The 72,089-nt window shown below is 42.0% G+C and overlaps 1 long non-coding RNA gene across 1 annotated transcript; it reads left to right on the top strand.

Annotated features, from left to right (window-relative positions):
- The first annotated feature begins 11,934 nt into the window (after positions 1–11,934).
- LOC138774997 (uncharacterized) lies at positions 11,935–47,521 on the top strand. Its single transcript, XR_011360455.1, has 4 exons — positions 11,935–12,049; positions 14,943–15,128; positions 33,669–33,782; positions 47,249–47,521. It is a non-coding gene; the product is annotated as an uncharacterized lncRNA (long non-coding RNA).
- The last annotated feature ends 24,568 nt before the right edge of the window (positions 47,522–72,089 follow it).

Raw genomic sequence — 72,089 nt, 5'->3', positions numbered from 1 at the left:
TGTGCCCCGGGATTTTTTAAGTATAAAAAGTGTGCCGCGGCTCAAAAAAGGTTGAAAATCACTGCAATAGGTAATAGATATAATAAGCTTTGCCTTTGGCTTTGGTCTGCCAACCTGAATTGAATGTTCAAAAGAATCTGCAAAAGGACTGAATACTGACAAATCTTAACATATTTCAATAGCTCTGATTTCAACCTTAGGATCAGTTATTACATCCCTGGAACCTTGTCCATTTCCAATCTGCATTGCATTTAAAAACCTGCATATACAAAGGGAATCATAGCAAAATGTTCTTTCCATAACGGATTTGCTCAGATTAAAGCCTCTCTCTACATGATACGCAGCTGCTGGTTTTATGCAAAAAGTAAAAAAATCAAAGTGTTATTCATAGGAAAATCAGATATATGTTAAACAGAAATGTCTGTGTCCTGAAAACTCATAACATTAGTGCTATTAGCCTGAATGTATTTGTTTTCAGTGTATATAATTACATATTGTAAAAAATACCCTCTTCAGTCCACTGGAAAATTAATGGAGCGAGTGATATGTTCCCTTGAGCTTCTGGGCATTATCATTCTGTGAACATAAATGCCACGAGCATCTGCAATATATTATCCTAATTTCACATTTGACTGTAACTGTGAACCCCTTCTTATGCTCTGTGTGCAAATGACAAGTATCTATGAGACCATCTGCGTAAAATGGTCCAGTTTTGTCCTTGAATAGTGATAATAAAAACATAATATTGTATTGTGTAACGGATAGAAACCATCTTTTAAGGTTGCATGTAAAAATTACAGTTTGCAAGATGGCAGTTGTGGTATAACTGCTGCACAGTTAATTTGTATCACATCAAAAGCACTATAGGAAAACCTATGTAGATGTCACTCTATGTCGTCCAGTGTTATGCGTTGGGCAAAGCTACAAATGTCTTTCCTAATCCACAAATAATAAAATTGAAAAAAAGGTAGGAAAAAAACAATTTAAGTTTCATTTCATCCTTCTTAGGTTTATAGGGGGAACAGGGTCTGGGCTTTCTTGTGCCAAAATGGAGAGATCTAAGGATTATTGTTTTTCCTTGGGGAGACCACCAATGCTACCATTCACCAGGCAGGGCTCCCCGATAATTAGCCAGAAGCATTGCAATATAATCGGCCAATGTAAAAGTGACATTGATCTAATAATTAAATCTGGCTGATCGCATCTTTTAGTCCGACCATTTTGAAAAAAAGGGCAACCGGCAGGGGCAGGGGGGAAATTGATTACAAGTAGGAACTTACCTCTCCCCTTGCCCACGGTGATCGGCAGGATCGGTATTGGAACCCCCACCAGAAGACATTTTCCCCCAAGTTGTAATGACTTGACGACTCACAGGAAAATGCCTGTTTGGGCTGATGGACAGCCCGCTCAGCCAATCAGTGACTGGAGCGGCATCCCAACCCAGTCACTGACTGCCTGAGTGGCCAGTTCATCAAACGGGTTGTGATGCAAAATGATTACTGAAAAGTATAGTAATATTGGCCATATCAGAAACAGAAAAACACAACTGCAACATCAAAGAGAAAACATAAAGACAAACCATCTCAGAAAAAGGAAATTAAATTTGCAGGCAAAACAGGACTAAAGAGGGATTGTCAGTAACAGAGGCCCAGATACACATCCTGGGATGCCAGGACTCACCTATTGTGCATTGATGGCCAAGTAATGCCAGGTTACACCTTGGTTTCAGGTAGCTGGAGCAAACAGAATACAATGTGCTCATATTTCTAGGCTAGTTAAGAATAGAAAGCGGATGTTTGTTTTTATTGACAATATCATTTGTTTCATTCGGAAAGAATTCTTATATGTCCCTCACAGTTGCCATGACTACACAGCCGCATTCTCCAAATAAAGTATGTACATAAAGGCAGCTAGAGCTCCAGCAATGTATTCTTCATGAACTATACAAGTGCATACCCAAGAGGGCATACCCTTCTTATTAATATTACGGTTCATATACAATAGTAGATCCTGCAAATTTAAAGCCATATACTTTTTGATTTCCTTCTACTGGGGGGTTCTAATAAGTCTTCCATATTGTTTATAATTCTGTAATTCCTACATTCACTATTCAGAGGAGCCTGTGGTTTGATAATTTGCAGTGGTCATGAGTCTTAGTTTTGCTATATTTGCTTGGATTATCGAAATATCCTAATTGCTTTCCGAATTTCTAATCAATGTAACAGTTTCTATTTCCAGTGCTATTATTTGCCTCATCCTTTTCAAACATGCAATAAAGATAATATATTCACCTGTGAATAAATTCTTTACTCTTTAAATGGACAGCTGTGATATCAAATGGGATTTTAATAGGAAATTATCTTCTGCAATTCCCAGAAATCTTACTTCTAAATCATAACAAATGGATGCTATGTTGCAGTACATGAAACTGTCCATTTTTCAAAAACATCTATCTATCTATCCATCTATCTATTCATTGAACTATTCATTCATTCATCCCTAGGGTTACATGTGTATATATGGCAGTTGCTTAGGAAGGTATAGACCAGCACAGCTAGCTCTATAGCCTTTAGGAGAGTATTCCCCATGCCTTTTTGGGGATGCTAGGTACAGTAGTGCGGGCAGGTAGTGTCTTCATGGTGGGGTGCTCAGCCCAGAAATATGTAGTGCGCACAATATCTAATAAATAAAAATGAAGCGGCACTCACCACCTTTATCGTGTTGAAAACGGTGCTTGTTAAATTTCTTCATCCGTGTCGACAAAGCATGTTTAGCATATAAGATGCAGACAATGCATCATGGTCTCCTGTCAACTTTGCAGCCGGGTGGCGCGCGCACGGTGTGGGGGGGAGGGTGTTCAGTGCTGTGATTCCAACTAGGGCATGTCCTATTTTTTGTCACGGCACGGATTATGTGAATGGCCACATCCACTTTAATGGTCCCTAAAAAAGTGCTTGTGGATGCGCGACCTCGGACAATTTTACAGGACGTGTGAATGCAGCCTTAGGTGTCAGTTTCTGTCTATTCCTACGGGTCCTTAGAAATAGTTTTCTCTGGTACTACCGTACTAGATGTTTTGGTTGCCTAATTTTTGGTATTGTTGTTGTTGTTATTATTATTATTATTATTATTATTGTTATTATTGTTTTGTTGTTATATTGTTTTAGAGAAACTATCTTTCTTCCTGAGATTATATTTTGATCTTGGCTCAATTTGTTTGCAAATTTTGGAGGTCTTTTTTTGTCAGTGTCTAGAAGTCTTCCTTGCTTTTTCTTTTGAATGTCATTCTAAGACAAATGATCACACTGAATTGCTAATACCAGTCTTTAAAAGAATGACTGCAATTTTGTTTCCAGGACAACTATGCATTGGACAGATTCTGTTCATAGCAATCATTTTATCATATGATATGTGGTCAGTTATAACAACCCTGTCAGTGCTGTCTTTGTCACTTTGCTACCCCCTACTTATGAATGTCTTTCAATGTCTCTCCTTAGAAACCAAGAAATACATTCAATCTCTTATCCCAACGAGGAGTGATCTGTAATGCTGAATTTAAGGTAAGGCAAATGCTGGATTTCAAAATTTCTTGGACCTCAAAATGGACCTCAAAAGAGAAAGAAAGTTCATGTTCACAAAATGAAATACCCCATAAGGTTTCTGGAAATTCTTTACCAGCCACACACCTCTACTGTTACCATTCTTCAATCTATCAGTGTTTGCAATAACTGCCTGACAGGTGCCATATCCTTTCCAGATACACCAATTTTTTTGGAAGCTATTAAAAACTACCTAACATATTAAATGGGGTGTGAGTCTTTTCAAAAGTTTTTTTTTGTGGCACAAATTGGACAAACCATGTATTTGAAAAACTGTTTATTGTGGATTTTAATTTCCCTGTTGAAGTCAGTGTGAAAAAGCCAAACAAATCTGCAGCAAAGGGCACCATTGAAAGAGAAGCAGGAACACTAGTAGTAGCTGCTCTACTTTCTAATCAGTAAACCAGGAATAAGTAAAAAAAAATACTGGTCACTGTAGTTATTGCTGGCTACATCTGTATGATGAAATGGGACTGTTTCTCAAAGTTTGAGCTAGGCCCTTTTATTTCCAGTAAAGGGAAAGGTTAAAGGGTACTCTGGCCATGTAAAACTTTATATACTGCTGCCCTTCTATAGGACAGAATCAAGCTGCTCTTCTTATCTCAACACGCCCCCCTGGTGCACTCCCGTGGTTTCTTTGAGTCTGCCATTTCTAAGAAAGACTTGTCTCAGCAGTGACATCCCGCTCAACCAATTAGTGCCTGTGGCACTGCCCCATCTCAGTGATTGGCTGAGCAGGCTGTCACTGACAAGATGAGACCATCTCGGAAAAAGTGGCGGGAGCATTCAATAGGTGATCCAAAGACACTGCAGGGGTACACCAGGGAAGTGTGGTGAGGTAAGAAGCTTTAAAGGACAACTCCGGTCAAAAGTATTTTTTAATGTTATTACTTATGGAAAGTTAGACAAATTCCTAATGTACTTTAATTATGGAAATGCACATATAGTTCTATTTCCCTTAATTTAGTAGATCAGGAGGCTTCAAATTCTCTCAAAAACCGTGATGTCAAGAATCAGGTGTAATTCCTATGGAGTGTCTAGCGGGGGGCACAGTATATGTAAAAGTCTATGGACTGTATTGAAGTATATAGAAGAGTATGTAATGTAATGTAAAAAAAACACACACTTTATTAATTATTTTTTTATATGGAATAATTTGGGGAGCAAGTACACTGGCTCCCCAAATGGAGGGCACAGAGCAGGGAGGGAGAGAGGTGCCTGTGCATCTAACTACCTCCTCCCTCCCTGCTTGGTGCAGTGGGACAGATAGACACTACTACTCCTCCCATCATCTGCTCATAGTATGAGCAGATAATGGGAGGTGTAGTACCAAGGAGATCCCCAGCACCAACCCCCCCCCAGACACAGTCGCCGCAGGAACCTCCCATATCTGGTCCCCCATCACCAACCCCCCCCCAGCCTCCCCCACCTCCGCACGTCCACTCACTTCCCTGCTGTCCCGGACTGCCGCCCCCGGTTCCTGCCGACTCGGCCCCGGATGTCACCCCCAGCAGCTCTCATCATCCGGGACCGAGTCGGCAGGATGCGGGGGCGGCAGTGATCTAGCAGTCCGGGTCGGCAGGGAAGTGAATGGATGTGCGGTGGTGGGAAAGGCTTGGTGATGGGAACCAAATCTGGGAGGTTACCAGCGGCAAGTGTGGGGTGGGTGGGGGTTATGTAGGCTGAGGGGGGCTTCGTGCTTGGGATCTCCCTGGTACTACTCCTCCCATCATCTGCTCATACTATGAGCAGATGATGGAAGGAGTAGTAGTGTCTATCTGTCCCACTGCACCAAGCAGGAAGGAGGTAGTTAGTTGCATCAGCACCTCTCTTCCTCCCTGTTCGGTGCCCTCCACTTGGGGAACAAGTGTCCTTGCTCCCCAAATTATTCCATATACATAGTCCATTAAGTGTAGTTTTTACATTACATTACATACTCTTCTATATACTTCAATACAGTCAATAGACTTCTACATATACTGCGCCCCTGCTGGACATTCCATAGGAATTACACCTGATTTGTGACGTCACAGTTTTTGAGAGAATTTGAACACTCCATGATCTACTAAATTAAGGGAAATAGCCCTATATGTGCATTTCCCATAATTAATTTACATTAGGAATTTGCCTAACTTTCCATAAGTAATAACGTATTAAAAAATACTTTTGGCCGAACTTCTCCTTTAAGCTATGTTGCCACTACGGGAACGGGCGGCATCTATTGGGAAAAAGCTGCCATCTATGATCATTATTAGTGACTGTCATTATCAATAGACTGCCCGTTTTCCCAATAATTGCCAGCCCGTTCCTGTAGTGGGAACATAGCCTTATTATGTTCTACAAAAAAGCAGCAACATACAAAAGATTCAAACTCCTCACCCTCACCCATAAAGCTCTCCACAACTCTGCCCCTCTATACATCTCCTCCCTCATCTCCACCTACCATCCTACCTGTGCTCTGTGTTCTGCTAATGATCTTACACTAACATCTTCTATAATCAGAACCTCACACTCCTGCCTCCAAGACTTCTCTCATGCTGCACCAATTCTCTGGAACAAAGACCTCAGACATATTTCCAACACTCCCAGTTTCAAGCGTGCCCTGAAGACTCATCTCTTCAGGTGCGCTTAAAGCATTCCCTTATCTTGTCTTCCTCTCTGTTATCCCTTCTCCATCCACTCTATATCCTCCTTGGTGCCATGTACTTTCTACCTGAAACAAGCAAAGGCATTTGACTGGCTTGCCCAGTCACCTATAGGTACTTTGCGACTATGTACAATGACCGGATCATTGGCAAAAATAAAGAATTTACTGCCTCTTGTGTCACCTCCAGTCCTCCTAGTCTGTAAGCTCTCATAAGCAGGTCCCTAACTGTTTGTATCATATTCTATTTTATTTTACTTATTTATTGTATAATATAATATTAATATTACCTGTTCTGTACTTATATATTTAAAAAAGTGCTGCGGAATCTGTTGGCGCTATACAACTAAATATTATTATTATTATTATTATGACTATATATGCTGTAGGTTATGAATAAAATAAAGTACATATAGGTTGTGTCACAAAATAAAATGAAGTGTTCTATGTGTGTTTGGCCCATTAGAATATTATGTACTGCTTTTATATTATTAAATCTTAAGTAAAGGAGGATGAATTGCTTCACACAATCCTTCAGCTAAAAAGGTCTCTCATACAGTACAATGGGCTAGAGATGATGGCATCAAAATAGATGTAACTCAAATTGTTACAGTCCGTTGGGGAGGGATAGTTGGACCTGGGGAACTCTCTAGTAGCTTCTAGCAAAAGCTGGTTTAGGGAAAATCATGTGACCAAAATCTTACAGATCCATCAGTAGTAAAAGTTTAGAGACTGATTAGTGCTTCATATACAGACAGAATATACAAGCTTAAATCACAATACATAGACACACATTTAGTTATTTGGAGAGACTCTACAGCTGCATGACAACCTTAGACTACAACAGCTGGGACACTGCAATTTCGCAATTATGTGAATAGGTATGGGTGCAGAAAAGACTACTCAGTGCCCTTCCTGCTTTTGCATTTCATCATCTCAAGTGTTACCCTATATATCACACCATGCTGAAGAAGTTCTGAGAGTGGGCGACTCACATTCCTTTGTTTTTGACCTGGTGAAAGTCAAGAATTCATGAATTACAAAGTGACTAGTAAATATTTTAAAATGTGAATTGTTTAGGAAAGAAAAAGCCATAGAGGCACATCAATTATACATATCTTTGAAAGGTTTACATAAACAGATTCAGTCTGAAAAGTTATGTCTAGCCAGAAGCCTTGTGTTATCAGCATTCACAAATACAGACTTATGGTTACAGATAAGAGACTGAAATGCAATGTAACTTATCTTGAATTTTTGCAGCATTTGAAAAGTTAGCAAATCACGAGAAATTTCAGTTTACGTAAAATGAATATTGTTTATATCAGAATCATCACCGGTGTATTACTTGCCATATAATTTCCTTACTTAAACAAACAATACAGCCAAAAATTATTGCAGAAATGTAAGAACATATTAAAATACAGCCAACCACTCATCTGTACCACTAATCCTACTTTAGGCTCCTCTTTTACTGCTGATGTTTGCCAAAATTATTTCATTTATACATTTCTGATTAAAGTTTCTGTGCCTTGGAACTGAGGGACCAACTATTTGAGATGAAAAGTCAAATAAAGACCAATATACAGTATATTGTATATAGTCAAGAAGAACATGCCATCCAGGAAGTGAGAAAGCGTGTTGACATTGTGTTTGTGGAATCCTGGACCTCCTGTAGCCTTAATCCCTTCCTTTCCAAATAGAAATAGAGCCGGCTTCAGGCTTATGTGGGCCCTAGGATGAGAAAACCTTACTGTAGGTAATATCCCCTATGTAGATATCCCCGCCATAGCTAGTCCCCCCCCCCATAGGTAGTATCTCCTATGCAGCTATCCCCTTCTGTAGCTAGTGCCCCTAGTAGGCAGTTTAACCCATGTTCCCTATCGGAGGCATTCCCCTATATGTGGCCTCTCAGGCAGCACCCTCAGTAAATAGTATCCCTGATGTTGGTAATTTCCTTGTAGGTTATCCCCCTGGCAGTTAGCACTGCCCACTAATAGCTAATCCACCTCGCAGCTAATTCCTCCTGTAGTTGGTCCCTGGTAAATACAATTCCCATTTACAGAAAAGGGGTCCAGTCAATGTCTCTTTACTACGGAGGGCGAGACGACGCTCCACATAAAATGTTTTTTGTAATTTTGCTTCTACTTGGGCTATAGAGGGTGGAGTGGGTCGTATCCATTCATTCAATTATAATACACATCTTGGCTATGGCCAGGATGGAGTGGGCAAAAGAAGGGTGGTAACTATAAGAGTTCTCTGAGCGTTGATGATATGTTTCTATAAGACTTCTAGACCGTTCCAAATATGTGTGGCTAAGCTGGGTATAGTCAATGCCTTTTCCCAATATTTTCCCATTGGGTAACCCAGGGTAGATGGGGTAACACTTTACTGTACAAAAGATGGCGGCATCTTGTGGCTACAAGACTAATGCTGCCTATGGCTACAAGAGCAAGAAGCCAATAAGAAGTTACAGAAAAGGACTAGGATGATGGTGACCCTGATTATACACTGGGGGGCTGGGTTCACACTATGTATATTTCAGGCAGTATTTGGTCCTCATGTCAGGTCCTCATAGCAACCAAAACCAGGAGTGGATTGAAAACACAGAAAGGATCTGTTCACACAATGTTGAAATTGAGTGGATGGCCGCCATATAACAGTAAATAACGGCCATTATTTCAATACCACAGCCGTTGTTTTAAAATAACAGCAAATATTTGCCATTAAATGATGGCCATCCACTCAATTACAACATTATGTGAACAGAGCCTTTCTGTGTTTTCAATCCACTCCTGGTTTTGGTTGCTATACAGCCTCACAAATACAGCCTCAAATATACATAGTGTGAACCCAGCCTCAACATGTACACTGTTCCCTCTCACATGTCACATGAGATCTTAAGTTATGACTGTCCACGCTGGGTAAAGTCTTCTGACCTTTCCCAAGCAATTGCATCACATCTGGATAATATTTATTATGCTGTTAAAGCTCTCTTCGTAGTTAAGCTCCACGGTATTTACTACCATGCAACTACAAAGACTAACCACTCTCTTTAAACAATAAGGCAGTAAATGTAAAGAGTAAATATAATAAAAGGTGTAAATAAGACAGTACCTGCAGCCAGCAAATATAATAACTGCAGTGAGCAAATATAATAAAAATGAACCCTGGAATTACCTCTTATAAGCCAGAGGAGAACCTATAGCATTCAAGTAGTAAGCCAAGGTCAGTAGTCAGAGCTTGGTACATAGGTATCAACAATAGTGGTATAGCCAAGTGTGGTGAGAAATCAGCCAGAGGTCAGTAAACAGGTAATCGCAACAATATTGATAGGGAGTAAGACAGAAGCATAGTCAATGCTTAGCCAGGCTTTAGTACACAGGTAACTAGCGGATGACAGCAAGTCAAAGGGCTGAGCCAGTCAGGGAAATAAGGCCTAAAACGTCAAGGTTACAAGCAGCATATTCAGTAAGAAATCTGTCCAGAAATTAAGAAGCTTAGTAAGAAGATCATTGTCATGGGGGAAGGGGAGTCCTCTCTTCTAAGATGGTCTCTACACAAGCTAGAATTTTTTTTTTTGTGCCTAAGAGCACAAAAAAGCATTCCCTTCCATTGATCCAACTATTGCAATATGAACAAATATGCCAACATGCAGTGTAAAACCAAACCAAACCAAACAGGAGTGTGACACAATGGAGGTCCAGCTCTGTTGTAAATCCGGGAGGTACATTCTCACACCAGTAATGATGGGAGCTGTAGTGTATGTCATACAAAGCTTTATTCGGATGATGCGCTTCACGTTTCTACCTCTACATCAGAAGTGTGGGTAATTACAGAATTAAATAATTAAAATAAATCAAAGTACAAAATGAGTGAGGAACCTGCTTGCAAGAGGTTACAAACTCGGAGGACTGAGGGGGACATAGGAGGCAGTAAGTGCTTTATTTGTAGGTGGTCCAGCCATTGTACATAGAATCAGAATGTGCCTATAAGTGTTTGGTGAGCCAGTCACTTGCCAATCCTTGAGTACAGGTACAAAGTGAATGGAACCGTTAGAAAAAAAAGGAAAGGGGATAGCAGAAGGGGAGACAAATTTAGGGAATGTTATAAGCGCGCCTGCAGAGTTGAGTCTTCAGGGCACGCTTGAATCTGTGAGTGATGGGAATTAGTCAAATGTCTTTGCGTAGAGCATTCCAGAGAACTGGTGCAGCACGAGAGAAGTCTTAGAGGCGGGAGTGAGAGGTTCTGATTATAGATGTTAGTGTAAGATCATTAGTAGAACACAGAGCACAGGTAGGATGGAAGGTGGAAATTAGGAAGGAGATTTATGGAGGGGAAGAATTGTGGGGAGCTTTATGGGTGATGGTGAGGAGTTTGAACTGAATTCTGGATTTAATGGGCAACCAGTGCAGTGACTGGTACAGGGGGGAGACGTCAGTGTAATGGCTGGACAGGAAGATGAGCCTGGCTGCTACATTCAGGATAGACTGGAGAGGGGAGAGTTTAGAGAAAGGAAAGGACTAGATTAGTAGGAAGTTACAGTAGTCAAGACGGGAAGGGATCAGGGGAACAGTAAAGGCCCTATTACACCAAAAGATGTCTGACAGATTATTTTACAGTTTTTCGCAGCCAAAGCCAGGAATGGATTTGTAAAGAGGAGGAATCTCAGTCTTTCCTTTATAACCTGTTCTGTTTATAGTCTGTTCCTGACTTTGGCTGAAAAAATCTGTCAGATAATTTGTGAGACATCTCTTGGTGTAATAGGGCCCTAAGAGTCTGAGTTGTATGAATAGTAAGAAATGGGAAGATTTTGAAGATATTTAGTATAAGAGCTTGAATATAAGGGATAAGGGGATAAAAGAGAGATTAAGAGAGTCCAGCATAACCCCCAGACATCAAGCTTGATGGAAAGGAGTTATGCTAGTACCGCAGACTGAGAGTGAGATGCTGGGTTTAGGTTGATTAGAGAGAGGGAATACAAAAAATTCAGTTTCAGGGTGCCTTCACACCTACCGGATACACAGCGGATCTCACTTCTGCGGATTCGAAGCGAGAACTGATGCGGATCTGGTATCAATTCACCCCTATGATCTGAGCGGGACCAGAGCCGGCAGCCTCACTGCAGCCGTGCCGCCGAGCAGGTACTGTATGCTCTCGGATGCGGGCGACGGCTGGCTAGGGGTTGGCTGATGGGGGAATGTGGCCGGGATGGGGGGATGCGGGCACCAGGGAGTCAAAGCACATATTCACAGCGGGATGTCAATCCCGCTGCGAATATGTGCTATCATAGGGGTGAATTGATACCGGATCCGCAGCGTTTCTCGATTCGAATCCGCAGAAGTGAGATCCACTGTGGATCCGGTAGGTGTGAAGGCACCCTTAGAAAGATTGAGTTTGAGAAATAGAAAGGTCATAATATTAGAGAGAGTGGATAGACAGCCACTGGTGGTTTGTAAGAATGCAGGGGTGATGTTACAGCAAGAGGTATAGCTGGGTGTCAGAAGGTTGAAACATTTGGTAGTGAAGAGATCTTGGGGGAGATTTATCAAACATGGTGTAAAGTGAAACCGGCTCAGTTGTCCCTAGCAACCAATCAGATTCCATCTTTCATTTTCCAAAGAGTCTGTGAGGAATGAAAGGTGGAATCTGATTGGTTGCTATCGGAAACTGAGCCAGTTTCACTTTACACCATGTTTGATAAATCTCCCTCCTTGAATCTCAATGAGTTTGTTATACTCTGAGCGAGAGTTCAGGATAGCTCAGGTGGAGGATACTAGAGAGATAGAAGGAACAGACTCTCAATAAGGTAAAAATAATTCTTATTAGAAGGAAATAGAAAGGAAAAATTAGCAATAGTGGAAAGTGGACCTGGAGAGATATCACTAGCAGTGGAAGGCAGAAGAATAGAGAGAAACAGCAGATGGTTAAAAGACTTGTAAGGATCAGCAACCATGGACAATGTGAAAAATGTGGACCGTGGCACAGATCCCCCCTACCTCCCCATGCCACTTGGCAGCAGAGATGACAGGAGCGCATAATGTGCACTCCTGTCATCGCATCTGACAACTCACCTACTCCCCATGCTGGCCGGCTTACTTGTTCACCAGAAGTCGCCTGGACTACGCTGCCTTCTTCTCCCAGCAGCGTAGGCCTCTTCCTGTGAACGTGTGTAAACCGGCCGGCACCGGCAATGACAGGAGCGCACATTATGCACTCCTTTCATCTCTGGGGGGAAATCCGTGCCGGGCAGCAGGGGGGCTGCACTGCTAGGGGATCCGTTCCGTGATCCTCCTCTGGTTGCAGCCTAAGAGTGACTTCTGAGCTGTGCTGTGGAAGGAGTTGTTATAAGGCGGTGAGCAAAATTGAAAAAGGCATGGGAACAATACATAGGGGAGGAAAGGAGAGAGGGACTTATGTGGATATTATCTACAGGGTGGATGGATGATGGGCAGGATAGAAAGAAAACACAGCAGTTTGCATGTTGACAAAGTGTTGCATTTTAATAAACAGAAGGTGTTACTTAAAAAAGTATTTTTGGGGGCAGTTCCTTTCTGTTCATTTTGGCCTTATTCTGAATACAGCACTTAAAAATGAATATAAGAATTGCAATATGTTTTTAAAAATTCTAGAGTTTGGAATTTTGTCTACAATAAATTCTTCTTCAACTTAAATATTTGAAGGGAATCTGTCACCCGGGAAGTTGGCACAGAGCCCACCCAACCCCTGGTGCAGCCCCTGGATACTTACCCTTTTTGGTGAGTCCCGCTCCTGGAGTCAGTCCAGGGACGAAGATATCAGCACCCGAAGCCGTGTGCGCACTGTATGCAAATTAGGAGCCGTCATTGTCTGTGGGCATCGGACTCATCTCTGCAGCGCGCGCACGGCTTCGGGCGCTGATGACTTCGTCCCGTGACCGACTCCAGAAAGAGGGCAAGGGTAAGTATCTGGGGCCTGCACCAGGGGGTCGGGCGGGCTCTGTGCCCGTGTCCATGGTGACAGGTTCCCTTTAAAAGTGGAAAAAGTGACCGATTTCTTTCTGGAAAAGGATTTCCTTTTAAGGAGAAGTCCTGTAACATTAAAAAAAAGACAGGGTTGTACAGGAACATATTAACAAAGTATATTTACCTACTGTATGCTCGCGCACTGAAGTGCCACACCCAGGTCCGGCTGAGAGCCGCAAGCCTCCTGCAGCTCTTTCAGCTGCAGCATCACATACCCGCCTGAGCAATTGACCGCTCAGCCAGTCAATGACTGGGGCTGTGTCCCACCCCAATCACTGACTGCCTCTCTCTCCAGGCAGTGTTGTTGCAGCTGGAAGAGCTGAGTACGTGACCTGGATTCCAGCTGAAAGTGACAGTCGGTGGCCATCAGCGAGATCCAGAAGCAACATTATGGATAAGTTCTGGTAAGTATACATTGTTAATTAAAGTGTCACTGTTGTGAAATTTTTTTTTGCAGAAATCAATATTCCAGGTGATTTTAAGAAACTTTGTCATTGGGTTTATTAGCTGAAAAATGTATTTTTATCATGAAAAAGCAATTTGAAGCTCTCCCCCCTGTCTTTATTGTTCTCCTATGGAGAGAGCTAAATAAAAGACCAAAACAGGACAACAAAGAGTTAATCTACAAGTACCTCACCCTTTATCTCCTCCGACAGTCACCACTGACCTCTATGACCTCTGATTACAGCTGTCACCCACCTCCCTGTTCTGTAATCCTCTGTTATCAGCTTTCTCCTGTCAGCTAACTCCATCCTCCCCCCTCCCCCCTCCCCTCTCCCTAGAACAGACAGGGTTGTGTCTGATGCAACAAGTCACAATTTCCAGATTTTTTGCAGTGAATGGAAAAGATGAGGGAGGGGGGGACCTGGGAAAAGGCTAATAAACCCAATTACAAAGTTTCTTAAAATCGCCTGGATTATTGATTTCTGCAAAAGAAAAAAAAAATATGACAGTGACTCTTTAAGTACCTGCACCTCCCCGCCAGTCTTGCATTTTTTATGGGACTTCCCATTTAAATGGTTCAAACAATGAGACATAAAACAGATGTTGAATTTTCTTTTTTTTGTTGGCAGTTAAGGAATACCAGTTTCTCCCCCAAAGGATCTTTAGAACATCAATTGGTTTGTTAGATTAACCATTCAGACTGCTGTTATTTAGCCCTAAGAGTCCCCTGCATAGTGTACAGCTTCTTCTTATTCTCTCAATTTCAGGGGACAGGACAAGAGCTAGGCTGTTTGCCAGTGGTATACACACAAGACTGCCTTTTCCTTACATCTCTCACCAATCACAGCACATACTCCTTTTGGGCTGTTAATTTATATAGTGCACTCTTATAGATATTATGTGGGCAGAGAAGGGTTTACTAATGCAATTGGTTTGTGGATCATCTTCAGCAGACAAGCTCAGTTTGCAGGTACACAGCCCAGACATAGCACATGTGAAGCTCCACCCCCCCCCCCCCCCCCCAATTCCCATGTTTTGACCCAATCTAGCTGAGTTCATGCTCCATACCTTAAGGAGAAATAATATATCCATCACCAGTAGCAGAATTTTTTTCTAGCAAATGGGCACTGTGTACAATTTTGAAATAAGTAATTGGATTGGAAAACTGCATTTTGTAAGTAGTTTGATAGCTTAGCTTTATTATGTTACACTTGGCATTCTGCTCTTATTAATGGAATGTTTTCTTTCCTCTAGGGATCATATTTAATACTAAGCAATTCAATATGACCTGTAGTAAGCAGAGGACAATGCAAAAATATGGACCTGTGCAGATTAAGAAACATTTAACATTTTTCAAATATGTATTATTACATTCTACCTTTTATGGTTCTTTCCAGTGACAGTGAATTTTCTGCAAGAACTCTATGCCCTAGAAGAATGGTCAGTTTTACATAATTTTCCTTCTCTAACAAGTTTTTCAAGGCCAACCTTATGATGAATTATAAAATTACCTGAACAGCTATAAGGAAACTAATAGGTCCATTTAATCCCCATGCCTATGCATTCAGTTGTGAATATTTATGTATCACTCCTGTTATTCACTTAGTACTTGTCCTTGCCGTTTAATGATATACATAAGCTGAATAAAATAATTACTTGGCAAATCAGAAAAGGTCAAAAGCTGAAAAATAAGGGGTATATAATAAGCCTTTGTGTGATATATAATTAACATTGTGAGTGCTATTCTTATACACATATGCTGTAATATAAAAAGATGAAGTAAAGTAACGTTTTGGTATCTGAATGTAAAATATGCATGTAGTTGCTAACACAGTGGTTATAATATTTAATATTTTTCCATATATTCGGAACATTAATGTATTGTGTATATGTATACACATTGAAGAAAACCATTATGTCATTTTCCTTCTTTCAAATGGCTCGATCCAGAGACTTCTTTTTGTAAAGTATATAGGATTATGCAATATTCAAAGAGAACCTGTCATTTGCACAATGCTAGCAGCATCTCTCCTTTAATGTCCCTTGCAAGTCTCCTCTTCACTTATGCTTTGGTCTGGTGATGCAGGACAGTTTAGATCGGCATCCAGATGATTAGGCATGCATGTTTGTCCAATGCATGGAGTTTTCAAAGGAACTCCCACTGAAAAGTTTATTTAGAGTAGTGGTCAGATAGGTCTAATTACAGGAGCAGCATTCATACACTGTGCTTGGAGAAACAAAATGCACCACAGAGTGGACTAGATGGAGGACTGGTCTTGTTGGGAGGTTTTACCATATAGAACTAAAAATGGCATTTTACATACATTGCCTCTGGATTGTTCTTTAAAGAACATCAGGTTTTAGGGTTACCATCAAGGTACTTGTCATGGTGCCCAGGAGTGGTGTGCCCACCCCCAGATACACTGACACTGGACTTTGTAAAGGTAGAATAGGTGTAGGTGCAGAGCTGAGTTACCACAGAGTCCAAGTTCTTAAGCAAGTTAAAGGCTAAATTCCCATGGACGGATCCTCAGCGGATTTCTCACTGCGAATTCGCAGAGAGATCTGCTAAGGATCCCTGCCCTGTAAAGTCTACGGGCGGACATCCCGCTGCGAGTATGGCTGGCCGGAGCTCATACATTACCTACTCTGCGAGCCAGCTTGCTTTCGGGGTTCCCAGGTGCACGTCCCGCTCAGCCAATCAGTGTGCTGCATGTGTCCATCAATCACATGACTGCCTTTTCTCTGCGAGCGCTCAGATGGCCTCGGATACACAGGACTTCCTGTTTTTTGACTGCTTCCTGTTCTTTGAGAAAAAAAAAGAGTCAGAAAACAGGAAGTGCCATGTTTTCCATGATAACTAAAAAATAAATAATGAATGTAAATTGTAAATTTGCTTTATATCATCTACTGTTGATTTAAATTTTGAGAGTTATAACAACAGTGACACTTTAAGGCTCGGTTCACATGTTGTAAGAGTGCGGCTGTATTTGCGGCTGTAATTGTGCGGCGGTATTTTTGGTGGTTCGTGTGTATGCTTGGAAGTATAGGATATGTGGCTGCACAGTGCACACTATCTCTGAATCTACGGCCCTATCGTAAACGGACCCGTAAAAAATGAACAAGACCATTGTTTGCGGCTGAACATGCAGCCGAGGATTGACAGGCGGTCCGTACGGAGTACTTCAAAAATAGCCGGCAATGATGCCGAATGCCGATGCCTCTAATAGTTAATATATTAAATTAATCAAACACATTTTCTTTGTAATCAAGACACTTTCGTTGATCAATAATTTATTTCTAACGAATCCATCATTTTGCAATTAAATATACTGTTAAAAAAAATAGATATATAAATAAATGTATATTAATCTATATATTTATTTTTTGACAGTATATTGAATTGCACAATGATGGATTCGTTAGAATTAAATTATTGACCAACGAAACTGAATTTATTTAAACGAAAATGTGTTTTCTTAATTAAATATTAATTAGTACAGGAAGCTCTATAAGCCGTTAATTCATATTCCCGGCAATAGAGCATTCTGTACTAATCATCACTTTACTTTAATGAAAACATCAAATGTTTCTTCTAATTATGTTATGACAATAGCATTATTAGAAGAAACATTTAGAATTATATGTGTGCTCAGCTGATTGGCTGTTCGGCTCAGCGCACATATAATGAGTACAGTGACTTCATTGTGCTGCGGACCAGCGAAGAGGACACATCGGGGTGAGTATAGAGCTCTCCCCACCCCCTCCCCAGCACTGCACCCCTCCCAGCAAGGAAGGGGGGTCACTTAACCCCTTCCTTGCTGGGATGGGTGCAGTCTGACATCAGTCTGGCCCCCAAGGGGTTAAGGGGGATGCAATACATCCTCCCTTAACCCCTTGGGGGCCAGACTGTAAGCAGCGATCTGTAAAGATGCTGCATACTGTAAGGAGCACAACACCGCTCACAATGATGGGTGTTGTGCTCCTGTTTGTGTTGTTTTTGTGTGTTTCTCCCTTTTTGTTTTTCAGATATCGGTATCCTGGGGATTACGTCGGATTCCATGGACTACGTCGATGACCAGAGGTTGTTCTTTGAATTTTTTTTAATAAAATGGTCAATGAGGGGTGTGGGGGTGTTTTTATTTGAATAAAAAAATTTGTAAACTTGTGTCTTGTCTTTATTTCTTTACTTTATAGACTTAGTAGTGGAAGCCGTCTAATAGACGGAATCCATTACTAAGTTGGGGCCTAGTGTTAGCCGGTATAAAATGGCTAACACTAACCCCCTATTATTACCCCAGTACCCAATGCCACCAGGGGTACTGGGAAGAGCCGGGTGCCAGTGGTCCCGGAGCGTCAATATTGGCGCTCCTGGACCAGGCGGCAGCAGGCTGGTAAGATTTAGGCTGGGGAGGGCCTAAACCAATGGCTCTTCCCACCCTGGTGTTACCAGGCTGCTGTCGTTTGGTTTTTAACCCGGCTGGTTATAAAAATAGGGGGGACCCTATGCATTTTTTTTTTATTATTTATTTATTTTTAAAAAAAAAACGCATAGGGTCCCCCCTATTTTTATAACCAGCTGGTCCGCAGCACAATGAAGTCACTGTACTGCGGACCGGCTCATTATATGTGCGCTCAGCCGAACAGCCAATCAGCTGAGCGCACATATAATTCTAAATGTTTCTTCTAATAATGCTATTGTCATAACATAATTAGAAGAAACATTTGATGTTTTAATTAAAGTTAAGTGATGATTAGTACAGAATGGTCTATTGCCGGCATATGAATTAACGGCTTATAGAGCTTCCTGTACTAATTAATATTTAATTAAGAAAACACATTTTCGTTTAAATAAATACAGTTTCTTTGTTCAATAATTTAATTCTAACGAATCCATCATTGTGCAATTAAATATACTGTCAAAAAATAAATATATATATAAATATACATTTATTTATATATATATTTATTTTAACAGTATATTTAATTGCAAAATGATGGAATCGTTTACATTTAATTATTGAACAATAAAAGGGACTTTATTACAAAGAAAATGTGTTTTATTAATTCAATATATTAACCATGAGAGACATCGGCTATAGTGCAGAGGATCGCAAACCCCGGTAATAGCGATTCATGTAAACTGTGTTCCCTGCTTTCCCAGATGCATCCAGAGGTGTTTGCATCACTTTCTTAACATTTTATTTGTTATTTTTAGTTGAACCAGATTTCCAAGTAAATGACCGTATGTTTTGAGCCGCATGTCTATTTTTTCCCACGGCAGTAGTTTCACCCGCACATTTACAGCCGCATAAAAAATACAGCCGCACAGTTACAGCGTGTGAACCCAGCCTAAAGGTTAATTCAGACCTAACAGGCTGATTGCCGACTGATCGTGTTATTTTGAACCATCATTTGTTGGCCACACATCTCCCCATGTACAGTATTTGGCTAATTGCAGGAATGGGCCACATAAATGATTTACCTATTGTCTGTGAAACTCTCCCAGATTGAAGTTTAAGCTGTGTAATAGGCTTTGTAATCAAGCCCCAACCTATGAAACTGGCACTACTTTACATTGGGCCACGTAATATGGCCCTGATGATGACATTGAAGATTAAGGTCCTGGCTGGGCAATACCTAGATATTTCCCGTTATAAAAAAATTACAAACCAGTACTTATATTCTGAAAAAGGCCCTAAAATGACAGACTTGGTACAGGATTCTTTCTAACCATATTTAACACTTTTTTTGATACTGATCATCTAATCACTGAAAATTCTGTTCTTTAAAACAGTAAATGAACCAAGGCTTGAAAATACAAATATTACATATAACAGATAAAATAAATGTAGAACTGTGGTACATTCAGACATGTTAAGGATTTTTTTTTTAAACATCTTGGATGAAAAAAAAACCTATGCGATATAGGAGTGAGTACTACAATTTTTTGCCCAAAAACTGAAGAATCACACATGATACATATCACTAATAGGAAACTAATATAAAAAATTAAAAAAAGGTGCAGCCAGCATAAACTGCTCAAAAGTAGTGCAAATGCCTTTAAAATCTAAATCTTGCTCAAATTTGTACGTCATGTGCAAAAACTCAGTATTAGCAAAAATAATAATGGAAACTGTATCTTACTATCTTACTATAATAGTCATCTCTGCGCTGCCCTGGTGTCCTTCAAAGTTTTTGGTGGAATTTAAAAGCAGGGTAAATTTATTTCCAAGTAAATTCTGGTAAATCTGTCTTGGGATATCAGCTCTTCCTCAGGATCAGTAAGCCCTCCGAATAGTATATGCTGTACGAGTTTCTGCCATTTGTTTTGTTTTTTTTTGCTGTGTTTTTCTAAAGTATAGTTAAGTATAGGTTTGCTGATGACAGTGTCATTATATTCTAAAGACTTTTTCCTGTAGTAAGACGTGCAGACACAACATGCAATTACACAGAATTGTCACACCAACTTCTTGACTGGCTGGAAAGCTGTAAATTAACAAAAATGTACAGCGCTCATCGAGTGACCAACCACGAGGTCAACGGTAACCTTAGCCTGTGCAAGTCTGCAAATTCACACCCTACAGCTGTTCTGTACCTGACACATTGATCTGTGATGTGCAGCAGGTGTCCCCACCAGGGCCTTTTGTTGGCTTCATGTTTACTGCCTGGATAATCTGAAAAGCGTTATATTCTCACAGCTGTGTGCAATATATCAGCAGAGATGAAATCCTAATCATTACCAAGCCAGTTGGGGGGCCAAGCATCTTTGACAAATGTCTGCTCCTTTCTCATTTGCTGTACTTTCCTTCATACTGCAAATGATAATAAGTCACTTCACATTGACTCTGCTTGCAGGAATGGAAAAACAATACATAAAAAAAGCCTAATATTCAATTATACAGCTTTGTATAGCATTGCTTATGGAAATTGCAGAAGTTAAAATGCAAAATGTGGAAAACTAGGAAAATTAGGCATAACAATGTCAGTGAAACAAAAAAAAATGGTGTGAGTCAGAAATAGCAAATATTTATAGCTGTATTATGCAAATGTAAAAAAACATCACATATATATGTAGTAGTAGTTAGTGATGGTAGGTAACACCCGGGTAGCCAGTTGCCAGATGTTAGGTCACAGTTATGGCATGAGGGGAGCTGACTAACCCACGGGAGCCTGACCATGCGGGGCCCCAATGATTCTTCGTTGCCCTTAGTCAAGGCACCAATAACTTGACCAATGCCAGGGTTCAGAAACAATGGTGGTTGTGCGTTTATTAACACGGTGATTGTCAATAACAACAGTTTCTCTGGATGCAACCAGGAATAGGCAAACTTGACTATAACTAAGCAGATGGGTGATGCTGCAATAGGCCGTGGTGTGACAGAGTTACTTGGAGTGAGAGGAATCTTAATGGAGAATGAGGGTAGTAGTTCCCTGAGAATGAGACTGAATAGAATACTTGCTGTTGGTGATGATGAGAGAAGTAGTGACTGAAGAACGACACCCAGATCTTGAATAAACTGCAGAATCTTGAAGTTGAGACTGGTCAGGAGTGGACCGGAATCTCCCTGGGTTGGACCAGAATCACCCTGGGTTGCAGCCTTGCTTGGAAGCAGCAGAGCACGTTCTCCCTCCTGAAGGTGGAGGAGAGAACAACACCACCTTCTTTCTTGAGGGTAGAGAGAAGACTACTCGACCTTCTCCCTTGAGGGTAGAGAGAAGACTACTGAGGTAAAAGGGAAGTGACTAACTGACTCCAGACAAAAGCTCGACGGCTATTGGGGTTACTATGGCAGCTGGGGAAGTCACATGACACTGGCCAGTTGCATCATCACACCATTAGAATACAGGCAAATGAATATACACAGGAAAGCATGAGAAATACCAGACTTGAACACAGGGGGCGACATAACACAACCAGTTTGCAGTGGCCATTAACCCTTTCCAGTACAGGGACAAGTGAAATACTAATAAACACAGAGATACACAGTGATGTGAAGAAACATAAAGAGAAATCTTCTGTACTGGGACACTGCACACACACATATATATATATATATATATATATATATATATATATATATATATATATATATAGTTTACATTGATTGGATATCTTGTTTTACCCCTTTCCTGTTTATACAGTTCAGCTACCTTTTCCCGTAGATCTGTTGACAATTCTTTTGCTTTCCCCATGACTCACAATCCAGAAACTTCAGTGGCTGCATGAAAGATGTAGGAGTCTGTCTGGATCCCAGAAACTCATTAAAGCGACTCTGTACCCACAATCTGCCCTCCCCCCCAGTATCTGTCCTGGGGTCCGTTCAGCAGGTCATGCAGTTGTTGTCCTAAAAAACAACTTTTAAACTGCTGTGGCCTAGAGTATCTGTGCCCTAACCTTGCACCAACCCTCCATCCCACCCTCCTCATCATAAGCAATGCCACTGGCCAGATTTTTCCTATTGCTCTGCAGTGAACACTGCACAGGTTCCTTAACTATCCAGCCCATGTGCCGTGTTCTCACAGCTGATGAATAGTAAAATACCTGCCTGGAGCATTCTTAAAGATGAAGAGGGCGGGGAGGAGGGACAGAGAGATTGTGCCAGCCTAATGCATAGTCACTCAAGGCCATGCGAGTTTGACACAGGGTTTCAAGTTTAAAAGTTGTTTTTTTAGGACAATAACTGCATCACCTGCCAAACGGACCCCAGGACAGATCTTGGAATAAAAGCAGTTATCTGAAGGTACAAGCGGTTTGGGGGGTCAGATTGTGGGCACAGAGTCGTTTTAGGCTTTTATGCAAACACACAGTAGCCATTCAAACTAATTTGTGTCAACTTCTGTGCATGTTATCAGTGCTACTGAATCGAGTAGGTATTTGATCGAGTAGTACACTATTTGAAATACTCGAGAATTCGATCAAAACTCCGGTATAATTTGAATCCCCTCCCACCTTCCCTGCCGATTTTTTAAATCAATAACAATGCAGGCAGGCAAAATAGAGAAGCAGGGCTGCTGTCATAGGTCTGTGTGGTTACATGACAGCAATGGGGAAGGGGTGTGTGTTCAGCATGGACCAATCAGGAAGTGAGAATCACAGAGCTGTGCAGGAGGACAGTGACATTTTATATACAGCAGTGTGAATGGCTGAGTGTAAGTGCAGGCACATTATAGCAGCAGTGTGTATAGCTGAGTGTGAGAGTAGGCACATTATAGTAGGAATTGAGAGCATGGGAAACACAAGGGCTGACAGATATGTCATGATTTGGAAGGTGAGGGAGACTTCATGGGTCAGAGTACAGTGCTGTAGACCACCCTGTGCAGGCCATGCCCCTCCCCCACTCCCGTTATCATCCAGTACAGGGAGATTTTAAACCAAAGCAATGCTCTTAAACCAAGTTACAATTTTGAAAAACTGTGAACTCTTCTTGCAAAATGCTCTTAATCCAAGTTACTCTTAAACCAAGGTATTACTGTATTATACTCCCCTGTGGTTGATTTCTTGTTATTTTAAAGCTTGTTTTCTAAACTTTATTTTTTAAAATTTGTTTTACATGGTCTTGAACAAATTTGTTAGAAAAATTACTTTTTATGTAAGCAAATAACAAATCTTGTTTGCAATCAATGAGCCAAATTTTTGGAGTATTATGTGTGGTATCCTATTGAAAATGTTGATTCGGAGAGGAAACAAAAGGTTATCTGAAAAATTTGTTGCGTTGTTGTCATTTATAATAAGCACTTTGAGGGACTTCATCGAGGCTAAGCGCCCTCATGCCCCATGATGGATTTACTGAGAGGTGTACATCCTACCCACCCTTTAGACTGCTGTGTCTGTAAACGAGTGCCATTGTAACAGATTGGTGCTTATTTAAGGACAGACTGGGGTGCATAAACAATTCTTGGATCATTCATGTGCCAATTTTTTTTGTTTTATCATTTTCTCCCGCACATCTCCCATTTACACAAGATGATGTGTGGCTGACAAACAAGTTTTTTTTGCAGACGCATTAATGATCCAGTCAACAAAAGGGTATTTTCTCATTTGCCAGCTGATCAGTGGCAATTTTAGCCAAGACAGTTATCTAGAATTAACATTTCTATGAACTTTTATTTGGGTGATAAAGGTAAAATCTCCAAGACATAATCAAATAGACCAGATATCCACAGTAAATATAGCCCAAAGTCTGAAAACTTTAGGTGCTTATTAGGTAACCTTCTTTTATAAAAAGATTTCCATTGAAGTTCCATCCAAGAGTTAGTAGTGAAATGCATGTTTATTATTAAGGACACATAGTACTATATTCTGGAAATCCTATTGTTTAGGCCATATGCCTTGATAGCTTGTAGTTATCACAAAATGCTAGTGTGAATGAGCCCTAAACTTACATTTTACTACATACAAATTATGTCTGTCTTGATGAGTATTTCTGAGTTCTTTCTAAGTGCTTCTATAATTTCCTCTGTTACAGCCTGGGAAGTTTAGTATGCATGCTTCCCCATGCATAAATTATGCTGGCCTTTAGTTATGCTCTAAGCTAATGTGGGATCATGGTAAAATATAGAGCAGACATGCAAAAATAATTTATAAGAGCACACCTAGATGAAAAGTGCATTTGGGTGCATTCACATGTAATGAGTTCACAGCGTATTTCACACAGCAAATCCACTGCGATATTCGGTATCATTACAGTCTAAGGTCCTGCATTCTTGTAGCGGATTTCAATTTGTATGCAGTTATATCATGCCATAGACTTGTAAGAATTAACTACTTATCTTCCGACACCAAGCTTACCTGTACGTGCTCCCCCACGCTCCCACATGCTTCTCTGGGTCCCTGCTCAGCCAATCACTGGCTGCGGCAGGACAGCGCAGTGATTAGCTGAGTAGACTGTCAGTGTTCAGGGACCCAGAGAAGCAGGTGGGAGCATGGGGGAACACGTACAGGTAAGCTTGGTGTCAGGAGTAAATTTTTACAAGTCTATGGCATGATATTCTTGCAGCGGAATTAAAATACAATACGGGAATGGAGTGCCATAGACTTAAATTGAAATCAGTATGGCAGCATGTTTCACTGTGAAGAACCTGCTACGAACGTGGTACGTGTAAACGCACCCTTATGACAGATTACTTTAGATACATAATTTAGCTATATTCACACTACGTAAAACTATGGCCGTAGTTCTCGCCGCAGAACTACGGCCGTAGTTTTGCAGTGTGTAACGTAGCCTTATTTTCAATGGCATCCCAGCCGGAGTGTACACGTATCGTATACGCTCCGGCCGGGATCCCATGCGGCGCCGGAAAAAACTGACATATCAGTTTTCTGCGTCCGGAATTTAGTGAATTCCGGCCGCAGAAGGTCCTGTCAGTTCAAACAGTGAATCAAATCAGAGCTCCGTGGCCGGAAAGATCACCCGGGATGATCCGGGCTAAGACCGGCCGTTCTGTGACCCGGCCAGGGTCACGGAACGGCCGGGTGTTCACGTAATGTGAACATAGCCTTCACCTGTAACACTAAAAACCATCTGGTGTCACTTCAACTGTTCTATCCAAACAGCCTCTGACTCATCAGGACATACACTCAACAAGATCTCTGAAACAGTCCTATAGTATCCAAATCAAGATGGTAAACAGCAGTCGTATGCCATGTTTTTATAGCGGGACCAGAATCTGTCAGCATGAAGGGCCCGCTCCCACTATAACTACCAGTTATGGAGAAACCTCTGTTCCTGGTATATTAACCCTGTACATGCAGCTACAGGTACCTTACAGCAGGTTCATATGTACCCTTGAGGGCATGCTCATATCTGAAACATACAGGCATAGGGGTGCTGCCAATATTTGCTTTTATTCTGCTATATGTGTGTGTGTGTGTGTGTGGGGGGGGTAGTAGGCTACCTCCTATGCTATAAGAAGAGATTATTTGGATGCTATCTGCCCAGTTTTGGGCTTGTTCAGCCCAGGAGAGGCCATTGTTAGTGTGAGAATGCTAGAGTAGGGACCATGTCTCTGAGGACACCTTAACGTGGTGACATGGTACATTCTGTTTGAATAAATAGTTTACATAGATCCTAATTTTTTATCATCTATAGAGCAGATTTTTATTGTGTATACACTGGGGGGAGTATATACGGTAAGCACTTGCACCTGTAGGTTGTTGTTGCACTTTCTGTTTTTTTTTTGTTTGTACTTAAGCCACATGCAACATGCAACCTACAGTGTGAACAGCGGAATAGGGGTGCGGTCAATTTTTGCTTTTTTTCTGTTATATGTGGGGGATGTGGCTGCCTCCTTTTGGCTTGAACTCCACCCATGTCTCGTGGGTAGTATAATTAGAGATTCTGCTCCTATCTGCCCATTGTAGCCTTATTGTTAGCCCAGGAGAGGCCATTACTAGTGTCAGTAGGACCATGTCTCTGAGGACACCTTAATATGGTGACATGATACTTTCTGTTTGATCAAATAGTTTGCTAAGATCCTAATTTTTTTATTTTTTTGTGTGTGTACGCTGAGGGGAGTATATACGGTAAGCACTTGCAACTGTGGGTTGCCGTTGCACCTTCGTTTTTTTGTTTGTACTTAAGCCACATGCAGGGTACAAACTACAGTGTGAACAGAGGCATAGGGGTGCTGCGAATTTCTGCTTTTTTTCATACCTGAAAGATGTTATTATTATTATTATTATTTATTTATAAAGCGCTCTTAATTCCAGAGCGCTATGCAATAGATAGGGGTAACAAACAGAAACAATACAAAATCAAAACAGGTTACATGAAGGCAAATGGCAGACTGGTACATGGGGGAAGAGGACCCTGCCCGCGAGGGCTTACAATCTATAAATGATAGACGTTTAGGAATTTCTGGTAGAGGGTTACCATGGTTGTATTCACTGTGGATTTGCCAATAGAGAGCTCAAGCTTCATCTTTGTGCTGGCTCAAGTTTTTTTTTGTTTTGGAATTGTGACTAGTGGTGTGTGAGGACCCAGGCAGTTGCTATTCTTTTGCAGTTGTAGGAGTTACTATTCTAATTTTTGATCCATGCTTTGCATGCATTTCTTGCATGTAAATCATGGATGAAGACATTTATGACTGTTTGCTTGTCATGTAAATTCTGGGGTATATAAGTATTGGGAGCCACAGTTAGGACCCAGGAAAGGCAAATGCTATATGTGAAGTCCAGTTCTGTCATCTAGTGACCACACCTGGATAGCATCTAGCATAAGTGAAGCTAGAAAATACATGAATAATGTGGATTAATGCACAAAGCAATAATTCGCCCAATTGATCGTTTAACGATTTTGAAGCAACCATTTGGTTTTTATAACGATCAGCGTTTAAACATATAAATCGTTAGAAAAATCGTTAGAAAATTCGTAAGAAAAATCGTTATTGCGATCGCTTTTAAGATAGCTTAAGCCCATCTTTCACATAGGGTGGTATTACATGGGCCAATGGGGGCCGATAATACCTGTAAACGAGCGCCGATCTGCTAGATCGGCGCTTTTTTACTGGGTCTATTACACGGCCCGATAATCATTTAACAAGGGCTGCAGGGACATCGTTACCGATGTCCTTGCAGCCATTGTTTAGGCTATGTTCACACTACGTAAAACTATGGCCGTAGTTCTCGCCGCAGAACTACGCCCATAGTTGAACATAGCTTTATTTGCAGTGGGATCCCGGCCAGAGCGTACACACACCGTATGCGCTCCGGCCAGGATCCCATGCGGCGCCGGAAAAAACTGACATGTCAGTTTTCTGCGGCCGGAATTCAGTGAATTCTGGCCGCAGAAAGACCTGTCAGTTCACACAGTGAAGCAAGCCGCTCCGGCCGCTTGCTTCACTGTGGGCTATGGGAAGCTCTGATGCGGGCACGCGCTGATGCGCCCGCATCAGAGCTCCGCGGTCGGATAGTGATCTATCCGGCCGGTATCCGGGCACATGATCCCGGCGATGATCCGGGCACAGACCCGCCGTTCCGTGACCCGGCCGGGGTCACGGAACGGCCAGTCTGTTACGTAGTGTGAACATAGCCTTAAACTGTATACATTACCTGTTCACACTGCAGGGCTCCTCTTTCTCTGTGCTTCTCCCTGGGTCCCGTACTCCAGCTTCAGAGTGGCCTGTTTCAGCTGACAGGCTGCTCAGCAAATCACTGGCCGCAGTGGTTCTGGCCTTGGATTGGCTGAGCGGCCTGTCTGCTAAGACAGGCCGCTCTGAAGCTGCAGCGCGCGGGACCCGGGGAGAAGCACAGAGGAAGAGGAGCCCTGCAACCTGGATAGATATGTATTACTCTTTGCATATCATCAGCGTCGGCCGTGCACCGCTATTACACGTAGAGTGCGCGGTCGGCGCCCGACGATTATAGGTCAGAACTTATATCAATGATCAGCCGATGACAACGATCATCGCCTGATTGTTGTCTTTATTACACGGAATGATAATCGGCCGGATAGGGGCATTTCGACCGATTATCGTTCCGTGTAATAGTACCCATAGGGTGAATCTTTGAAAGACTGTTTACACAAAGCGATCTGCGAATTTTTAGAGAACGACAAACGATTTGAGAACATGTTGAAAGATCAAAATGAACAATTTTTTGCTCATCGCTTGATCGTTTGCTGTTTACACAGAACAATTATCGCTCAAATGCGATCGTTATTGTGAATTATAATCGGTCCGTGTAAATGCAGCATTAGGGTGGGTTAACACTACATATATTTCAGTCAGTATTGTGGTCCTCACAGAAAGGCTCTGTTCATACAATGGTGAAATTGAGTGGATGGCCGCCATATAACAGTAAATAACGGCCATTATTTCAATATAACAGCCGTTGTTCTAAAATAACAGCAAATATTTGCAATTAAATGGCTGCCATCCACTCAATTTCAACATTGTGTGAACAGATCCTTTCTGTGTTTTTAATCCACTCCTTTTGGTTGCAATATGAGGACCACAATACTGACTGAAATATACGTAGTGTGAACCCAGCCTTAAAGTTATCAAGGGCAATGACACCAGGAAGACAATGCAAACATGTACTGTGTGGCTAGTACAATCACCTGTGAATCAGCATTAGGAATCTGCAATTTTACATGACCCTACAAAACCTCTTTATGGTAGTAGTATTCATATGTATAGAACTAACAATTGTCTACTATAGTTGTATTGATTTAACAGAATTGTGTTGTAAAACACAGTAAATAAGCAAAAGATAAAAGCTGCCTTTCTATTGACTTATCTAAAGCTGGTTCTTCACATTTTACCATTTAGCATTTTACAATGTCAAAAAGTCAGAACTGAGTATAATTACTAGGTAGAAAAGAAAAACAGCAAATAATAAGAAACCATCAGAAATTGTATATTGTAACCCAGTCATTATGTGAAGTCATAGAGCTTATGCATAAGGGGAATCCCACAGTAATAAAACCATCACAAGCTTAAAATAAACACTTATGGGAACAATTGGGCTGGAACATAAGCCTTTAAAGAAAACCATTCTTTTCAGAATCACAATGCATAATAAACTAATTGTCATGGACCACCAACATTTTCAGTTAGCTCTCCTTTCTTCTTACGGATTATGGAGAATGATGGGGAGGGCATCACCACACTGAAATGCCACCACACTGAAATGTCACCTCTAAGTTCAGCTGTTTTGGTGTGTAAGCAGAAAAAGTCAGCAACCAGCTGTTTCACTTGCCCACATCAGGGTTTGACATTAGTCACATCCTGTTTTGACAGTCAGTTCATAGGTGTCTCTAACTGCTTCTATAACCACACATACAAATAAATCTATGGTGAATCTTACACAGTGTTGTCATGCTGAAGCATATGGCAGGCAGCACAAGCTGCAACTTACAGAATTATTTCTGTATTCAGTCATTGTTGGATTTCACTGACATTACTCATTACACCAAATATACACAAACCATAGCAACTTTAACAATAGCTATATAGCTAGCAAAGAAGACCTACAAGAATTAAAAGGTGCCGCTTTTTGCTTTAAACAAAAAAAAAACAAAACGATGATTTCAATTGACTTCAATGAATTGCACTAAAGTCTATAGAATAACAGATAAAACACAGTGGGAACATAGCCCTACAACTACTTTACCAAAAGCAATATAAAACAATACAATCAAGCAGAAAAAAACATTTTATTAAATTTTATAAAATATATTGCATATACACTTCTCTCTATGCTCTTCTATGTGACCATACTAATAATATATTGCATATACACTTCTCTCTATGCTCTTCTATGTGACCATACTAATAATATATTGCATATACACTTCTCTCTATGCTCTTCTATGTGACCATACTAATATGCGCCTTCATGTTTGAACATCTTAAAGAGGATGTACCACCCGGTACATCCTCTTTAACCTGAACCCACGGATTGATCGGCGCCGGCACGGGGAAGCCGGTGCCGCGGTCTGTTTTTCGATCCAGCGCCGTTCGATCCAGCGGTACCAGCCGGTGCTGAAGCACTGGAGGTCGGCCGGGCCGCCCCCAGTGGGAAGGAATTCCCTCCCCTCTATGACGCGGCTCCATTCATTCTAAGCGAGCCGCGTCATACAGGGGAGGAAACTCCCTCCCACTGGGGGCGGCCCGGCCGACCTCCAGTGCTTCAGCACACCGTGCACGGCGCCGATCGATCCGTGGGTTCAGGTTAAAGAGGATGTACCGGATGGTACATCCTCTTTAAGGACGGCATCAGTGTTCAGCATACTAGCACACATAGCTGCTTCCCGTCGCAGTTTTTGTTTTTTGTCCACCTCCCAAGATTTTTTTTTTTTTTTTAAATACACTTTTTAATGGTAAAAAGGGATTGAGCACCCCCCATCACCGCCACCACCTATGGGATAACATGGAAAAAAGAAACAATTGCTCCATTATTTTTAGAGTTTCATTTTTGTGAAGTTCACTGTGCTACATAATAAATGTTCTAGATATAAAATGTTATAAATGTTGACAAGTTAATTTACAACATCTTGGGGGGTTATCTTCTGCAATTAAAGATATCACAGATCCTGCCCACTGACAGCAAGCACTGACATACTTGTGTGTGAGATGTTGCAAGGGGTTTAATATTACGGGTAGTGTCTAATTCTGACGGGTAATTTTGTCTTTCATTTTGCAATCTCATAAGTTGCACATAATTATTCACTGTGCTGTGATTCCTAATAAAACCCCATCACTGTGTCTGGGTGTCAGTCTGCCAATGCGATACAGCAGGGCATAGCAAAATACTTTTTTTTGGAATTATGTGCACAGTCAAATACATAAAAGGCAGACTAACAATAGCTCTTCAATCCTATCATTATAATTCATGCTGCGGTCAGACTGTAAAACGCAAAACAAATATGGCTGAATATGACTATGTTCACACAACGTCAAAAAAAGAGTAAAGAATTTTCTATTTCAAAAGATGTCCATTATTGCCACAATGCAGTGGCGTAGCTACCATAGAGGCAGGGTAGGCGGTTGCTATGGGGCCCGTGGAGGGAGGGGGCCCAGGGAAGATAAGAGCCTCCTGTGTCCTTTTGCTTAACCCCTTATGTACTAAAGTGTTTAAATGACCCAGTGTTCTCTTACATGCTGCAACACAAAAAAGGGTTAATAATTAGCTCTCTGCCTCACTACTCTTATAACCTCTGATCTCTGTTCTCAGAGGTCAGGGGTTATCAATGAAGGAGAGAGCTAATTGTCTTCTGTATTAACCCTTTGTGTTGCAGCATGTAGGAGAACACTGGGTCACTTACACACTGCAGTAAATAAAGGGTTAAGCAAAAGGTAGTCTGCTCCTGCACCTATGTATATAACCATGAGGCTTCTAATATGTTGTTATAGGTAAATACAGTGAATGGACAGAACAAGCAGACATTGGCTTTCTCCTCTGCCAGTCACTGTTGTGGCTGCACGCAGGATTCTGCCTCTGGCCACAAGAGAATTTTTTTGCCACATCACCGAATATATATATATATATATATATATATATATATATATATATACATATACACAGTATATATATATATATATATATATATATATACACATTATAGTGTGTAGGGGGCCCCATACAGCTTTTTGCTATGGGGCCCCATGGATCCTAGCTACGCCCCTGCCGCAATGTAATTGGCCTTAATGCAAAGCATTGAAGTCTGTGGAATGACGGACGCCCAATGCACACAGTGTATAAAATAACGGACATTGTCTGCGCAGACATCAAACTAATGATCATGACAATGTGAGAATGGCCAGTTGGTTTTAAAAATCATACATTTAGCCAAATGTAGCACATGTATGCACTTAAAGTATTTTAAGTAATGGTACCATATAAAATGAAAATGTAAGAACAGCTCACCACTTCTCACCTTTGCTCGAGTTGAGACAGCTACTGAAACAAAATAGTCTAATGCCCAGCATCACAGGCTTTCTTTATGTAGCATTGCAAAAACTGATACATCTAGAAACATTAACAAACCAGCACGTTTCAGACATCAACAACACTTAGTCATGCCATAAATAATGGTGGCTAATTCCCAAACACATTGGTTTGCAGATGTTTTTTGTACCATGTTCAGATGCATCAATCATAAAGTTGTGTGCCCATGAATACAAGGTGTTCCCTATTCTCAAGAATCCCTCTAAACCCCAGAATGGGGAAAAAAAGTCTCCCCTTAAGATGTGGAAGCAAGTCTCCTCCTCAGGGTGCCTTCACACAGGACATATCGCATCAGAAATCTCACAGCGAGTTTTGCAGCAAGATCCACTACGATGTAAGGTCCTGGCAGGTCCCTGTGACTACATACTAGCAGTGGTCTGAAAGACCACTGCGAGTATGTAAATAGCCCCTCCCCTTAACCCCTTCATCGGCTCCCGATGTATACAATACATTACCTGTCTTTAATCCTTGCTGCACGGGGTTCCGGCTTCCTGCTCTCCTGCCCAGCCTATCAGTGGCTGAGGCTGGGCAACATACTGATTGGCTGGGTGGGAGAGCAGGAAGCCAGGACCCCGTGCAGCAAGGAGACAGGTAATGTATATACAGACAGCGCGGGAGCCGAATAAAGGGTTAAGGGATGGGTGATTTACATACTCTCAGCGGTCTTTCAGACATCCCACTGCGAGTATGTTAATGCTGCCCGTTAAATCCCGGCTGGCCAGAGCATGCTGTACCTGCTCCATGCTTCAGTTTGCTTCAGGGGCTCCCGGTGTCTGGACGTTCTGCTTAGCCAATCAGTCCGCTGCGGATCCGTTGTGTATGAAGCTACACTCACAGGAGGAATTTCAAGCAGAAATTAAGAGCGGATTCCTCTTCAATTACTCATTTTTTCCTCAGTGTTCAAGAGCCTTGAACATAGAATCCAAAATGTCAGACAATCCCATCAAGTCATGACATCAATAATGCTATGTCTGGCATAAATGAAGTACACATAATTCATGTAATGGCAGCATATCATGAGCTGACTTAGCTGGAAAGCTTTCTAAAGTAAAAGGTATAACAGATGCAAAAAATAAAAATAAACAAAATTCAATGGGTAAACCTGCTGCACTCTGCAAGAGAACTAGGATTTGGGAAAATATGTATTTTGGCCCTAAAACATGAAGCCAAAGTTACTCAGGAATGGCCTAAAACAATAGTGTTCATTTCCTAAAAATGTCAGAATATCAGGGGTGGTCATTCCAAAGAACAGTTTATGTTATATTTGGCATTATGTATAGCTTGTGGTACGCATGCTACCATTACCCTCGGATTTAATTAGGTTTCCTCAAATAATGAATATACTTGAACATGCTTATAGAAGGCAAATCTGAGAAGCAGATCATTGTATGCAGGTTATGTAAGGTTTTAGCCATAATACTTTGAGAAGAAATCTGGACCGCCACTAGAAGCCATTAATAGTTGAAAAAGGATATTATATCCCAGAAAAAGGCTTTGTGTACTTGTAATGTGGTTCTTTATTTCAGCTCTTTCCAGCATGCCGAATCGCTCGGTGAATAGAAAGGATTGTTTCTTTGCTTCTGGTACTTTCTAAAACGTTCTCAAGTATAAGAGCCATTTTCGTCTAACAAAGAGAAAAGGTAATTTCCCATTTCTATAAGCATGAAAATGAAATGTCTAAAGAGACTTCATCTTAAATAGATAAATGAGAATAGATGAAATGTACTTATTTTGGGAGATGAAGTCATTATTTTTGAAGTTCAGAATTACTAACTAGACTCTTAGGATTTTAAGTTACTTTGTTTCCTTGGCCTTTAGCTAAATGCATGTCTTTTGTAATGGGTTCATTTGATGTGCTGTATACTCCATAGTGAAGATGAACAAAATAAATGGCAAAATTAGACTTCTGCTTGATAGTACTGTAAAGATGAATTGTTTCTTCATCTCTTCAGAGCGTTTTATATTCTATTCCTCTTCTGTTCTATTACTAATAGGTATTGCCCTAGTTTCTTTATGTTGTTTTAAAAACCATTTTCTTTTCAAGATGTTTCTGATGTAATTATACATGGTAACATTAATATGGCGAGAAGTACCCCTGAGGGAAAGGGAAGGCTTTGGTGCAGGGCCATCACCTCAATCCATAGCTCATCTGACTGGAGAAAGGTGCTAATTGAATTTTTAGAATGTGACTATGCTGGTGACAGTTTTCCATTTAACAGAATAATAAATAGTTTTCTCATTTTGTTTTCTCATTTTGCACAATACAGGTTTAGTATTCCATTAATTATAATGTGTTTTACCTTATCTTTATTCTGTCTATATTTGCTTTTTGCCACAAAGACAAGTTTGGCATTGACTCACTGTGTTTAGCCATGAACATCTTTCTGGCTGGCTTTAATGCCTTTTCAGGTAACTTTACCAATTTTGTCCTTGTTGGAAAACAGCAATTTTGCCTGTTTTTTGTAAGTTATATTTACTCCACACAAAGTGCAGTATAAATGGTATGTTATCTTATTCTATAGACTGATAAGATCACAGCTCAACCAAACATAGTTTTAGGCTAAGTTCACACAACATATGTTTTCATTTGTAATACCGGCCTTTATTAAATGAAAAAATACATTGCATTGATTGTAATGGGTGTATACACTCTGTATAGACTCCGGACGGGATTCCTTGCAGCCGCACAAAAACTGACATGTCAGTTTTGTGCGGCCACTATTCATGAACATGAACTTCACTGACAGAGGCCGTTCTGTGACACGGCCGTGTCACAGAATGGCCGGTATCATACTGTGTGTAAACCCGGCCTTATAGTATTGTATTCTTTTAAAATGTTTTATTACTCTAGCGCATACTTTTTTTTTTTTTTCTGTGTGAGAGGCGTGTTACATTTGTAGGTCAGTTTAGTTACATAGGATTAGAGATGATTGAACCTCGGGATTTTGCAGGTTCGATCGAACTCGGTAATATGTTGAATTCCAGATTTCCAGGCGGTACCCGGGCTGTCTCCTCTTTCCCTACGGACCGGGAAGGCATCAGGAATCAAATGCTGCAGGTTCGAGAACGTTCGAGTTCGATTGAACCTGCAAAATCCCGAGGTTCGATCATCTCTACATAGGAGTAGAAAGCTCATGGAAAATGCACAACAGAGGGCTGGGGCGTGTGGGCCACCAGTTGTGTTGCCCCCCCCCCCCCCCCCCCCCCCAATTTACCAAAGAGCATGAATGCTATGTGGTTTCTGGCTCCAAGTTAATATTTAAAAAATCTAAAAACCTCATTATTTTATGTACTTTTTTTTCCATTTAACATTTTTTTCTATGATGTGAGAGAATGAAATACTTCTTTATTATGGTATATTATGCTGGTCGGTGAGGATATGTTTAGAGTTCAGCAAACTTCATGCACATTTGTGTTTGTCCAAACCCAAGCACACAGCATCTAAATAGCGGTGGCTGCTGAAGTTGGATACAGCACTAGGGAGTTCTAGAAACAATGTTGTCCAGACAGCCTTAGGGCTGCATCCAACTTCAGCAGCCACCGCTAAGCAAATGCTGCACACTCAGGTTTGTGCTTGAAGTTCCCTCAACTAGATATGTTCAGTATTGATGTGTTCACACAATAAGTAAAAAGCACCTGTATAAACCACCTGGAAAAACAGCCACTAAAACAGCTTGCAAATCAGAGTAGTTTTTACACATGGAGGGGAGATTTATCAAACTGGTGTAAAGTAGAAATGGCTCAGTTGCCCCTAGCAACCAATCAGATTCCACCTTTCATTCTTCACAGACTCTTTGAAGAATGAAAAGTAAAATCTGATTGGTTGCTAGGGGCAACTAAGCCAATTCTACTTTACACCAGTTTGATAAATCTCCCCCATGGTTTTTAAAGTACAGGCATTTTTTTGAGCTTTGTATTCGCTTATAAGGCCTTTTGCAGGGCCTAATAGAAGAATGAAGATGTCAGACCTGAGGAACTATATTAGTCTCCCAGCTGTCATGGAAACCCATCTGTACCATGTGCTCTAATCATGATAAACAACTTTAAAAATGTTAGAAATTTATGTCTTCTTACAAGCAAAAAATGTTGATAAAGTGTGTTGGTTAGGGAGACCTTATAGTATTGTATTATATTATATTATATTGTAATATAGTATTCCCTGCCCTCTGGATGATTCTAAATGGTCCATTGCCTCCTTTCTAGAACAAGGACAATGAATACTAACAAAAGACAAACTGCTATCATTTTCTTAGGCTGTGTCTTCACATTTGCATTTGGATTACATTCTGAGCACGGCTGAAAGCATGCCGCCAAATAGGTGGTGGTGGTGGTGGTGCTGGAGGAGGGGGAGATGTTGGCCATATTCGGCACGCTTTCCAAAAGCAAATGTGGAAACACAGCCTAAGTGAAGTGTTGTTGTTGTTTTTTTTTTTAATTAGTAACTTGTGGATGCTTTAAAAAGTTGGATTATAGATACAGTACGTAGAAAGACAATGATCTACTACATGACTAATAAACCAAGGCAGGCCCTGGTTTGTAAGAAAGTCCCAGGCCTAGGGCATTTCCTCTAATTGGCTTTCCTCTATGCTTGGCTGCATTTACAGTATATTCCTTTTTCTTCTTCTTGTCACACAACAATTATTTTTGACACAAATCTATGATGAATATAACCTTTGCAGTGCCTCACTTTTCAATATGAAATTAAAGGAGTTGTCTCCATTACATCATGTTATTCTTAGTGTTGCTTTCCATTCAATAAATTTGAGATGTGTCCTGACAGATATTGGTGACAAATTGCTAAGTCCATTAATATGCAACCAGTGTTGGTCAAACCAATGTGACTTCATTAGTCAGGAAAGGCAGAACTGAACAAACAGAAGACAAAGCTCATGTAATGTTGGTATAATAGAGTAGTGCGGCCCCAGTCTGTACCCAACTCACTGTTCCTATCTACTTGGACGATCAGCCCTGATTGGCAGGGCTAAAGGGGCGATTGAGAGGAGCAAACAAGCGTGAGCAATACGGACTAACTGCAGCATATAGTTGCTATCTAGGTAATTTGTCTTTCAACATGTTGAAAGACAACGACAGACACGATCGGCTGTAATGACCAATATCGGACGAATTAGGCTGATCATTGTTACGTGTAATAGAGCCTTTACACTATACAAGGAAGTCAAGAGTCAGAGACAGACAGGTTACATTAGGTAAGTCCAGTTGTGTGCCTTTTTTTTCTTGTGCTGCTGCCAGTCCATGGCAACACTGCATTAAAATCTGCCCATAAGACGTGCAGGTTCTGCAGTGGTTTTGTCTGCTATAAAAATTCTACATTAGGACCGAAGACCCTTAATTTACCTTACTAAATCTTCTTTCCCACTACTCCATTCTCTATTGTTTTGTAAGGACAGCATGGAAAGCTGATCACACAGTGAGCTGCTAGTCCATTATAGTAAAAACAAGATAGAAAAAAGAGGTTTTTCAAAGTGAACAAACATTTAGGACTAAGAGAGGAACAGGAAAGGAGCCTGTGTCAGGACTAGTGGACTGGTAGACATGAGACAGGTGATGCCCTAGCACTTACACCTGCCCCACTGTCCTTGCCTGATTATCTAAACTGCCCTAAACGTTAGCGGATAACTGGTCGTAAGTCCCTAGTACATGAATCGATAATCTCGCAAATCAGGCTGATTTAGGCAGATATTGCCTCATATAATAAAGACAAAGATCAGACAAAGAAACGATCATCAGCTGATCATTGCCTTTTAACAACTAAACTATTGGCCGCCATCCATGCATTACTTTGCATAATGGCTAAGAAATGTGTAAAGTAATTTATTAATAACTTAATATTACCTATAAACAGCAGTTGATGAAGTCTGTGCAGCCCTTGCTTCACGATCATTGAGCCATCAAGCCATCTAATAGGCTTGGTAAGCGAGCACCGATCTAGTAGATTGGCTGTCAGGAATGTGCCTTGATGCTCCTCGGTCCGGGTTGTGCGGCCGAGAAGGCGCTGAGTTTTATGTTTCTGTGCAGTTTCCTAAACCCTGTCTGAACACAGGTGTATATTAGGTTTGTTCATCCCCAACCATCTTGCTTGTTATGCCTTGGCAGCTTAAGGGTTAACCTGCTACTGTGCAGGTGAGCTGTGTTGAGAATCAGAGGCCGGTCCAATCAGCTGCTGGACTGAGTCCCTGACCCTCCATAAATAGTAATGAGTTCCAGCAATCCTTGCTGGTTATTGTAGTTCAATACTCCTGTTCAGTTTAGTATTGATTCTGGTTCTGTGGTTGACCCTCGGCTTTCTTTACTTTGACTATCCTTGGTTGCTACCTCGTGCCTGTATCTGGACCTTTCTCTTGCCTGTCGTTTTGTACTTTGTTGCCCGCTGTTGTCGACCCGAACTGTAGACTTTGATAGTATTGTGTTTGTCTGTCTTGTTACATGTTATCCACCTATTTCTGTGCAGGGACTGGCAACGTGGTTGCCCACATTTACCTAGGGCTGGCTTGTGGCAAGTAGGTAGGGACAGTGGGCGGGTTCAGCTTAGGGCTTACTTTTCTTGTCTTGTCTGCCTATCTTGCCAGTGTCCCAGTGCTAACATCGGCACTCGCTTACATCTAAAATGGGCCCTTACTTGATGAATTTGTCTCTATTATCTGAAAGCTTTTCAATTTTCTAATAAGCCAATGAAGTTATCACTGCTGAAGTACTTTTTCCTTGTGTGACACAAATGCATTTACCATCACATAATGTCCTTACTGCAGATTCTCTGCTAAATATCCTATTTATTCACTGTGTATACTGGCTATAGTACATTATGGCATGACTTCCCTTAAAAATAATGCTTCTACATGAGTACTGCATAATCCTGAAGATTTAATTCCAACTCTATAGACTCTACTCAGGGGTAAGCTCTGTTTCTGGAAGACATCCAGTTTAATTTGAGCTTATGTGGCACATCTGTTGTATTTGTAGAGCTGATGTTATATTTGTACTAAACAAATTTTACTGTGTTATCGGATCCAGTGTCTGGACGCAATTAACCACCTGCAATTAAATATCAGCAAAGCCCATGCTGCTGACTCTGGAGAGGCCTGACCACAGGTACTGAAGGGCAGCAATAGTGTAGCAGCTACAGTCATAGTAGAGAACACATGATTATGATCTGGTTTCAAATGACCGCAGTTTATTATTCTAGCTAGGACCAACTATAACGTGAAATTACTAGAATAACACAAGAAACCAAAAAGGCTAATAGCAATAAATCAAAAGAGTTGGAACAGCTTCTCTGTCATTTGATGGTGCAAGTCTTTAAACAAGCCACTATTTCTAATCGCCATCATTGAATGGCAAAGTTCCTAAAACCGATACAGCTTTTCCTTAGGGCTTTCAGCTTGTGTAATCCTTTATTCCACATTTCCCTCTTATAGTGCTAGCTCGAAAAGGGCTCCATGAAATTGCACTCTTTTAGAAATCAATAGTACTTGAACTTTTAACAGTGAATAATAAAATTTCAATCTCTACACAAAAGAAGAGACATCCTTTCTGCTCTTGTATTGAGGGAAGAATAGCAACTGCCCAGTATATGAACAATACAATCACTTCCCGACTCCACTTGATTGGCTGCCACTGAAAACCAATGCTTCAATCTAATCCCTGGACATCCCCTGGGTGACATTTCTCATTTCTTATCATTTTTACAGCACACAACCCAAGCTTGATAAGACGGCTAGAGGGTTCAGAATGACTGTTATTAAAGCAGCTTTTACTGCTACTGGAAAGGGACTTAACATTTACAATAACGTGAGATTTGTATTCTATGAGATCTGTATTTACTGTAGCTTAAAAATCAAACTGGAAAGTAAAGGCTGTAATTGCTAACTAGACATTAATAGAATAAGTTACATAACTGTAAATCAGTGCTGAATTTGAAGGCGAATGTGAAAATCCTTTCATGTTATACATTTTATTACATTTCGTTTTTGCTTCTTGCAAGACCCTGTATATGTAAAAGCATTCATTTTCTGCCAGAGAAAGATAAAGATACTGGCATATCAATGATTTATATCCTCTGAATTTCTATACAAATGGGTACTAAAGAAAGCAGATTTCAGATAAAGACATCAACTCACCATAACCTCTTTCAGTGCTTCTCAAACTGTGCGGTGCCCACTAGTTGTTGGGTGATTTGCAGTTGGAGAGGAAGGGCCCTATTACACCAAGAGATTATCTGACATATTTGTTTGAGCCAAAGCCAGGAACTGACTATAAACAGAGAACAGGTAACAAAAGAAAGACAGAGATTTCTCCTCTTTTCAAATCCATTCCTGGCTTTGTCCAAAAAAAATCCGTCTGATAATCTGGTGGTGTAATAGGGCCCGAAGATTTGACAGATGTTATCACTTGCCGCTCATTTCTTTCTCTGGCAAAGGGTCCTTGTTCACAGCCCAATATGGGTACGTGCAAGGAAGCAAGAGAGCACAGATTAGTGAGATTGGCGCTCATTTGCAGCGCCTTCAAAAGGAACCATTAATCACGTGGTCGGGCTGCATGAACGATCACTGAATCGTTCATGCATTCGGCCATTCAAATATATTGCTATTGGCAACATGTTTACACAGGGATATGTGTGGCCAATAGCAATACATTTTGAAGCCGCACAAAAGATGCATTCAGTTTTCCTGCTCCACGGCTGATTGCTGACACTTTTACATGGAACGATTATCGGCTAAGGGAGCATTTCTTATACCCTCTGATTGAAGGCTCTATTACATGGGCCAACTATCAGCTGGATGAGCATTCCTATGAGAAAGAGTCAGCGATCAGCATATGACTAAGGGTACTATTACATGGTCCAATGGGGTCCCGATTATAACTGTACACTGGGCCTATTACACAACCCAATAATCATTTAACAAGGGCTGCATGGACATTGTTACCAATGTCCTTACAGCCCTTGCTTAAACTGTATCCATTACCCATCAATGCTCCAGGAGGAGTCCTAGAGCATGAGTGGGTAATGTATACTGTTTGCAAATCATCAGCCACTAGCTGCGCATCGCTATTACATGTAGCGATGCACGGTCAGCGCCTGACGATTTTAGGTCCAAACCTTAATCAACAATCAGCTGATGATCATTGTCACCGGCTGATCGTTTTCTCTATTACATGGAGTGATCGGCCGATTCAGCGGAATATCTTTCCATGTATTAGGATTCTAAGATTAACTGGATCTATTGTACAGTAAATAAAACCATTGTTATAACCCACACATCGGGCTGTGTAAACAGGGCATGTAACATCAACAATCATGAAATTTAGGAACTGCAGATACAACGGTAGCTCCGGATAGAGAAAATTATTTTCTATAAAAAAATACATTGAAAATTATATAGATTTGGGGCATAGGGGTGGGGCAGGACATGGACAGGAGGGGGTTATAGGGGTGGGAGAAACAGGATATTCATTCTGAGTGTACACCTCAAAGACTGCTGGGAAAGAGGAACAGCAAAAGATATGGAGTGGGCAGAAACCTGCATTAGAGGAGTGGGACAACTGTGAAACCACATGAAGAGTGTCAGGGGGGAACATAGGTAAAAACCCTGAATTGTTTGGAATTTTTTTTTAAACAGGTTGCCCAGAGTTCCCCTTTAACATTTCAACAGGATATAAAAGGTCAGTAAAATATTGCAAGCTCATTTTCTGATCTGTTTATTAACAGAATATGGATCATCTTTTTACAATAGATGTTAATGACAACAGGATGCAAAATGATGGGTGCATTGTATTTTAAAAATACCTAATCTTGAAAAAGAAATTGTAGTTTGTGATGTGGCTGAGCTACATGAACAATTGCTAAAATGTTATTGCGGCTATTTTTTGGCTGCACATCCCCTGTTTTGATGATCAACATTTATATAGCCGCACAAAAGATTCAATCGGCCAGTGAACAGGCTAATACCTAGGCTGATTGCTGACCCTTTTACATTAGACAATTATCGGGTAGATGAGTGTTCCTAGGGACACTCATTATTGGCCCATGTAAAAAAAAACTGTAAGTATGTGTTTTATGTTTCTCCCCAGGGTCATCACAGTAAATCAAAAAAATCAAGCCAGAATGCCCCTTGTGATTAGAGCTCCCCCAGGTCCTACTCACAAATATTACATGATGATATCATTTTATGTCATCACAGCACCTGCTATTGTCACATATTGCATACAGTTTATAAATAGGGAGGGCTCAGGACCAACTGGGTCGGCAGTGTGGGAATGGTACATATTCAATGGTTCTCTGGAGATTCCCAATAAGAATTTGAAAAATGTAGTAAATTGCTTTTATTGATCCTAGTTACATACTGTATGAAAGAAAAGTAGGAGCTGATGCAGATACCCTTATAACAGACTATACACCAATGCACCTGTTTCCTTTTTACGCAGCATTTGAAAAGTACCTTAGATTTACTACTCTATCTGTAACATCTGTCATCTTGATTTCTGTCAGCAACTAAAAGAAATTTACCCGGTTACACCTCTCCTTTATCTGAGGTGTAAAAACATTTTTTCTCTATAGCAATGTGGTAGACATAGCTGCAAATAGGCTTTAGGCTATGTTCACACTATGTATATGTCCGTAGTTCGTACGCGACCGGACATGTGCGGCTGAAACTACGGCCGTGGGAAAAATAGACATGCGGCCGGATTGCGAACATGAGGGCGAACCATGAACATACGCCCGTAGTACAGTTATGCTTCCCTAGCTTGTTTCGAAGCGATCTGAAGCAGATCATTTACTTGGAAATCTTCGCCAAGCCCAATAAAACACACAGAACCTTTTGGATCTAAAAATCACGTTCAATTTGGCTGAAATAAGTACTCCGTACGGGACCGCATGGAAATCCACGGCCGTGAGTTGGAACATTTCCGTCCTCAAACAATGGTCTTGTTCATTTTTCACGGCGCTGTATACGATCCGGCCGTAGGCTCATACGTAATGTGCATTGTGTGGGCGTATATCGTATACTTTCAAGCGTACACAACAACCACAAAACTACGGGCGTATATTTGCAGTTCGCACTACGGCCAGAAATATACGTAGTGTGAACAAAGCCCAAGGATGTATGCACACAGCACTGTATGGGTGTATAAGGTTATAAGCTGAGAGTGATGTGTGTAAAGTCAAACTCTGTAAAGCACTATTTAATATGTGAGAGCTACAAAAGGAAAAAAAATTTCAATGAGAAGTCTAGCCAGACCCTTTTTTTTTTTTTAGCAAGTGCCGTCATGACCCAGGTCCCCGGCCGCTTCCAGGTCTGAACGGGGACCTGGGTCATGAGGTGTGAGGTCCAATCAGCTAGTCAGCGGCCATAGTGGGGTCCCGCCTTGGCCGCTGATTAGCTTAGTGGACCTTACACGTCACAACCCGGGTCCCCAGCCGCTGCCTGGTCTGAGCAGGGACCTGGGTCGTGACGTGTGAGGTCCGCTCAGCCAGTCAGAGGACTTGAGCAGCGGTATGCGGGTACCAGCACTGCAGTGGGGGAGGTAAGAGCATGTTATTTCTTTTATCCTGCCCCTCCACAGCACTTGCAAAAGCACTGGTTGGACTTCTCCTTTAAGTTTTACACAGTTTTACAGTAGTTTCAGCTTACCAAAGAATTTAAGCTTTTGCAAGGGGGATTGGTTTGTAGACATGTATCTATGTACTCCTACAAACTGATGATGGTGGTAGCTTATTGCTATATTTATGTAACTTCAGAATTAATTGAACAAACAAACAAACAAACAAACGTAAGAACAGTATACAAACAGAACAAGCAAAACAAAACTATCATCCACTTATTCTAAATGTGATTCACTGAATAGGTTTTATTGTACAAATGATTCTGTTTTCAGAACTAATTATCCTTGCTTACCAAACTGCTAGGATACAGGTCAGCGTCTCTATGAATCATTGGATGTGATTGGTATCATTTGGAAGAACGGTTGAGAGCTGCTATTATTTCTAATTAGTCATGGCTTCCATTAAAGAACTTGAGAAGACATATTAGTTTCTGCCAGGTCTGTGGGCAGAGGGGTAACTTGCAGTTCCTGGGACCCATTGCAAAAGCTGTAGCAGAGCCCTTATCTATCATGCATCATTATTAGTTCTGGTTTTACAATAGAGAGGGGCATGTTTTGTCATCCTTAAAGGGATTTAAAATAACACACACTTTGTTGCAAAAACAGCACCAGTCCTTTTCCCAGGTTATGTGTAGTATTACAGTTCAACTCTATTCACTTCAATGGAGCTGAGCTGCAAAACCCACACCTAAACTGAGGACAGGAGTGTTGCTGTTTCTTGGCTATGTTTCTCTGAACATGGATAACCCCTTTAAACTCCAGTTACACAATTGTCTACCGTATACTACCATAAGAGGTAGTTAAGGGGTTCTTCAGCATTCTGTAAAAAATGTTTATTGAAACCATTTACAGGGAATGCAGGGACTTTCAAAGACTAATCTTCCATATCTTTGATTTCCATAGCTTTGGTTGTGCTGCTGTATAACATGGCAAAACAATTGATGCAGTATTTTAGAGGTTGCATGAGTCACTCCGATGCCCCAATAGGTCATGATAGGCAATTTGCAAAATGGTCTGTACAGCAGCACATGGAGTCCCTATAGCTCTGTGCTAGGGTGCTGTAGGAACTCTACCTTTTTATGGTGCCTCCTTAAAATATATACTTTACAAACAACACTACTAGTGGACAATGCACCTGTAATATGTCATCTTGCTATCTTGTCATCATATGTTATCTTACAGATTTATACAGAATACAACATCTTGTATTGTATGAAATTGGAAGCATATTGTGCATAGGTACACTACACCTTAATGGACATCTGAGTGGGTTGTAATACATGTCCTGTATTACATGCTTTTCCAGAGCCATGACACACCTGTGTGAATGAGCCTATATGCTGATAGCAATAGGTCTTAAAGGAATTGAGGGGCAACTCAAAAGGCAATTCTTGTTTTTGTGTCACTGTTGCTGTCCCAGAAAATCAGCCCATAGACCATGTGAATCAGAGCTGGGAGAGAACACGCTACAGCGCATTTTCTTCTGGCTCCAACTCCTGATCGGTACAGGTCTGAACACTCAGGCCCGGGTCGATTGAAACTTTTGACATGTCTCTATGACATGTCAAAAGTTTTCTGAAGTGACATTAAGACTTTAAGAACTTGAGGGCACCAGCAAGCTACAAGGTAAATGAGGCATATCTACTATATATACCTATATTATTGAAGGTATTTAATTGTATCCCAAGGGTATTAGCCGAGCACCTAAAGGATTGGATCTTTTGAAGGATCTCTTTATTTTGATTTGTTGTAAAATGGAAAAAAGGATGGGAACCATTACTAAAGGCCCTTCTTGTATTTTAATATTATCTGGTCTGAATTACTGTATTTGCAAGGTTTATTGATTTTCTATATACATGGTAATACATAAAATGGATGTGGCATCGCCAAAAGAACTATTATTTAAATTAAGTTTTAATGTTAAACATAAGTTTTAGAAATTTTCGCCTTTTGATACATGTCCCCCTATGTGTGTACACTCCAGCCGGGATTCCTTAGAAGGCAGCAATACGTAAGTTGCGTAGTAATTATTACGAAACTTAAGTAGTGTGAACATAGCCTAAAATAGTAAGGCCATGTTCACATCTTGTAAGACCAAGAAGAGACAATCATCTTTAGCGCCGCTGAATTCTGATTCTATTCACTGAATAGCGGTTGCACAAAACTGACATGTCAGTTTCTCACGTCGCCGCTAGGGATCCCGGTTGGAGTGTATACCCGGTGTATAAACTCCGGCCAGAATTCCATCGAAGGCAGCAAGCTATGTAGTAATCATGGCCGTTGTTGCAAATCCTGAGCATAGCCTAACCGTGTATTTAGGTTAAGAAGAATTCTGATTTCTTAATTAATAAGGGATATCAATCCAAAAAAATATATCACAGAAAGAACTCACACTAATCAATAACAAATAATACAAATAGTGGAGTGTAATTAATTAAATCTAAAAAGTAGCTTTTATTAATTTAAAGTTAAAATTTTAGTTACCAAAAAATGACCAGACAATTATATAAGGAAAGTATCCTAGGTAATAAATATATCTTACCACTCAACGGTGACTGCTGAGTAGATGGTATCGGAGCGAAAGTGGACCATACGGGATGCGTAATCGTCCTGAACCCCAATGGATTCCACAATGAGCGGCTGAGATCCTCTGGTATAAAAGAATGGAGGACAAAATAGGGTGCACACTGTGTAGGAGATAGGACAGCCGGTCCCTGACACTGTCCTATTGCACCCTGGAAATACTGTCCCTCCAGACAGAGCTCTCGCCCTAATAAGGGCGACTCCGCCACACTCGCTCCTAGGGTCCCTAGTTAAACCCTAATGCTCACTAGTGGCTGTGTCCCAATGCATTTCATCTCCCGTTAGGGGAATCATCAGGGGATCTAACAAAAAAAGGTGCCACGTACAAAACAACAAAGAAGGGTAGGAGCTGCACGTATGGTGCCAGCTGCGCGTATGGCGTTCCCCTATTGATACACAAAACATGCTGGTTTATATATACATAACTCCGCCCAGAAAAGGTTGCGGCTACACACCTGATGCAAATCCGTCTCCACCTGGACATCCTATTAAAAATCAGTTTCTCACGTCGCCGCTAGGGATCCCGGTTGGAGTGTATACCCGGTGTATAAACTCCGGCCAGAATTCCATCGAAGGCAGCAAGCTATGTAGTAATCATGGCCGTTGTTGCAAATCCTGAGCATAGCCTAACCGTGTATTTAGGTTAAGAAGAATTCTGATTTCTTAATTAATAAGGGGAATATTCATGCCAGGAAATTGTACAACATTCTTTGTATAGCAAGCTTAGCAACTTCAATGTACATATATCAGAAACTGAGCAAAAAACAATAATACAATGGAAAGGATGAGGAATTGTATAGACAATGGCACAGTATGGGTAAATACACTGAATGCTGAATTGCTAGAGCATGTGAAATTGCATTTTAGGAACATCTATAATTAATAAAACAATTATGCTTTGCAGGTTCAAAGGATCCCTTTCCTCCACATCACGTTCTGTGGTGCTTGAGGCAATAGAAGATAGACATTCGCCCAAACTCATAAGGGGAGAAGAAGCCACACTGAGATTCTAGCTGGGTACATCTGCTTCAAAGGCTGCAAATCTGAGTGATGAATGACATGAGTGACTAATGCATCACTTTTCTCAATACAAGAAACCTACCATACAACAATCATAAATTGTATGATAAAGCAAAACTTGCCATAAATTTGGATATACTGAGAGAGATTTATCAAACTGGTGTAAAGTAGAATTGGCTCATTTGCCCCTAGCAACCAATCAGATTCCACCTTTCATTTTCCAAAGAACATGTGAGGAATGAAAAGTGGAATCTGATTGGTTGCTAGGGGCAACTGAGCCAGTTCTATTTTACACCAGTTTGATAAATCTCCCCCATTGTATACAATGTGTGCATTAACAGCTGCTTTTTTATAGACTTTAATACACATTATTAAACAAATAAAACTAAATCAAAACACCTTTTATATCTATTTTACAGCCATATAACCTATATATACAGAATAAGGGCAATGTGCTACGGAATGGATTCCCAGCACTATCATTCATTATGATGCGGTGACCTCTGAAACTGTTTAAATCTTTCCGCTACTGTACTGACATACTGACATGTCAGTACAGTAAAATAAAGACTTTCACGTTTTCGGAGCTCACACTATTAGGCTATGTTCACACAGCATAAAAGTTTGGCCATTGTTGCCATCAGCAACAACGGCCGTACTTTGTACGGAGTGGAACACTGCCTATTCTTCTATGGGATCCTGGCTGGAGTGTATACACTTAGTATACGCTCCGGCCGGGATCCCATGCGGCGCTGCAAACAACTGGCACGTCAGTTATCTGTGGCCGCAATTCAGTTCACACAATGAAGCGAGCGGCACGGTCACGGAACGGCCAGTCTCATACGCCGTGTGAACATAGCCTTATAATGAATGATGATTCAGTAAGTTCCAAAGTCCGTTCCATAGCACATCATTCTTATATATGGACCGTAAATATGGAACTTGTGAGTGGTCCACAAGGGCAGACATGAAGAAGTCATGTTGCTTGGCACATGCTCCTTCACTCCTTATTAGAGATGAGCGAACCTCGCACATGCTCGAGTCCACCCGAACCCGATCGTTTTCAGCAGCCACTGATTAGCAGTGGCTGCTGAAAATGGTTAAAGCTCAAAGGCTATGTGGAAAACATGGATATAGTCAATGGCTGTATCCATGTTTTCCAGACAACCTTAGAGCTTAATCCAGTTCAGGGAAGAAACAGAGTGCTGCACCTCACACCTATGGCTGATACTAGTGCCCCTAGGCTAAATAAAAAACACATCAGAATTTTGTGTATGAATTGATCAAGCCATACTGCCCCATGTACCATTGTGCAGGTATCTGATACACATGGGTCCCTACACTAAGTCCACACCGTGCCAGTCAGTGGCCACCAACCCCGCAGGCGCGCACAGCCAGGGAACGGGGGCCATGGGACGGCCCTGCGACCCCCATGCCACAGGACCAGACCCAAAAACACCACACCAGAACCCGGCCAGCACCGCCGGCGGAGAAGGTCGCCCCCAAACAGCACAAGTCTGGATGAGGTATTGCGCTCACCATAGCTGCAGCAGACAGAATGGGAAAAAACAGGAGGGATTAAAATCATGTGCACTCAGGTGTCTCCTGCTAATTGCGGTCATGTGGGTCTCACCAGGAGGAGTGCAAAACACGGAGAAAAGAGAGAAACAAAATGCGGTTCAGGGAAGAAACAGAGTGCTGCACCTCACACCTATGGCTGATACTAGTGCCCCTAGGCTAAATAAAAAACACATCAGAATTTTGTGTATGAATTGATCAAGCCATACTGCCCCATGTACCTTGTGCCGGTATCTGATACACATGGGTCCCTACACTAAGTCCACACCGTGCCAGTCAGTGGCCACCAACCCCGCAGGCGCGCACAGCCAGGGAACGGGGGCCATAGGACGGCCCTGTGACCCCCATGCCACAGGACCAGACCCAAAAACACCACACCAGAACCCGGCCAGCACCGCCGGCGGAGAAGGTCGCCCCCAAACAGCACAAGTCTGGATGAGGTATTGCGCTCACCATAGCTGCAGCAGACAGAATGGGAAAAAACAGGAGGGATTAAAACCATGTGCACTCAGGTGTCTCCTGCTAATTGCGGTCATGTGGGTCTCACCAGGAGGAGTGCAAAACACGGAGAAAAGAGAGAAACAAAATGCGGTTCAGGGAAGAAACCAAGTGCTGCACCTCACACCTATGGCTGATACTAGTGCCCCTAGGCTAAATAAAAAACACATCAGAATTTTGTGTATGAATTGATCAAGCCATACTGCCCCATGTACCATTGTGCAGGTATCTGATACACATGGGTCCCTACACTAAGTCCACACCGTGCCAGTCAGTGGCCACCAACCCCGCAGGCGCGCACAGCCAGGGAACGGGGGCCATGGGACGGCCCTGCGACCCCCATGCCACAGGACCAGACCCAAAAACACCACACCAGAACCCGGCCAGCACCGCCGGCGGAGAAGGTCGCCCCCAAACAGCACAAGTTTGGATGAGGTATTGCGCTCACCATAGCTGCAGCAGACAGAATGGGAAAAAACAGGAGGGATTAAAACCATGTGCACTCAGGTGTCTCCTGCTAATTTTATTTAGCCTAGCGGCACTAGTATCAGCCATAGGTGTGAGGTGCAGCACTCTGTTTCTTCCCTGAACCGCATTAGAGCTTTATCCAACTTCAGCAGCCACCGCTATTCAAATGCCAAACGATCAGGTCAGGTTCGGGTGAACTCGAGCATGCTCGAGGTTCGCTCATCTCTACTCCTTATCTTTTGTCATCATATAATGCCCTGTACCCCCTCTAATCAACTCGTATCCTGGATAGAGGATATCTTCTTGAGATAGGAATAATCCTTTAAAAAATTAAATTGGCCACTAAGCTCTGATCTGTTCATATTTTGAATATTGTCCACCTTGGCGACCAAAGATAATAGTTCCAGTAAGCAAGGTTAGTGCAGAGGAAAGAAATTCTTCACATTCAATGCTTTACTGAGCAGATTATTGTCAGCTTTTCTTTGGCTTTTATTATACATTCTTTTGTTTCCGCCCTCTGTTGTTATAAAGCAACAAACTTATAATATGAGACAGAACAGACAAGTATTTCTTTTTATTGCTGCTAGACATTACAGACCATTTTGAGCACATACATGAATTTAAAACTATAATATAAAGTAAAAAGTGTGTCATGCCAGTAAAGGCACCTATAAACTTTAAACTAAAGTCGGCCAAAGCTCTTGCTGGCAGTGGGTTCAGCCATCACTATGATTTGCATAACGGCCACCTGAGTCTCCACTGGCAGATGATACTGGTGGAGATAGCAGTAAAGCATAATAGATTTTTACCACCTGACCCCTTTGTTGTTGGAGAGATAGGCCAGCAACAGGGTAGTCTGGTAGAGACAAAAAAATTAAACAGTGCTGGATATATAACTGTGAGAGATAACTGTTGGCCAAACAATCACTCGGTTAACAATTATTAAAGGTGTATAGGCACCTTAATGGGGAGTTATTAGCAGGTTAGACAAATCTAACCTGCTGATAGCCCCCTAGAGCGCCCGGGAGGCTGAAGAGGAAGGTATGTGTTTTATCTTCCTCCTCATTGCCGGTCCCACACTCTTAGTCAGGGTAAACTTTGCTCTGGAGCACAGTAAGGAACACTGACGCATCATTCAGTCCCCTCCATTAATTATGATTAGAAGGGACGGGCCAGTTGAAGCAGCAGTGCTCCTTATGGTGCTCCAGAGCAGAGTTTACCCTGACTAAGGGTACGTTCACACTGAGGAAAGCAGGCGGAAATTCCGAGCGGAACCCCCACTGCAGACTCTGCTCAGAATCTCGCCTGCCTCAGTGTCTCAATGAAATCTGTTGCACGCCTCCGCTCTCCGCTCAAAGAATTGACAAGTCAATTCTTTTAGTGGAGAGTGGCAGAGAGTGGAGGTACGCAACAGATTTCATTGAGATACTGAGGCAGGCGAGATTTCTGCCTGTTTTTTGCAGTGTGAACGTATCCAAACAGTGCAGGACTGGCGTAGAGAAGGTAAGACACATACCCTTCCTCTCAGAGTCTCTGGCACTATAGGAAGCTAACAGCAGGTTAGATTGTTGATAGTTCCCCTTTAATATGTCCTTGTTTACAGATTTTTCTGATGAAGTCTCATCTCATCTCACAAGAATGTCTGTTAACATTAGTGTGTTTATATAACAAAGTACATGTTACATGCAGCTTAGTGATCTTTTATATACATAACACACATAAAAAGTATGTAACATGCAGAAATCCATAAACTTGTTTTCAAAACAATCCTAATCACCTGTATAGAACTTAATTTCAGTTGCATAAATCTCCATAACAAATCTATCCTTATAGTGGACACAGCCATATAAAAGCCATAATGTTTTATCAATTTTCGTAAAATGTTAAAACTTCTAAAAATTTTCTGTATTCATTTCTAATATTCCTCAGAATAGATTGGTCCCCATAAACAATCCAGTTACCATCTTGATAGTTCCATGAACCATGAATGTCACATTGTAATAGATACTGTAATGGCTCTCTTTGTTATGGAAAGCAGCAGGGAGATGGAGAAGAATTTACATGGCAGATCAGAGATTGGAGTAAGATTAAGTATTACTCCTTTTACAATCTGGGATCTTCAGCCATTTGCAGCCGTAAACGAGCACTGACCAGCGAGGCACAATAAATAGTGCAAGTGGGCCACATAAATGCAGGGAGATGTGCGGCCAATAGACACAAATTTTAGCGCTGCCCAAAAAATGGAATCAGTCGATGAGCCAGTGTTTGTCTGCACATTGGGTGGTTGCTGGCCCTTTTACACAGGTCAATTATTGGCTCAATGAGCATTTCTAGGAACACTCATTGCTGATAATCAGCCTATGTAAAAGGGCCCTTAGCGAGTGGTGGAGCAGAGGTTGTACTGTACCACAAAATATATATGGCAAGGAAGGGAGGGGGGCATGACATAGGAGAGATTGAATCACACAGGTTGTGTATTTGTGTAAAGAAGAAGAAGAGTTCCCATTGCAGATTCTGAGGGGGGAGGTACAGTGAATGAAATGTGAGAATGAAGCTCTGCTGATACATGACACCTGTTGAAAGCAGCAGTGTTCTAGAATCACTAAACTCACATCCATACAGTCTGAAAATAAAGGTAGGCTCAAAAATTGCAGCCTATAACCTTTTGTATCCTAAAGGAGAAGTCAGGCAGGGGGGAACATAATAAACAATCTCTACTTACCTCTTTCCAGGCCTTTGCAGTGTTGTCTCACCGCATTGGGACTCCCACCATGCTCCGGGAACTCCTTCGGCTGCAGGGTCACAACATGATTGATGGACTGCCTGCTCAGCCAGTCATTTACTGGGGCGGGACACTGATGTTAAAGAGGTTCATCCAATTGAAGTTGACTTTTACAAGAGGGATTTCAGTACCAGTAAAAAGTAGGGGGGGATATATAATTTAATATATATATATATATATATATATATATATATATATATATATATATATATATACACACACACACAAGTCTGTGCCAATATTCCTTATTGGTCTTGTGTATTTACTAGACCCAAAGACCCCACATTTCTGAGTCACCCAGTAGCATCTCTGGGACATGATATATGACATGACACAACATTAAACAATTTCTGGACAATGCAGGACTGTAATGTTTTATCACTATGGATGCAACTATACTGAGGCCTAGAGAATAAGCTTCCAAGTGGAGGCAGAAGACAGGAGAATCCATACAGCAAGTATTTTCCCCAGGCAAGGGTGGAGGATATGATAGTCCCCAAACTTTGTCAAAGTGCAACAATAGATACTTTTAGTCCATTTGTTATTAGAAGAAGAATATAAATCATTAATATTGCTGGAAGTGGTGCCACCCACCTGTATTATGTCAACATGTCAGAGTGGAACAATGCAGTTCAGTCTTTCCAGGATGCATCTGTTGAGATAATTCACATGGCTTTATCCATAAAATCATCATGTTTGCTTCCTGGAAAAGAAAGAATTAAGTTTATTCTTGTCATGTATTTATGCACTACCATTACACTCATGGTTCATTACCAGAAGCACTGCCTATATAAATAATGGCATGTAAAACAATATCCATATGCTAGCAGCTTGTCATCTGCAGCTGAATAGACATACTGATGTAACAGAATTTGGGGCTGACAAATGTGTTATTTAAACTTACAAAGAGAAGCAGCTATGCTGTAGTCATACTGGGGTTATGTAGTCTTTAGATGAAATCAAAGGGGTTTCAGAAGTCATGTGGAACAAATCCACATATACCTGCTATTTAAATTATGCCAATTTATTGAAGAAAACACATACTGTAGCCTGAAAGGAATATTTTCTGCCTGGACGGTCAACTGCGATAGACACAAAGTGACTTTTTTTTTTAAACAAAAGTTCATCCTGACACAGCAGCATTTTGTAGCATAAGGAGAATCTAACATAATTTTTATGGGTACATGCCACGTGCCATGTAGCATTCTGTGAGTTCCTTCTATTGTTTCCCTACCAACAGACTACAATTTGTCAGCTTTCCAACTGCATGGAGTGATTTCTTTTTAGATTTTACACATTTACTGGTTCGGTTTTCTTCTTGTTGATCTTCACCAGGCTTTAATATTCTTGTATACTGACGCAGGTCACAGAGCTGCTTACCTGCTGACCACATGCCCTCACGCAAGCTTTGGCCAAAATAACAGGAAAGTGCAATAGCAACCTGCAAGTTACAATATATAGCAAAAGAAAAGTCAGGATGGCACTACCTGAACAGGATAACATGCGGTACTAAGACTCCACAGATCCCATAGTGTGGTGCTCTAGTCCAGCATGAACAGACAGTCTCTTGTAACAATGATCCTTGTAGAATGACTTGCGGAACTCACCAGTGTGAACTGTAGCCAACGTGTATTGTATTAAAAGGTTATAGGATATAGACAGTAGCATCCATGTCTCTATCTTATAACCTTTTAATTCAATAAATGTTGACTGCAGTTCACACTGGTGAGTAGCACTTTCCTGTTTTTTGCATTTTGTGTTGTATGTGGGGTGTGTGGCTACCTCCTGTTGGAGGTGCACTTCCCCCATCTCCTGTGGGTGTTTTAAACAGAGACTAGTTGGATCCTTTATGCCCAGTTTGTAGGCTTAATGTGAGTCCAAGAAAGGCTATTGCTAGAGTAGGACCATCTCTCTGAGGGCACCTTGGTGTGTTGAAATTGAACAAATCATTTGCTAAGAACCTAATTTTTTAAAATCTTAATGACAGGTTTTTATCAGGTGTACGCTGGAGGGAGTATGTGCTGGCACTTGCAGGTTGCAGTATTTTAGCCACAGTGACATGCAACCTGCACAGTGTGAACAGAGGCACACTTTTTATGCTTCATTTTGTCAAAGAGACACGTCAACATTTTTGATTGGTCCGGTTCTGAACCCCCCCCCCCCTCAGTGTTACAATAACCCCTCATCTTAGTGAAGTGTCTCCATTACAATCAAGCAGGGCCACATTACCAGTTGGGGAGCGGTTATTATCACACTGGGGGGTGCTGGGCCTGCTCCCAGTTCTGCAAAGGGGGCCTGCAGTCATGCAGAAAACAGTGCAGAGCATGGGAAATGGGCGCCAAGCAGGTACTGCAAAAAATTTCTAGCAGTGATGATATAGTCTCTTTAAACTAGGATCAGACATTGGCCAAAATGTATACAACAGAATTCATACAAGAGTGATAGTTGTCTGGTTCGTTGAGGCCTTGCCTATTCACAGTCCAGTGTTAATTGGTGTACAAAGAGGTTACAGAGGAGAGCTTTACATCTCACAAGGGTCTAGAAGACTGCGGTCAATCATGGACGTGTCTTTGAAGAGTACACAATATTTTACAAGACATGTTATATCAAAGCATATATTTACTACAGGTCCTTTTAAGCCCCTATTACATGCAGCAATATTGTGGAGCAAACGACCGCTGTCAGTGCTCGTTTGTTCCTCGTTCCCCCTAGCAACTGGCGCTATTACACGTGTCAGCATAGAGCGGGTGAGGGCGGGGGGGGGAGGCGCAGGGGTCTACCCGGGTGATCGCTAGATCGTCCGGGCAGCCCATAGAGGATAGCAGCAGTCTCCTATTCCAGGGAGTGACGGCAACAGATCGTTGCTATCCTGGTCGTTTGTCTTTTAACATGTTGAAAGAAAAACGGCAACAACAATCAGCTGACATCATTCATGTCGTCTGATCGTTGTCTTCTATTACACCAGATGATTATCGTCTGTAACGGCTGATAATGGTTTAGTGTAATAGGGCCTTTACCTAGGCTGCAATAAATCATTCGAATTTAAGTGATAATCTTCTGTTGTAAACATGCCAATAATTAAACGACAAACAAAAAGTTGTTCATATGTTGTCATCCCTAATCGTTTGAAAGTTTTTCAGTGTGAACAGTCGACATTCAGTTGTTCGCAGGGATCAGTATTTTATTATGATCGCATTAATTTTTCGTAGTGATTTATCCTTTTGACTAAACAACTATGTTTTGAAAGAAAAAAAATCATTGCTTGTCGTTTGGTAAATGAGCGCTTAAGCAATTTATCTGTACCTGTAAAAGCCCAGTCTGGCTTTAGCTGGTGAAGAATGTACTTTTATCCACACTCAAGTAAGTCTTTACTGATACCAAAGTCATGGCATACTTGAATGCGTAACCATGAAAAGAAGAATTTGAAAAGATGAGTCAGATTTAGGAAACCTTATCAAACAGTGTGATAAATGAGGCACATTTTTGGTTCTCTAGTCTCATTCCATCAAGTATTATATCTTGTTCAATATAAGCAAAATGCTATTATTGTTAATCCCTGTTAATGATAGTGATAGACATGACATCCAAATAAATAGGCAAGTATATGTTGCTGAGGAAAGAGCAAGTGTTACCATGGAATACTGGATCTGGAGAAAGGATTGCCTAATGTTATGCCTGTTTCATTCAACAATGTTTGACTTCTCTGAAATCCATTGTTCTGGCATCTTTCTGTGTCCTCTTTTAAAGCTGAAGTCTGTGCTAGGTTATTGCAAAGAGGCAGTGTTGTAAGTAGCCTTGGAGACCACCACACTGCTTATGTCCAACATGATAAACTTTATCTTTTTTCACCATTCTATAAGGAACCTATCACTAGCAAAAAGGTTCGGAAGTAACAATCACAATGATATATAGCCGTTAGGCTGAATTAAATGCCCTTACTTAATATATGTGCATCCCATTTTTCCTAAAAATATAGTATAATTACACATGATGTATGTTAGATCTTGAGTGACTTCTACTGTTGTTCCTACTGTAAAGCTACTTATTACATCTTTAAACATGCCCACTCTATGAGAGACACCCCGCTCTGCTTGAGCATTAGTGGTAGGAATGTTCCTCCTTGTCTTAAAGCTTATTTAAAGTGCCTCGTGTTTGTCTGTTTTAGCTAATGTGTCATACAAGGATTGTCTTCCATTTTGATTTCTATGGCTGGGTTCTTACTACGTTTTTCCTATCCATTTTTTTCAAAAAACGGATTAAAAAAAAAATGAATGCATTTGTGTGCATCCGTTTTGATCAGTTTTTCCATTAACTTCCATTATAAAGAAAAAAAGAACAGACTAAAATGGATCTTTTTTTTTTTTTTAACGGACACAAAAATGAGGTTGACTATGTTTTAGTATACGTAAAAAATACATATCAGTTTTAATCCTTTTGTATACTGAAAGTCAATGGAAAAACTGATCAAAACGGATGCACACAAATGCAGCCGTTTGTAAAAAAAAAAAAATGTATGAAAAAAAGCTAATAGGAAAAACGTAGTGTGAGATCGGCCTACTTTCTCCCTTTTGGGGTATGTGGGCAGAGTATCATCACTAAATTTGTCTCTTTTCCGCTGCCAACACATCACTACACTCACTACTCACTAAATTACTATAGTCTGAACACAGCAGATACATCAGTAGACAACTGTAGCTGATCAATACATGGGACACATTACACACTGTAATTTTCTGGTTGTCAGACCGGTAATCACATGACCTAGCTACAGTAATGAAACGTATGAATGGAGTGGAGCAAGGATGAAACAAATACAACTACAAGGAATACTGGTGGTGAGCGTGCATTATATATGGAAAAATGGCATTCTTCTTTTAAAAACTGGAAAAACTTGAAAAACTATTTTGCAGCGTAACCTCCAATTTATATCATGTGTAGTTTCCCCATGGCATGCTATGATCTTATGGTATTCTCCAATCTCTTCTTCATAGAGCTACGGTTTTGTTATCTTGAACCAATAAAGGTTAATAACCCTGTAGCAGCTGTGAGCATAAAGGTGGTGTCTGAATGACTGGATGCATTGAAGGTCAAAGGGGCATAATGACAGAAGTGACATTTATTTCCATCCACTTTTCCCCCAGAATGAGCATCCATCCTCCTGTTTTATGGATATGTGATGGAATGAATGGTATCATTCCCTTCTTTTAAAAGGTAACTGTGCTTTGTAGTTAAAAAAAACCCACTGGTTTTGTTTCAAGGAGCGTTACTAATGTTATTATTGTTATCTCCAAAAATACATATGACATTCAATAAATCTGAAGTGATTTCATTTGTTAAATATTCAAGCTGCCAGACAAGACAAAAGTGATCTTCAAGAAAGTTGCTGAAAATTCTGCTCACTCAGACAGAAATCAAAAGAGAAGCAGACAGTGCCCCATTTTTTCATCACTGAATTTGTTAATTAAATTCTATGCAAATCAAACCAACTAACTCCTTCCTATCATATTGCTATTTCAAGCAATGCTCCATAGACCCTGCTAATTATTGCTCTTCAGATAGAAAGCCTTGTGTCAAGCAGATAATGTGTGTCTAGGTTTCCTACAGTTTATGCTCGTGTTGTTATTTGCATACAGTATATACTGCTTGTTTCCCCAATGTGCTATCAATTGAATTTGTGCTTATGAGATGATGTAGTGAAACTTAGCATGAGAAAAGTGTGCCTGTCATCTAAAGAGATTGTTACTTTATTGTAAAATGCTCCAGATTTACATATGTTCTCTTGATGTATTTCGCTTTTAAAATCTCTTTCCAAACAATTTCACAATTTAAAAGCAATAACTTCTTATTATAGAACAAATAAAGAAGATTATCCCAATACAGTTATCCTACTAATGTATCCCAATTTTCTAGATATCCCCATAGAGCATTTGCTGTAACACAGGCAGAGAGAGAGAAACACAATATGAAGATCAATACATTAAAAAGCACCGTTCATATTGATTTGTTAATGCACCATTAATCTTCTTGTGTAGTTTACAGAAAATTAGATTTCTGACTTGATATACTCATGGGTAAAACTTATTTTTACCAGTCATTTCCCAATAAAAATGTTTATTTGCATCATACGTTGTAAATACACTGCATAAACCTAGTGCAATTTCTCTTTATTAAAAGTAAGACTACAAATAGCTTCTTTTGCAAGTTGTGGCACATATAACTTATTTTATACAAGTGTGAAACAGTACAGTACTTCTATTTATGTACCAGGTGTCATTATGAGTTAACAGTCCACATACACTTTACACTTCTGTCAGCTGAACCCGCCGCCAGTCTATCGTGTATGGGGCAGTCTAGAACCACCATTGACAGATGATGTACTGCATATGGTGATAGGGGTAGGCCATGATGGAAAATCACTGCCTGACTCCTCTGTTCAGAAAGAGATAGGCCACTATAAGAGCAATCTTGCTGCGGCTTACCCCGCCCCATAGAGAACACAGGAACGCTTGGCTGTGCTGAATGTTTCTGTGTATGCTAAAGCTTTAACTGTCCAGGCATGATGGGACTTGTAGTTTTGCAACAGCTGGAGGGCCTGAGTTTGACACCCCTGATCTAGGAGATCGTCTCTTGCTTGCAGAAAGTGCTCTGGCGGTGTAATAGGGCCCTAACACTGAGGTAACTTAGCGATAACCCATAAAATGACTAACACTTCCTCCACATTATTACCCCAGTACCCACCACCACAGGGTACAGGAAAGAGCTGGATACCATAATACGTGGATACGTGACATCACCGCTGCATTCCTGCAAAATACTAGTGACTGTCTGTCTGCTCTCTCTAACACTATGACCTCTCTCTTTCTCACACCTTATCTCTCTAAAACTGAACTTCTCGTATTTCCTCCCACTAAAAAACCTAAACTCAACATCTCACTCTCAGTCTGTGGTACTGCATAACTCCTGTGCATCAAGCTCGATGTCTGGGGGTTATGCTAGACTCGGATCTATCTCTCACTCCCTATATCCAAGCTCTTGCATGCTCCTGTCATCTTCATCTCAAAAACATCTCCAGAATCCGCTCATTTCTCACCACTGACACCGCTCAGACTCTGATTGTCACCCTGATCCACTCCCGTCTTGACTACTGTAACTCCCTACTAATCGGTCTTCCTTTCTCTAAGCTCTCCCCTCTCCAGTCTATCCTGAACGCAGCAGCCAGGCTCATCTTCCTCTCCAGCCGTTACACTGATGTCTCCCCCCTGTGCCAGTCACTGAACTGGTTACCTATTAAATACAGAATACAGTTCAAACTCTTCACCCTCACCCATAAAGCTCTCCACAACTCAGTAGTGGATTATAATAGGGGCGTTTCGGGCGGCAGCCTGGGGCCCTGAGCTCCTGGGGGGCCCATCAACACCAAAAAAGACTTATACTTTCAGTGGTGTACTGTCTCCTGGCTACACTTCCGCCATGATTTGCACTAAATCACTGTTTTTTTATGGCAATTTTGCACAATTCAGGACATCATGACATTATCTGTCCTGTACTATGAACGTCAGGCTAGTGCTGCCATAGTTACAGTGGGGTGGGGGGGCCCAGGCTTGGTGAACAGCCTGGGCCTATGGTAAGGTTAATTCGCCCCTGACTCTGCCCCTCCATACATCTCATCCCTCATCTCCACCTACAATCCTTCCCTGATCTGCGTTTTGTTAATGACTTTACACTAACCTCTTCTATAATCAGAACCTCTCACTCCTGCCTTCAAGACTTCTCTCGTGCTGCACCAGTCCTCTGGAACTCCCTACCCATAGACCTCAGACTTATTTCCAACACCCCCAGTATTAAGCGTGCCCTGAAGACTCATCTCTTCAGGTGCGCCTACAACCTTTTCTAATCTCGTCTACCTCTCTGCCCTGCCTTCTGCATCCTCTCTATAACCTCTTTGGTGCCATCTACACTGTACTTGCTACCTGAGCTCAGAAAATGGCATGTGAATGGCTCACCCAATCAGCTATAGGCACTTTGAGATTCTATGTACAATGACTGGAACATTGACAAATAAAGCTCTTGTTGCCTCTTGTCACCCCCAGTCATACTAGCCTGTGTGCTCTCGAGAGCAGGTCTCTAATTCTGTATTTTAATTTATTCATTGTGTAATTTAAATATAACCATGCAATGTATTTATATATTTAAATAAGCCCTGCAGAATCTTTTGGCGCTATACATATAAATATTAATATTTATTATTATTATTATTATTATTATTATTATTATTATTATTATTATTATACCATGAGTCCTGTAAAATAAAAAAAAACTGTCACTCCTGGTCTGGAGCTGTAGCAGGCTCATATTATTAGGCTGGGAGGGGCCAAAATAAATGGTCCTGTCCCACTAGGACTGGCAGTGGGTGATTTCCTTAGAACTATAGAGTGGCGCACGTCTTCTGCTGTGGGCCCCACAATGATGCCATTTTATTGCTCCTGCAGGAGAAGACGTATGCTGCTCAAGGGAAGGAAGGGCCATTTATTTTGGCCCTTCCTTCCCTGATGTTACTAGGCCTCTGATGTTTGTGTTTTTACCTGACTGGATCCAGTCTCTTTGAGCGGCATACGTCTTCTCCTGCAGGAGCAATAAAATGGCATGCGCCGCTCTATAGTACAGAAGCTGAAAGCCTCTGCTCCTGTACATACATTACGTAGCACACTACAGAATGTATATAAAGGAGCAGGGATTCCAATATACCCCTTGAACTGTCTGTTTCTGTAAAATATGAATAGTGATGCATACATTGTATTCATCACTACTCACAATGAAGCACTAAATGTAGCCCCCCCTCCTAAGTATTCTGGCCTCATATGTAGAGGATTTGGTACCCCTTCCACCTGCTAGGGTAATATGCGCTGTGCAATGGCACAGGTGGCACACACATATGGCTGGCACTGCTTGCAACTTTAATAATTCTAGTTGCACTACATTATAACACTTACTATAAAAGAACTACTTGGAAAATATATCCTACAATGGCAGCTCTGCAGTATAAGGGCCTTATTACACGAAGTGATTATTGTTCAAAAATAGTTAGATCGTTTGGATTTGAACGATAATCGTTTAGTGTAATAGCAGACAACGATTAAACGACCAACGAGAAATCGTTAGTCGTTTGATAGAGTTTGGACCTATTTTTATCGTTGATCGTTCGCAAATCTTTCGCATGGAATAAGACGTTGTTCTGTCTTCGAAGTAGCGGCAAACGCAATAGCTACAACAAGACGACCACAAGAAGGTTCATAAGTAAGGATCATTGTTTCGTGTAATTGGGCAAACGATTTCAGGTCGTTTGCAATAGCGGTCGTTTGAGATCGTTTATCGATGAAAAATCGCTTTGTGTAATAGTACTCTAACACCAAGTGCTGATTCTTATCTAATGAAGACTGTGATGGTCTGTTTGCAAAGACCTAGTAATTCACATTTATATAATTCACAATGGGATGTACATACTGTAGACATCCTATCAAAAATGGATGCCGTAGTGCAGCTCGATATATTACCAATGGCCCATAGACTTCAATCGGCTGAACGTTGGATAAACTGCATGCAGAGCATAGTAGATTCTTAGCAATTTATTGCAAAGATACAAAATGTGTCTACTTAGTGACTCATCCCTCCATTTATGTGTACTTATGTAATGTATGCATGTGAAAATAACATTCCCATTAGCTAGTCAACGATATGTCACTATGACCCTATTCTCAGTCAACACTGAGGTGTGTAAATGCAAATCCAAAATTCTGACACATAACTCCATCATTATCAGAAGTCTAAAGAACATCCTGGAGCTTTTGTGTTATGGCAAAAGTATAGGGGAAACACATGCAAAGACATGTAGATCATATAGAAGAATACTGAATATACTAAGCACTGAATATACTGAAGTATAGTTAACTTCAGGTGTCTGCAAAGTTGTTTTAATCCAAAACTGCTTGTGTACTGTAGGTTCTTGTGGATGAGATTTTTATGTAATCTCAAAACATCTTTGCTGGGTTCATACCAGGACTCACTGTGAATTCTCACGTAGGGGACTTGCTGGGCTTTTTCCTTCTGATGGAAAACCAACAGCAGAACACATCAGCAATTAAATGGATGATATTTTAACAAATGTCATCCAAACAATGTGGATATTTTACATGGTATGACCAGCAGGGAAGTTCAGGTTCAGAAAACAACATTAATGTATTTAAAAAAACAAAACAGCATACTCCCCTCCCCTGCTGGTTCTGTGGAGATGCCTGGGCTTCACCAGTCTCTGTACACAAAGCCTTTAAAAATCACTTGTGACTGCTCTAGCCAATCATTATGCCAGCCCAAGCCCATGCACAAACATTTTATGGGTCTGGATATTCCCTAAGTTCAAAACGTCAACTTAGGTCTAGTTTACATATATCCAGCGATCCGGTGGCATTTCCCTCCGGTGCAGTAAAAAAGCACAGGAGGGAAACGCATCTCTGAACTGATCCAATCGTTTTTCATGGGACAGTTCGGATGATGCGTTCTAACATTAATGCCGCCAGACCGCCGAACTGACTGCATGTCAGAACGCTGCTTGCAGCGCCCTGACTTGCGGCCAGCTTTTTTATCCGGCACCGCACCCATTAAAGTCTATGGAGCGCCAGAAGCATGCCGTGTACAGATGCATGCATTCTGCGTCCTCTGGCTTCTGCCTCCAGAGCTCCAAACAGAGATGTCCCTGCCTGCGCCTGTCCCTGCCTGCTGTAGAGGAAAAAAATATGAAAACTAATGAAATAAACTTATGGCAACTGATATTAACTGATGGAAACTGATGTTTTTTACTGAAAAAAGGATAGAAAACCTGGCATCAGTTGTGACATCAGTTGTAGTCAGTTTCTTACAAAAAAGCTGAAACAGATGCAACTTATGGCTAGGTTCACACTATGTAACTGTGCGGCTGTATTTTTTATGCGGCTGTAAATGTGCGGATGAAACTCCGGCCGTGGGGAAAAATAGACATGCGGCTCAAAACATACGGTCATTTACTTGGAAATCTGGTTCAACTAAAAATAACAAATAAAATCTTAAGAAAGTGATGCAAACACCTCTGGATGCATCTGGGAAAGCAGGGAAACAGTTCACAGGAATCGCTATTACCGGGGTTTGCGATCCTCTGCAGTATGCCGATGTCTCTCATGGTTAATCTATTAAAATAATAAAACAGATTTTCTTTGTAATAAAGTGCCTTTCGTTGTTCACTAATTAAATTTAAACTAATCCATCATTTTGCAATTAAATATACTGTTAAAATAAATAGATATATAAATAAATGTATATTTATATATATATATATATTTATTTTTTGACAGTATATTTAATTGCACAATGATGGATTCGTTAGAATTAAATTATTGACCAACAAAACTGAATTTATTTAATCGAAAATGTGTTTTCTTAATTAAATATTAATTAGTACAGGAAGCTCCATAAGCCGTTAATTCATATGCCGGCAATAGAGCTTTCTGTACTAATCATCACTTTACTTTAATGAAAACATCAAATGTTTCTTCTAATTATGTTATCACAATAGCATTATTAGAAGAAACATTTAGAATTATATGTGCGCTCAGCTGATTGGCTGATCGGCTCAGCGCACATATAATGAGCCGGTCCGCAGTACAGTGACTTCATTGTGCTGCGGACCAGCGAAGAGGACACATCGGGGTGAGTAAAGAGCTCTCCCCACCCCCTCCCCAGCACTGCACCCCTCCCAGCAAGGAAGGGGGGGTCAGTTAACCCCTTCCTTGCTGGGATGGGTGCAGTCTGACATCAGTCTGGCCCCCAAGGGGTTAAGGGGGATGCAATACATCCTCCCTTAACCCCATGGGGGCCAGACTGTAAGCAGCGATCTGTAAAGATGCTGCATACTGTAAGGTGCACAACACCGCTCACAATGATGGGTGTTGTGCTCCTGTTTGTGTGTTTTTGTGTGTTTCTCCCTTTTTGTTTTTCAGATATCGGTATCCTGTGGATTACGTCGGATTCTGTGGACTACGTCGATGACCAGCGTTTTTTTAACTTTTTTTTTTTAATAAAATGGTCAATGAGGGGTGTGGGGGTGTTTTTATTTGAATAAAAAATTTTTTTAACTTGTGTCTTGTCTTTATTTCTTTACTTTATAGAGTTAGTAGTGGAAGCCGTCTAATAGACGGAATCCATTACTAAGTTGGGGCCTAGTGTTAGCCGGTATAAAATGGCTAACACTAACCCCCTATTATTACCCCAGTACCCAATGCCACCAGGGGTACTGGGAAGAGCTGGGTGCCAGTGGTCCCGGAGCGTCAAAATTGGCGCTCCTGGACCGGGCGGCAGCAGGCTGGTAAGATTTAGGCTGGGGAGGGCCTAAACCAATGGCTCTTCCCACCCTGGTGTTACCAGGCTGCTGTCGTTTGGTTTTTAACCCGGCTGGTTATAAAAATAGGGGGGACCCTATGCGTTTTTTTTTAATTATTTATTTATTTTTAAAAAAAATGCATAGGGTCCCCCCTATTTTTATAACCAGCCGGGTTTAAAACCAAACGACAGCAGCCTGGTAACACCAGGGTGGGAAGAGCCATTGGTCCCCAGCCTAAATCTTACCAGCCTGCTGCCGCCCGGTCTAGGAGCGCCAATTTTGACGCTCCGGGACCACTGGCACCCGGCTCTTCCCAGTACCCCTGGTGGCACTGGGTACTGTGGTAATAATAGGGGGTTAGTGTTAGCCATTTTATACCGGCTAACACTAGGCCCCAACTTAGTAATGGATTCCGTCTATTAGACGGCTTCCACTACTAAGTCTATAAAGTAAAGAAATAAAGACAAGACACAAGTTAAAAAAAATTTTTATTCAAATAAAAACACCCCCACACCCCACACCCCCTTAAAAAACATTAAAAAAACGCTGGTCATCGACGTAGTCCACGTAATCCGACGTAATCCACAGGATACCGATATCTGAAAAACAAAAAGGGAGAAACACACAAAAAACACACAAACAGGAGCACAACACCCATCATTGTGAGCGGTGTTGTGCACCTTACAGTATGCAGCATCTTTACAGATCGCTGCTTACAGTCTGGCCCCCAAGGGGTTAAGGGAGGATGTATTGCATCCCCCTTAACCCCTTGGGGGCCAGACTGATGTCAGACTGCACCCATCCCAGCAAGGAAGGGGTTAACTGACCCCCCCTTCCTTGCTGGGAGGGGTGCAGTGCTGGGGAGGGGGTGGGGAGAGCTCTATACTCACCCCGATGTGTCCTCTTCGCTGGTCCGCAGCACAATGAAGCCACTGTGCTGCGGACCGGCTCATTATATGTGCGCTCAGCCGATCAGCCAATCAGCTGAGCGCACATATAATTCTAAATGTTTCTTCTAATAACGCTATTGTGATAACATAATTAGAAGAAACATTTGATGTTTTCATTAAAGTAAAGTGATGATTAGTACAGAAAGCTCTATTGCTGGCATATGAATTAACGGCTTATGGAGCTTCCTGTACTAATTAATATTTAATTAATGAAACACATTTTCGATTAAATAAATTCAGTTTCGTTGGTCAATAATTTAATTCTAACGAATCCATCATTGTGCAATTAAATATACTGTCAAAAAATATATATATATAAATATACATTTTTTTATATATCTATTTATTTTAACAGTATATTTAATTGCCAAATGATGGATTCGTTAGAATTAAATTATTGACCAACGAAAGGGACTTTATTACAAAGAAAATCAGTTTTATTAATTTAATATATTAACTATTAGAGGCATCGGCATTCGGCATCATTGCCGGCTATTTTTGAAGTACTCCGTACGGACCGCCTGTCAATCCTCGGCCGCATGTCCAGCCGCAAACAATGGTCTTGTTCATTTTTTACGGGTCCGTTTACGATTGGGCCGTAGATTCATACATAGTGTGCACTGTGCAGCCGTATATCCTATACTTTCCAGCGTACGCATGAACCACCAAAAATACCGCCGCACAATTACAGCCGCAAATACAGCCGCACAGTTACATAGTCTGAACCTGGCCAAAATATGTAAACTAAGCCTTAATTTTTGCATTCATCATTCATTGAACAAACTTGCCTCCTTCTCCTGATATGCTGGTCTTTCCCTCCCATTGTTAAAAGTAAACTGTTTAGGTCACTGACCTTTGCTCTGAAAGCAGTGGTCTGTCACATGTATACAGTGGTCCCCAGTGGCGCCGCAATGATGAGGCGACCTGAGTCGTCTGCCTCAGGCGGCGTTACCAGCGGTTATCATGGGGGCGGCCAGTGGCGTAGCTACCACGCCGCGACCGGGCCGCTACCAAGGGGGGGCCCGCGAGGCCCCCCTTGCCACTGTACTGCTCCCATCCCACTCCCTCTTGTGACCGCAAGCAATGTTTTGGCTGCGATCACAAGAGGTAGGCTGGGACGGCCCCCGGCTGACTTGCGGGGCTGGGAGCATCTTGAGGGCAAAATAACAGGTCCCGCGAAGCTCCGCCTCCTCCGCTGGAAGCCCCGCCCCCAGCCGCGGTAAGCCCGCCAGCGTGTGTGACAAGAAGAGGAACCATTCAGGTGAGTAAAGATTTTTTAGTTTTAAAGGGCATGATGGGGGTGTAGTGGTATGATGAAGGAACAAGAGGATGATGGGGGGTGTAGTGGTATGGTGATGATGAAGGAACAAGAGGATGATGGGGGTTGTAGTGGTATGGTGATGGAACAAGAGGATGATGGAGGGTGTAGTGGTATGGTGATGAAGGAACAAGAGGATGATGGGGGGTGTAGTGGTATGATGATGGAACAAGATGATGATGGGGGGTGTAGTGGTATGGTGATGAAGGAACAAGAGGATGATGGGGGGTGTAGTGGTATGGTGATGGAACAAGAGGATGATGGGGGGTGTAGTGGTATGATGATGGAACAAGAGGATGATGGGGGGTGTAGTGGTATGGTGATGGAACAAGAGGATGATGGGGGGTGTAGTGGTATGATGATGATGATGATGATGGAACAAGAGGATGATGGGGGGTGTAGTGGTATGATGATGGAACAAGAGGATGATGGGGGGTGTAGTGGTATGATGATGAAGGAACAAGAGGATGATGGGGGGTGTAGTGGTATGATGATGGAACAAGAGGATGATGGGGAATGTAGTGGTATGATGATGATGGAACAAGAGGATGATAGGGGTGTAGTGGTATGATGAAGGAACAAGAGGATGATGAGGGGTGTACTGGTATGATGATGGAACAAGAGGATGATGGGGTCTGTAGTGGTATGATAATGGAACAAGAGGATGATGAGGGTGTAGTGGTATGATGATTAAGGAACAAGAGGATGATGAAGGGTGTAGTGGTATGATGATGAAAGGGCAGGAGGATGAAGGGGGTGGTAGTATTATGATGGAGGTGTTTGTAGTAGGATTATGAAAGGGCAGGAGGATGAAGGGGTAGTAGTATGATGATGGAGGGGCAGGAGGATGAAAGGGGTAGTAGTATGGTGATGAAGGGGCAGGAGGAGGGGACAACATGGGGGGCATCTGTAAGGGGGATAAAATGGGGGGGGGCCATCTATATGGGGGATAACATGGGGGGCATCTATAAGAGGGACAACACAGGGGGCCATCTATAAGGGGGAAACATTGGGGGCCATCTATAAGGTGGACTACATGGGGGGTGTATACAATAGGGCATGCACAGAGGGGGACATGTACTGTAAGGGGGGTCACATAGCGTCAGGGCTACCTACTAAATGAGGGTGTAAAGGGGACAGTACAGATGTGCAGTTTTTAGAGAGATGAGGATGGAGTCAGTGTGAGGAGCCTAATATGTCTGTCTGGCAGATTCTGTGGATTCGTGGCCCAGAGAAGTTCTCATAATGGCCTGGGGCAGATGGAGAAGATGAAAAGGGAAGAACTCCGATCAGAGAAGACTTCCCCTGTGAGTCACTTGATATAACTGCACTGTAATGTATATGGTGTATAGATCCTGTGTACAGTGCGTCCACCTCTATATGACTGTATGAAGTGATATTGGTCTATGTACAGAGGATTATATTCAGTAGCAGCGGTGGTGTTAGTCACTATGTGGTGGTATTATTTGTTACTTGTTATCTGGTACTGTGTTTTATTGGATTTAGTATACTGGATTTGGTCAGTAACAATATGGTGGTGATGGTTGTGGTGTGGCGGTAATATTTCCCCTTGTGTACTGGTAATATTGGCAATATTGGTCTCAGTAAACAGGATTTGTTTAGTAACAGTATGGCGGTGATAATATTTCCTGTATACTGGTATTATTGGTAATATCAGTCTTGAGATATATATATACAATAGCATCGAGAAAGGGGGGGCCCAAGTTGACCTCTTGCACCAGGGCCCAAGAGACATTAGCTACACCCCTGGGGGCGGCATTCAGTGGCAGATTATAATATGGGCGGTTCGGGCAGCCGCCCACATTATAATCCGCCACTGATTGTACCATATACCGGAGTCCCCCCCGCGCCCGGACAGCATCTGTAATTACATGCTGGGAGCGGGGGAGACTGTATTCATAAGCGCCGCGCTGTAATGAATCAGCCGCGCGGTGCTGTTACTACAGCGCGGCGCTTATGAATATAGACTTCCCCGCTCCCAGCATCTAATTACACGGTACCGGCATTCCACGGATCACGGAACGTGGGAATGCAGCCTTAGTCCCCCGGCTGATGTGCGGCTGCCCCGGCAGCGCGCGCATCAGAGAGCTCCCTGTGCGCCAGAAGTCACAGCCACAGGCGCACGGGGAGCTCTCTGATGCGCGCGCTGCCGGGGACAGGACGGGACACCCCGGGCAGCCGCACATCAGCCGGGACCAGACCAGAGAGGCTCGACGGTGGAACGGATGGCAGGTGAGTTGTGTGCTGTTTTTTGTTTTTGTTTTATCTACTGTGCAGGGGGGGCATCTATAAGGGAGAGGGGAGAGGGGGGCCATCTATAAGGGGCGGGGAAAGAGGGGGACCATCTATAAGGGGGGGAGAGTAGGACCATCTATAAGGGGGGGGGGGAAGAGGTGGACCATCTATAAGGGGGGGGGAAGAGGGGGACCATCTATAAGGGGGGGGGAAAGGGGGACCATCTATAAGGGGGGGCAGAGGGGGACCATCTATAAGGGGGAGAGGGGGAAGAGGGGGACCATCTATAAGGGAGGGGAGAGGGGGACCATCTATAAGGGAGGGGGGAAAGAGGGGGACCATCTATAAGGGGGAAAGAGGGGGACCATCTATAAGGGAGGGGAAAGAGGGGGACCATCTATAAGGGAGGGGGAGAGGGGGACCATCTATAAGGGACGGGGGAGAGGGGGACCATCTATAAGGGAGGGGGGAGATGGGGACCATCTATAAGGTAGGGGGGGAGAGGGGGACCATCTATAAGGGGGGAGAGGGGGACCATCTATAAGGGAGAGGAAAGAGGGGGACCATCTATAAGGGAGGGGGGAGAGGGGGGCCATCTATAAGGGAGGGGGGGAGAGGGGGACCATCTATAAGGGAGGGGGGAGAGGGGGGCCATCTATAAGGGAGGGGGGGGAGAGGGGGACCATCTATAAGGGAGGGGGGAGAGGGGGACCATCTATAAGGGGGGGGAGAGGGGGACCATCTATAAGGGAGAGGGGACCATCTATAAGGGGGGGAAGAGGGGGACCATCTATAAGGGGGGAAGAGGGAAGAGGGGGACCATCTATAAGGGAGAGGGGACTATCTATAAGGGGGGGAGAGGGGGACCATCTATAAGGGAGGGGGGGGGAGAGGGGGACCATATATAAGGGAGGGGAAAGAGGGGACCATCTATAAGGGAGGGGGAGAGGGGGACCATCTATAAGGGAGGGGGGAGAGGGGGACCATCTATAAGGGAGGGGGGAGAGGGGGACCATCTATAAGGGGGGGAGAGGGGACCATCTATAAGGGGGGGAGGGGGACCATCTATAAGGGAGAGGGGACCATCTATAAGGGGGGGAAGAGGGGGTCCATCTATAAGGGGGGAAGAGGGGGACCATCTCCTAAAAGATCAGCACCCTCCTCTCCTGACATCCTCTGTGCTGCTGGGACTTCTCCTATAGGATTAGCACCCTCCTCTCCTGACCTCCTCTGTGCTGCTGGGACCTCTCCTGTAAGATTAGCACCCTCCTCTCCTGACCTCCTCTGTGCTGCTGGGACCTCTCCTATAAGATCAGCCCCCTCCTCTCCTGACATCCTCTGTGCAGCAAGGGACCAAACATTATGTTTATTGGGGACAGCAGTGGGGGGGCAGTATTGGATTATAATGTGGGCGGATTGACGGGGGGGGCGTCATCCTATAGTTCGCCTCGGGCAGCAGAGAGGCTAGAATCACCCCTGGTGGTCCCTCAACATACAATATTAATTGGTTCTAGGACGACCATTGTATGTAGAAAATATTGTATGTTGAGAACAAAATTCTATGGAAAACTGGCCCAGGTAAAGAGCAGCACAGGACATGTACTGTAGTATCACACTATACTCAGAGAATCACTACTAGACAGCCAACCAGTGCATGCATTTCACTAATACTAGGGTTTCACCAGTAAAATGGCCAGTTTCATTGGTTGATCAGCTAGTTATTCACATGTGCCGCAGATCCTGATTGTAGTATTGTAGGTTGAGTCTGGTCTTAAGTTACGATGGTCCAGAAAGGACCATTGTGTGTTGAAAATATTGTATCCTGAGGCCATTGTAAGTTGAGGGATCACTGTACAAAGTTATTCATATATATATCAGTACATATACATATGTGGTGTGTGCCCGACCGGTCACTTGCTAGATGGTATAGTGTGATGCCACTACTGTGGTGGTTGGTAGTTGGAATATAGCTCAGCCAGATGGTAGGTTGTCATGACGCCAGTGCTGAATCAGCACACAGGTATGAGGCACACCTGCTTTTAGTTTTTGTGGCTAGCTATACCCTTTCCCCAATGGTCGGTGACCTGCCAGGCTGTGATGGGTCCCTTGGGCGCTTATCACGGTGGTCCGGAGTGACCCACCCGCGTGTCAACACTGCCACCCACTGAAGAAGGGAGATGACCCAAGGACGGTGTAACCTGTGTGTAGGTGCTGGTGCAATAATTACTGAGTCCCAGTAGAATAAATAAACTTCCTTTTTACTTAAGAATCTTCTGTGATAAAAGTGAATAATAGAATACGTGACTGATACAGACTTGACTTCATCGGATCTTTACTGAGAGCTGTTGAGGTAGAAAGTAGAATAATAGTGCTGACTTGGTTGCATGCTGAGAAGAGTAGAGAGAGTTCAGAGTAGTGGAAAGGATTTGTCTTGAGAGTCCCAACCCAATTTAGTACTGTGTTCTGCTGGGA

This window comes from Dendropsophus ebraccatus, chromosome 1 (genome assembly GCF_027789765.1).
Source record: "Dendropsophus ebraccatus isolate aDenEbr1 chromosome 1, aDenEbr1.pat, whole genome shotgun sequence".
Classification (NCBI taxonomy): Eukaryota; Metazoa; Chordata; class Amphibia; order Anura; family Hylidae; genus Dendropsophus; species Dendropsophus ebraccatus.
Note: the sequence above shows the minus strand (reverse complement) of the source record. Positions and strands in the feature narration are given on the sequence as shown.